This window comes from Platichthys flesus, chromosome 1, assembly GCF_949316205.1.
Source record: "Platichthys flesus chromosome 1, fPlaFle2.1, whole genome shotgun sequence".
Lineage (NCBI taxonomy): Eukaryota > Metazoa > Chordata > Actinopteri > Pleuronectiformes > Pleuronectidae > Platichthys > Platichthys flesus.
This window is the reverse complement of record NC_084945.1, coordinates 1,062,078-1,125,592: the sequence shown is the minus strand read 5'-3', so window position 1 is coordinate 1,125,592 and position 63,515 is coordinate 1,062,078. Positions and strand designations below refer to the sequence as shown.

Here is a 63,515-nt window from a genome sequence, read left to right as displayed (position 1 = left end):
AGTCATAGAGGTGAGGATTTGTGTTTGTGACGTCAGAACTCAGCTGTGACTTTGTCTCACCACTTAAAGTCTGAAGTGATCGACTTTGATCTCAAACTCTATTTTCCTGTTTCTCACAGATTATTTACAAAATCAAGCTGCAGACGAGTGACGTCAGTTTGTCTCCGTCTGAGATCTGTGACAGGATCTTTGATCTGGTCGACCAGAACCATGACGGTGAGTGTGATGATCAGAAGAAAGAGTTTGACCTCGGGATCTTTCTTCCTTTCATCTCATGTGACGTCCTCGGTGTTTCTGCCCCACAGGTCAGATCACGCTGTCGGAGTTCATGGAGGGAGCTCAGAAAGACGAGTGGGTCATGAACTTGCTGAAGCTGGATGTCAACGCCACCGGCTGGGTCATCCAGAACCGTGAGAGAGTCCCGTGACCCTGAGGCGTGGTGGGCTCACCGCCCACGTGTTCCTGGTTTGAGCCCGACTCTGAGGCTTTGTGGTCAGACCGCAGGGTTGAAATGACAGTTTGCTGTGAGCTTCCTGTGACTCTGAGCTGGAGGGCAGTGCAGCTGCAGATCTGTCGGGATTCAAACGTTTGGTGCGAAGGTTCGAGGTCGTGGCTGCACACCTGGAGTGTCTGCACAGAGGAAACGTCTCCACTGAGAAACAATACTCAGAGAGTTTCACAAACACACATCTTATATATTGTTGGAGGAGGCTCAGTGAGAAGCTCCAGCTGAACCAGGGAGAGGGGATTGGAACATCTGAGACTAGTTGGACCATCAACTCTCCCTGGATTCAAAAGGCAGAGAACATGGAGAGGAACTCGCTGGAACATCAGGAGGAGATCAAACCGCTGCAGAAGGATCAGACTCTCCAGCTGGAGGAGAAGCAGCAGAGATGGAGGAACTGAAACAGCAGCGGGTGGAGAAACAGAGGGAAGAACAGAGCATCACCGTCTGAAAACTGCCGTCCAGCTTTCAGCTCAGTCTGTCCTTCATGACTTTCCATGTGTCTCTGTGTCCATGTCTCTCCTCTGGCAGCTGCTGCCTTTAGAATCCAGGGAGACTTGATTGTCCACCTAGTGTCAGATGTTCCAATCCCCTCCCCCTGGTTCAGCTGGAGCTTCTCACTGAGCCTCCTCCACATATGTGATATACTTATACACACAGTATTCATTAATATTGCATCTTTTTACTTTTAGAAATTAGATGAAACCAAAGTAGAACTGTAAACAAAGTAATGACCCTAACATCCATCAAATCCGTTTTTATATTTACATCACTGATGACGTTGAGTTCTAAAGACGATTTAAACAAAGGAATGTTTTCTACTCGTAGTATAACTATGAAAATGTACAAATATAGAATCATGTTGTGCTTCTGTTAGATTTTACTCAGTCATGGGGGTTTAAATTACAACTGCTTCATGACTGAAGAGGAATTCATTCATATTTTGGCCTCAGGTTGTGAGGGGGCGGTGCTAACCACTGCACCACCGTGCCACAGACACACTTCTATATGTAAATTTCTTTGCACTTGTTATGATATTGGATAATATTTAAGTCCATGTGAGAAGTTGCATTAAAATCTACCCGACCACACTCTGCTGTTTGTGAGACGTCAGGAACGAGTCACCTTGATTTGATCTTTATGATCGAACGTGTTTCATCCCTTGTTGTTTTATTCACTGTGTAAAATCTTCACATTAAAAGTGCAGCCGTCAAATAATTGTGGTGGAATATTTAACTGAAGTACAAGTACCTGAGTACTTGTACTTAATGATGATGGTCTGAACTCTGTCACATTCTACAAACATTTGACTCATTGTTAACACAACAATTACACTTTAGCATCGAGGCTGTGAAACCAGGCTAAACTGATGGAATGAGCTCATTGGAAAGTTTCACTGAATTTGACTGACTGTTGTTTATAATGAAGAACATTTAAAATCTGTATTTATTCTGTTATTGTGTGTATTTTCTGATTAAACTGATTTTTGTATAAACTTCATGTTGTGTCGTCTTTTCTTCTGCTGCCGTCAGCTCCAGTGTCTTCTTTGATTTTGCCACTAGGAGGCGGCTGAGTCAGAAATAGTCACATTCTGCAATGAGCCTCAGAAATAATCTTCATAATATTTATATGAAGTGAGTGATTTGCTCAGGAAACATTGTTCACACATGATGATCCCAAACAGAGCTGGTGGAGCGAGATGAGGTTGATTTAAAAAACTCTGAAGTTCAGTTCTTATGAATCCATTTTCCAGTTTATGTTGATTTGAGAGAAAACACTTTTTTACCATCTTCAGAGATTGTCTCCAGATGATTAACTTCGGGAACTGAGAGGTCAAAGGTCAAGATAATATGGTTCCAAACACATGGACATTTCTGCAGACGACAGAGAGACGGCTGAAGACGCAGGTTTGGAAACGAGCTGCGAGGCTCTGGGACGTCTCGTCTGAGGACGTCCAGCAGTCCTCATCTCTCAGTGAAGAGAGGTATTGTGTGATATGATAAAGATATAAGTGTATTTATAAGTACTTATTTTGACTCAAGAAGAGAAGTTGAGGTGTTACTTTTACTTGAGTACTTTTTAGTCCTATGTCTAAGTGCTTCCTCGACCACTGTGAAGTGAAGCTTTAACAAACAACAAGATCTCCCGCTGATTTATATGAACTAATAATTTGTCTTCATGTGGAACCAAACACGTCATAATGGTGACATGTCCTTATCAGTGTCTAAGCCCCCTCCAGCAGGTGAGTCCTGGTGAAGCGAGCTCACACCAGACCTCGGGGGATCAGCTCTTTTTCCTGACCACGCTCAGACTGGATCTTGACGTCATCCTGGTTTTAATCTGGCTGAGAGCTCTGGTGGCCGTTTCTCTGGATTGAGGCAATCCACTCGTCTCTGCTGCCAAAGCCCACGGATCTGTTGCTTTCCTGTTAATTCACTGGAGCTCAGTGCTCAGTGAATCCTTCTTGTTCCTTTAGAGCGACACAGAGTTGCTTGGTCAGGTTTTCACAGAATACAAATATCAGAGTGAAAAGGTGGATTTGACTGGATGGATTTATAGAAGATCATTTGAAAGTCAATTGGCTTTGTGAACAGGTTGCCTGGAAATAGCCGCCGCAGGGTCTTGTGTGGCTGGACGGCTGAAGACACTCCACGGCTTCAGCAACGGAATGCTGGCGCTTCTTTTTATTTAAGACAACATGGGCCAAGTACAGGTGGTCAGTGAAAAGGAGGTGACTCTGCAAAACATTCAGGAACTCTACCGCAAGTTTGCCAGCGAGTGTCCGAGTGGAAACCTGCACCTGCACGAGTTCAAGAAGATCTTTGGCAGCAGCACCCCCTGCACAGAAGAGGAGTCAGCGTACATGGAAAACGTGTTTCGATCCTTCGACACAAATAAGGTGAGGAGACAGGGACCAGGGATGAGGAAGTGAAGAGATAGACAGACAGAAAACTAACTTTAGTTAAGCCTGTGTAAAACAGTTGAATGTGTCCTGTCAGTATTCGTCTGATTATTATCTCTCTGGTGTGTCTGACCTCTGGTTTCCCCTCAGGACGGTAAACTGGACTTCATGGAGTTCGTGGCCGCCGTGCATCTGGTGTTTCGTGGAAAACTCGAGGACAAACTGAGATGGTCTTTCAAAGTTTATGACACAAATGGAAATGGCTGCCTGGACCGACAGGAAGTACGACACATCCTCAAAGTAAGAGCACGCTTCCTTTACATTCACATCAGCAGCCATCTTTTACTGGACCATCACAGATAGAAGAATAAGAGGTGGTTTAAGTTCATGTTTGTGTTTCTGTTGCACTTTAGTGTTATAAAAATAAGAACGTGTGCGTCGATAGCGAATCAGAACCAGTCTGCGTCGTTTCCAGGTTGTGAGTTGAGTGAACGTCAAGTCAAAAGGAATTTGTTTCTGTGTTTCCAGTTTCAATCCAATAAGATAAAACCAACTTTAGTGCACAAAGACGTCAACATGAGACACTTAAAGCTTGATTCTTCTGTGCAGATCATCAACAAGATAAAGAGACACAACGAGCCGGAGGTCACTGAGAACATCGACGACATCTGCAACAGAATATTCGACCTGGTGGACAAGAACAATGACAGTGAGTCACAAGTTCAACACAAACACAAGTCGGCTCAATTCACAGTGAAAAGCAGGAGATGAGTGAGAACAGTCGGATTCTGAGCTGGATCTGTTTCCACTTTATAAACATTATACTTCGTGTTTCTTTCTGTCCAGGTCAGATTTCTCTGGATGAATTCATAGAGGGAGCTGAAAAGGACCCGTGGGTGATGGAGCAGCTCAAACTGGACATCGCGCCCTGTGATTGGTTCATTGAGCAGCAGAGCAAACCCTAAGGACAAGGACACAAAGGGGTCGGGTTCATGGGGGCTTTGCCCTGGTCCGCCACCCCTTCAGACACGCCCCTGTTGGCCTTCAGTGACGAGCTCTCGCCTTGTTTCCACACAGAAATGTTCTTTCCACTTTTGTGCATCATGAGCGACCACTCGAGGAAACAATCATCTTGTTATGTTCGATCTGAGGGAGCGAGAGGTTCAGAGACTCAGGAGAACCTCCTCCAGCGCTGGACTGTGTGAATCTTTCTTATTTGTATTTATCCTTTAAGATTAGCAGCAGAACCTTCCATCAAATCAGGTTTCAACCTGGTTTGAAACCTGGTTTCACCTCTTCTGGGAGAGAAGCCATGTTGGCTCTGCACCAAGTGACAGGACACAGCTTCGTCTCATGACTCAAGACATCCTGTTGCTTCAGGGTGTTGTGTCTGTTCTTCTAGGACCTTGTGTTTCTCTAAAGTTCATTGTGCTAATTTGTCCCTGTGAGCTGAGTAGATTTTTTTAATTGACCATGAGGTCACACACAGAAAAACAAACTGTAATTCAGATCAGTTCTGCACATGGGAGCTTTCACCATTTGGATTTAGGTTGACTTACCGGTCTTAGCCTTTAAGGCTCCTTACTGAGCACTATGACAAAGTGGTGACAGCTACAGGAGACAATCACACAGACACTCACACCATTGACTTTCTGTGAGGACTCACATTAAAGCAACATTTTCCCTCCTTGACTTCTATTTGTTTCTCTGAGATGTAAAAAAAAACATCAACTTTTTTTTTATAGGACGAGTTGATTGTATGTTTTACAAATATGAAATGTAAAAAGTCTGAATGTTTGCTGCTCACTTTTTCTCCTGCACCTCCCTCAGGAGAGAGACGACTCACATCATCCTGACGAACTCTTCTGCTCCTTCTCAAACTTTGATTTACACTTGAATCTGATCACTGAGGCAAAGTTCACATATTTTATCAGCTCAAGTAAAAGCTTAACTCATTATTTCTGACAGAGTTAAGTGGAGTGAGACAGAAAAAGAAGCATTTTCAAGCCCTGAAAAGACAAGACGCAGAAGAGATCCCATTTTGAACGTTCTTCTGGAAGGTTGTGGTTGTCGGGGGGGCGGGGGCATAAAGCCAAATTATATCATGTCCTTAGGCAAAGAGCCTTAAAGGCTAAGATTAGTAAGACCCAGTAAATCCATACACAAGGTCCCACAGGGTCTCCACCAGGGAACAGTGCATGTGCATGTGACGCACAGGGCCTAAGTCAGTGTCAACAACACCTTCTCTTTATTCTGATGTATTTATCTTTCAAATTAAAACACATGACACTAAAATAATTAAAGATTTACTTTTCCCTGCTGCTTCAATAAACAGATACCACCATCGCCTCAAAAAGAGAAAATCTGCAGCTTGTAAACAAACACACAACCGGGTGTGGGTCACAGGACGGCTGTGGGTTGTATTAATAAGAACAATGTAAAAACACGTCTCTCTAAATAAATATGTTTTGTCAAATTATGCAATTTTATTTCTGTGCAAATGTGGGGCAATGTGTTTATGCGTTTGTGTTTGTGTGTGCGTGACATACATTGAATATCAAGGATATTTCACACACAGATTTAAGTGTATCTGGAGAATTGTCTCCTGTTCTAGCAGATTCTTCATTCACACATTCTTCTTAACAAATCGTCAGATTCATTTTTAATATTTTAATAAACTAGTTTTTTGAATAACCACTGACAGGACAGGGGCCCTTCAAGAGCCAATCAGATTTGAGCTGCAGCCGTTCTTCTTCATGTCCTCTGAAGGCTGTTAGAAGTAGACCGGAAGTGACCCGCAGGTGTTTATCTTGATGTTTGTTTCCTCTTTGAAACGAGTTTCTCATCTTCAGTAGAAACACGTGGTGAATAGAAACATAACTTCACGTTGACGCACCTCTAACGGCTCTTTTCATATTCACGAACTTTTTACGCGCTGTTTTAAACTGCGTCTTCACACGATGATCGTGTGAAGACGCAGCTCGTCGTGCTGCGGAACGTGACAGTTGTGCGCATGCGCAGTGCCCCGCCGCTGCTGTGTTGATAACTCGTCTGTGCTGTTCTTTCGTCGCTAACCGGAGTAAAATGTGATTCCACGCGGGTCAGTGGACGAGCCACGTGTCGGCGGGATTCTTCCTGGAGCTGAGAATCCGGTAAATGTTTGAACCCGACACTTCCGCGGCAGAGAGTCGCTCGACTGAGCTGTCACGAAGCGGCAGCTCGGGGCTAGCTGCGTTAGCATGTAGCCCCACAGCTGTCGAGATCGAGCTAGCTAGCTGGATTAACGTCAACTGCGGTTTGTTTAAGTCACCGGGCTGAGTGTGGACGTGCCTCCGGGTCCCGACACCTGCTGCCCGGGCAGGTGCGAGGCCTCTGCGGCGTCAGCTAGCATAGCAGCCGGAGTCGTAAGCTATCACAAGGTAGCTAATGTTCAGTCATGGGCTCGAGTGAGTTGGATTAACTCCGGAGGTTTGTTTTCATTCAGAGGTTGTTTCGTGGAAACGCTTCTGTCCACAGTGAAACGAGCGTTTAGAAGCAGCTGCTGGTCTGAGACTGCAGTGTTAGCATCTGTCCGCTGCCTCCTCGGGTTCTTCTGGATAAACAGTTCAGAGATCCCGAGGGAGCTGTCGTCATCCAGGAGAAACCGAAGCAGGACAAACTCCGGAGCAGAAGATCAACCGGAGGTCCAGATGAGTGAGGAGCGAGTCACTGCAGGGAGCTGGAGAACCACTGACAGAACCACCGTGGTTCTATCAGGTTCTATCAGGGTGTTGTCAGACAGCCACAGAGCCTCCGGATAATCTCCTGATTGTCCGGAGCTTCTGTATGTGAGAGGCTCCAGACTCTAACCGGAGTTTGTCCTGCCACCCCCTCTATGAACTCTGAATAAACTCCAAATGAGCCTGTGAGAGAATCCAGTGCGAGAATGTGGAGATTTACCACAAATGTTTTGTTTGTTGTGTATCTTTCAGACACACACACATTGCTCAGCTGGAGTACGACTCCACCTTTCTGTTTCCACTCTGAGAAGATGACCTGAAAGCCTGTGTGGTGCTGGTAGAACGAGGCTGGACGGATCAACCTGGGTTCATGACCCTGATATGATTCAGTTCCTCCATCGTCTCAGATGAATGAGTTCATGACTTGCTTCTCTTTTCTTAGAAAGTCCGTCCTGATCGTGGAGCTGCCTGCTCGTCAGCACAAATATATCTTTTAATTTAGTGTTTGTGTAAATAAGCTCATGGAGATGGATGATTCCAGGTTTGTCCGTGGCTTTCAGGACACTGGTGTCCACTGTGGAGTCGTGTGGGACAGGACCAGTTTGACCTGATTTTCCAGCTGCGTCAGGTGTCGTGTTCTGCAGGGTGACTGGTTCTGTCACTGCTCATTGTGTCTCAGCAGGCCTCAGGTCGGGGCCTAGTCTTGTGTCCTGGCTGCTCCCAGCACCAGGAGCCACACCCAGCAGGCGGGTGTCCTACAGGGTTGTGTGTCTCCTGTAAAGTCAACACTGGTTCATGATTAGCTTGGACGCTCAAAGTCACCTGACTGACTTGGCCTGCTGAGCAAGTCGCTGACCTGAACGCCTGCATTCCTCAGACTGTGATCTGCTCGGGTGTTCGTTAATATTTCAGTGGAGGAACGCAGTGCAGCCGCGGCCTGCAGCAACTGACATGTCAAGCATCAGCCCCGGGCACAGACACGTGGAACAGGCTCCGTCCTGCTCTGTGGAGGCTCAGCCACAGACATGTTTATGTTTATGTTTCCTGATCTTTTACTGAATAAACCACGAGAAAATCTGTTTCTTTATTTCTATTATTTTCTTTTTATATTTATCTATAATGAAGTTTATGGTTAAATTGTAAAATATCAAGCCTCCAACACTTCATAAGGATTTGATAAAGAAATCATTGCCAATTTTCCAAAAACCATAATTATCGTCCGGTATTAACAGTATTAGCATCAGCCTGAGAAACCAGTATTAGTTTGGCTCAGACTGACACACACCAACAGTAAGGTGACACTTCTGGATTGTTATTAAATGATTTACTGTGTGTGTGTTTGTGTCACTCTCTTAGGTCTCAACTGAAACCATGCTGAAGTGGTTTTCTGCTGAAGAGGGAGAACCTGGGTCTGGAGTACGTTCACACACGTTTGTCTTTCATCGATTAAACAGTGAAGAGATCTGTGCCACTGTTGTCTACTGTTATCTGACAAACTGATACAACTTGTCATTAGTGTGTCTGTAACGTATCATAAATCTATAAGGACTGTTTCCACACTTTGTCCATCACGACGTTTACAATTCAAGATCCATTATTAAATTTGTGCATCCAGGTGAATTCTGCTGCTGCGGTGTAGCAGTTTGATTTATTTAAAAGAAACCCAGTGACACTGTGTCTCATGTCCTGATGAACTGGAATCAGTTGGACAGCTGATCTCAGGACTCTGACTCAGACAGAGCTCACACTTCCTGGGGGGGGGGAGAAGCACTGCTCCAGCTGAAACCCTGTTGACGCCACAGCAGACGTCACTCATAGGTGGACAGTGGTCCTAGTTCATATATATAACTGATATGATCTGTCAAATTTGACACTGTGCTTTTTATTTGTATTGGTACAACTTTTGTTGGCTTTACGGCACGCATTGTGCGACCAAGGAAATGTGCTAACCGATTGCATGTGTTGTTTATCATTTCACAAGACGCCACTGATCCAATCAAATCTGAGAATTCCGATGAGTTAAGTCAAGGTTTTATTTATAAAGCAGACTTCATACCCAAAGGAATATTCATGGTGCTCAACAGCAACATTTAAAACACCACAGAAACACAATTATAAGAAATCAATTGAAAACCAGAAAGTTTAAAGTTGTAAAACTTTTTCATTCTGTCCAACATACACTGTGACTGTGACGCTGTCAGTGAAGACAGTGTTTCACTTTCTACATCATTGCAATCAGATACCTGTATGCCTGTTCCAGCACCAGCTGGGTTCCTGTGATTCTGTCTCAGCTTCCTAAATGAAAGATTTGTTTTGGTCACCATCTCGTCCTCGTCCTCAGGGCCCGGGTTCTCCCCTCAGAGCTGCTGGCGCTGGAGAGCTTGCTGTGGAGGAGGCTGCAGAGCGGCTGACCCAGACGGAGCTGCTCGTCACTCAGCTGAAGGAGATGATCCGAGAAAAGGATGCAACGCTACGCACCAAAGACGAGCAGCTGAAGGTGAGCACAGTGAATAGGAAGGCTAATTTATCAGAGGGAATTCAACTGTGTCCTTTTTGAGAAGTTGACATGTTCGTTAGGCCCAGATCTCTGATTACTTGTGTCAGATAGGGACCATCTGTGATCTGTATATATAATAAATCAGCATTTACATTAATTCAGTAAATCCTTATGGCTTGAGCAATATTAATAATGATGGGATGTGAGGTAGCACCGGAAACTAAAGGAGACACACACAGCTCACACAAACTGTTTTACACCGAAACTAGCAGGTAACAGTTTTTTAAAGTGCTTACGAGGAGATTTGAACTGGTTATGAAACAGCCTTATGGTGATATTGCTGCCTCTTGATGACCTACAGCAGCAAATGAGACGCGTCTATTTACGAGCTATGAGATCAGAATGAGAGTCACGATGCATCACCTCTTCACTATGTGTCCTGCATCCAGCCGTGTGTAGTGGTGTGGTTTGAAGCATTTGTCGCATTGTGGGTGAAAGTAAAAACAATCATTAATGAACCACCTGTTCTCTGGGACTCAGGTGGAGAAGGAGGCTTGTGATGCCAAACTGTCGAAGCTGCGTCTCCAGAACAAGGCCAAGGTGACGTCCCTCACGACACAGCTGGAGGAGCTGAGGAGGCAACAGGGAGGTCAGGTCACGCCAACACACGGCAAGAAGGTACAGTTACTCTAAATGGATGATTAGATGGATGTGAGATGGATTGATAGATCTGAGGGAAATGGGAGGTTTATTAACCACGTGGATCCCTGCAGTGAAATCACAAATGATCTGAAACTCATCACAAGGGCTGTTTTCAGACCTGCACTGAAATCTGGAGCTTTTCCTTCCAAGAAATGTGTGTAACATGTCAGAGTGAGTCCCTGTGAGGAACCAGCAGGACAATGTGTGGAAGCTTCTCAGAGAGCGAGTGGACGTGTTGATGAGGTTTCTAACACGTGACGTGAAACTGGAAGAACACAAACATCTCAGGATGAGGAAGAGGAGCCGGACACATAGAAGATGAAGACGTCAACTTGGAAACACGAGGAGATTCCAGATCTTCTGGTGATGAGGGCCGACGCCGGTGTGGATGAGCTGTAAACAACAACACTGATCTTTCCACAGCAGAGTTTATACGTCATGTCCCGCCTCCTGCTGCTCTACAGGCTCCACCCCTGCTGCTCTACAGGCTCCGCCCCTCGCCTGGATCTTCACATTCCTGGACATTTTCTGGTGTTCATGTCTGAAAACAGCTTATGTCTCTAATTTTTCCCAATTCCATTTTAGACTTGAGATTGAAATGAAATCTACAATGTAAAGTTAATGGTCGATCTCATGGCTCTTTTATCAACAAACTATCGGGAGAGACAGAACAACTTGAGTCCGTGTGGTCGTCTGGGAGATGTAGTCCAACGCCTGTCATGTGATGTTTGTGTTCAGGGATCATCAGAAGCAGGAGAGCAAGCCAGTCGGGGCAAGATTGTCTTACTCAAGAAGAAAGTGGAGGAACTTGAACAGCAACTTGCACAAAGAAACAATGAACTTGAAAACAAGGTAATGCTTATTCAAGCTGGATTCCTCCTCCTGTTTCTTAAAAGCATTCAGATTTTGAATTCTGATGTTTCTTCATTCTGTTTAAACCAAAATCTTGAATTTCCTCCAGCGGAAGGAGGTGGAGTCCCAGCGGCAGCGAGGCGAGGAAATGGACACGATGCTGACGGAGAAGGAGCGGAAGCTGGTGGAGAAGGAGGCCTACATCGTGCACCTGCAAACAGCACTGGCAGGAGATCAGCCCGTCACACCTCCACCACAACAGGTCACGTACATAAAGAACCTGCTGGGGACATCATCTCACAACTGATTCATGCTTCATCCACACTAATGCGTCTTAGTTTTAAATAGTGAACTTTACAAAACTTATAAGAAAAATCTCCACCTACTGGAAACCAGATGAATGAAAAAACTTTGATGCTTTTTAACAATAAAACTTGTAAATGGTAATGTAGCTGAAGGAATAACAGTAGAAGCTACATTACAGGTTTTCAGCTGTTTAAATTCGTATATATTTATATTTTGATATTCTCTCTGAGTCAAATGCATGTGTTGATGCTCAGCTTTGCCTCCTGTAGGTGGTGGAGGACAGTGGAGCAATGCAGGAGCTCCAGCTGCTGGTGCAGGGTCTGACCAGGAAGGTGGGAGAATCAGAGGAGCGCTACAGCCTCCTGCAGGAGCAGTCAGAGAGCCTGAAGGAGCTGCTGGTCACAGAGAAGGAGCAGTACGCTCAGAAGGAGAACATGTACAAACAGAATGTAGGTTTTTAAATCCTTCAGGTGATTTCTGATTCCAGGACCAAACACTCACAGATGCTTTGATTGTTTCCTGTATCTGTTTAACATCGATGCATCTGGTCCTTGATGATGGTTTTTAGATCCAGACATTCAAAGACATCCTCATTCAGAAAGACAACCAGCTGGTGGAGATCAACCAGATGCACGAACAGGAGCTCTTCAAGCTCGCAGCCAAGTCTGATGCCAGCGCCGACCTGGAGCAGGTAGTGACATCACTCACTTCTAAACCAATCAGGGAGGAACCTGGTTATTTATACATGCTTCTGTTTTCCTCTTTCTGTTGAGAGGAGATTTAAGAGCTGCTCAAAGCCATCAAGCTACTGCCATCACCTGCCTCTGGCTGTTTTCACACATGAACTCTGGAAAATGTCCTAAAAACTGGTTCCATATATTTAATTTTTGTCTCCTCAGCTTCTGAAGGCCCTCAAACAGAAGCTTCATGAGAAGGAGGAGGTGCTGCTGGGTAAAACACAGGTCATTGATGTTCTCCAGGGAGAAGTGGATGGAAGAGACCAACAGATAAAGGTCAGGAAATTAGTTCATTAATCATGTTATTGCCTTTCTAGATTTAAAGTGAAATGGAATGGCACTTTCATAACCCCATTGTTTTTATTATGTTCTCCACTGTTCTTCATCATCTTCTCTTGTCCCTGTAGGAGCTGACTGAAAAGCTCCGCCGGCTCCAGGTTGAACGAGAGAGCTTGGCCTCCAAGATGGAGGCTGAGAAGCACGTGATGCGAGCACAGCTTCGCGACCTGATGGAGAAACAGCAGGCAGAGGTGCAGCGACTGACCGAGCAGCACCGCTCACTGGTGGACCAGGCCCAGCAGGACTTCATGGAGCAGCTGGAGGAGCTGAGGAGAACCTCTGTGTCAGCGCCACCTGCCAGCCAGGAGGCCTCGGGGTCGGGAAGCATGACGGCTGATTCAGCCTCCATCCAAAGAATAGCTGAGCTAGAAGGTGATTACATCATCCTTTCTTATGATAAATCTCAGATTTAGTAAACACAATTATAGAAAGATGAGACCTCAACAAAATCAGTGAGATCTCTACACCAATTTAAATGCATTTCTTTATTTTTGCAGCACAAGCAAAGCAGAAGACGGATGAAGCCAGCAGATCAGACGCCAAGTTCCTGAAGATGAAAGCTTGGTCGAAGTCTCGGATCAGACAGTTGGAGGAGGAGCTGAAGAAAAGCCAAGTAAAATTAACTACTTTTTGTTTTCTTCAAGAGAACCCTGGATGTTTTTCCTCATTTAAATCAACCTGCTGTCAGATGTAATGAAAAGTTGTTTTTTTAAAAGATCAAAAAGAAAATGAAGACAAATCTCAAACTGGACTTGGTTCCCTAGTAACATTCTAAACAATATCAAAAAGCAGGAAGACGTCTTCTCAGTAAAAAAATACCTATTTAAAAGACGGTTGCTCTGTGCTCTTCAGGCTGGAGGTGCCCCCCCGGATCTGACGGCCCTGCGGAGTCACGTTACGGCTCTGGAGGAGGAGAGGGAGGAAAGCCTCTGGAAGGTGGAGCAGTACGAGGAGCTCAAGACAAAGAATGGTAACCAAACCAACCCGGAGAGGATGGTTCCCTGGAACTCGTGGTTAAATCTATGAGAAGATCTCTGAGTCCACTTACCTCCACTGATTGGCCTCTTATCACCTTGTAGCGTATTGAGATCACGTGCATAAACCATGTAGACACATTAAACACAGGCTAAATATCCATTCTCATGTAGTTGAGAGGTAGAAACTAAAAGATAAGAACGATAAAGTTTATTTGTTTGACCTTTGAGCAGCTCTAGATTGACAGTTGATCCAGATAAGCTGGAAATTAAAATGTTTCAGTTTGTTTTTGGTTTGTTTAAAAGCAGCCTGGGTAAATAATTTCATATTTGATCTGTTTCGATCTTAAGAAAGTGAAATCACATCCGCTCCAAACACTAATGGTTCTTTCTTGGACGATGCCACCTCCGTCCTTTAGTTTTTGTGTAATCCTCCTGACAGACGATAAACAGCAATGACAACCTAACGTCCTTAACAAGGTGATAACGTTACTGGTCCCTTCGATGTGATGAGGAACTTGTCTGATGTTTTCTGTTAGAAATGCTGGAGGCCAAGCTGGTGGTGTACGAGGAGCAGCAGAGGAGTCTACAGGCCGACCTGGAGCAGTTCACTAAGAGGGCCACCTCTCAGGTCAGGGGTCCAGGATGTTCATCTTTTAAATCTGCTGCCCTCGGTGGCGCTGCCTCCTCACGACCTGTTTCCTCTCTGCTCACAGGCCAGTGAGTCAGGAAGTGCTGATGACTCTCAGAGTCAGGTCTTGGAATGGCAGGAGATGGTCACGGAGGCGGTCAGTGCCAGGGACCGGGCCAAGGAGGAGAAGGTGGCCATGGCTCTCCGCATCAGCCACATGGAGGAGGAGAGAGAGGGTAAGAGCTTCTGTTAGAGCAGTGAGTTTGAATCCCAGAGTCACAACATGACATCACATTTCATTTAGCTGACGCTTTGATCCAAAGCCACTTACAAGCAACATGGTTGAGGAGAAAATATTTATGTAGCTTATTCAAAATAAAATTCAATATATCAGTGTGGGAATATAAACCAGCGCTGAGATCTGCTCTAGATCGTTGTTACTGAGCGTCAGTGAGAGTCACAGTCTGTGCACGTGAGTTAGAGCTTCACCGTGTGCAGCAGCTGGATTATACTGGTGGGTCGTGACTCCAGAATGAGAAGCTCTGTGCACCTGAAGTTCTGTTGACAGGACGATCGTATCTCAGACACTTTCTTCAGTGAGCTCCATTAAAGCCTGGTTCAGACGCTCAGGAGACAAAACCAGTTTCACTTTGTTTTCTGTCTCGACTCCACCTCCACCATCAAGCTCTGATTCGTCTGTGTTGACCACTTGTCTGACTGAACATCATTTTCTTTTTCTTTGTTTGGTAACGGGGAGCGTTCGGTTTGACCCTGTGCTGCCTCCCATCTCCTGGACCCCCCCCACCCCACCCCCCTCCCACTCCAGCCCCTGCTCCAGGGATGGGAGCAGCCACTCAGAACAGTTTCCCATCAGTTTTGTGCATGCAGGCTCCTCCTCCACACCTCCAGTGCAGCTCCTGCTCACTGCACTCTCTGCAGTTCGCCTTCACACTTGGACCGAGGCTGAACTGCAGGCAGTGCAGTGGCAGCCTGCACTTTAGACTCCGCCCATTTCCTTCTTCCTTTCTCCTGTCTTCTTCCTCTTTTCCATTCCTTCATCCCTTTGTTCTTCTGTCCTACTTTGTTTCCTTTGATTTATGGGGTTGTCACACTAAAATGATAATAATAATAATAATAATCATAATAATGGTAATAACCTGGTATCAAATCAAACATGGTGTTTTTTCTTCTGTGAAGGAAACTAAACTTGCACTAACTCTGGGAAGAGGATGAGTGAGTGTCTCTGCCTCATCACATGCTGCAGACACACAACAGTCATGTAGAATCTGTGTGTGTTTGTAGCTTCACTTTGCAGAAGGTGGATAAAAACCATCTCATGTTTTCAAATGTTCTCACTGCTCCTGTTTCCTCACAGACCGAGTTTAACCATTTCTAAACTGATTCATTCTGTGTCGAGTTCTGTGTGTCATCCAGTGGAACCTGCACTTTCTTTCTAGTTCCATGTAAAGTCATTTAAATGATTTATTTATCAATAAAGTAACATATTGACCTCCTGTTTTTAGGGCTTTTGGAGCTGTTGGTGAAGTTTGTTGTAAATCCACCGCTTTACTCAGTGAATTACACTTCTGGGTTATGACCGTAGGAGGTGCAGTTTTTCCATTAAAGGTCCTTTAACACACACAGACACACACTCAGACACACAGGGGTGGGAGTGCAGGGACATTTCCCCTCCAGTGAGCGGCTCGCGGCTGGTCTTGTACCATCCTTTGCACCCACGTTAAATTCACCCTGGTTGTCGGAGAACATACAAGTTGTCTTGAAACCAGAGAAGCTCACGTGTCTGTCGGAAACTTTTATAAAGTTTTGTTTGATTAAGTACGTTCAGTTCATTATAGTGCTGCTTCGCTCAAATTTAACATTTATTTCAGGCTCAGGATCATCAATGAAAGATGTAATGTTTGGGATATTTAATGATGTCGTATTGATCGTAATCGATTATCATTCATTATTAAATAAGTGTGAACGTGTTTGTGGAGCTGGTGAATCAGCAACAAGTTGTCGACACACAAGTTTCACAGCTCGACTGAAAAACCCTCAGAGATGTTAACACTCTGACTTTAACATGAAGTGAGACCGAGTTAGTGACTCATTCAGTCATCACTCCTTATGCTGTGAGTGTTACTGTTGTTGCTGGATTTAAGATCATAAGAGTTTATCGGTCTGTTGTGGTGCTTTGATCTTTTTGAATGATGATGTCATACATAGTACCAATCAGCTTCTAAGTTTGAGTTTATTATTTCCTACGAACAGAATCTAAAACCAGAGAGTTCAGCTTCAGTACCTGCTTTGCTTCTGCTTTGCTTCTGCTTTGCTTCTGCTTCTCCATCAACTGGAACCAACAACTCTTTGTTCATGTCTGTTGTGTTATTTATAACCAAACCACAACCTTAAACATGATTAATTAATAACCCCCTCCTGCTTTAAAGTTGACTAATATCACTTTATAAACTAATTCAACTAATGATTAACTGGTTTGGTTTTATTAATAATACTTGTGTCTCTCCTGCTCTCACCTCCTCCTGATCTACTCCCTGCTGCTGTGGTCAGTGGAGGTGAAACATCCAGGGTGAGGCCGACCGGCTCTGTTCTGCATCAGACTCACTTTATTCAACCTGTTTTCAGACATGAACTATATGTTAGAACACAAATGAGTCAGTTGCTCCCGACATTTTCTGGAACTTCCTCTGCCGCCTGCTAGTAAAATATCTGGAAAATGTCAGAGTGGACGTGTTGATGAGTTTTCTAACACGTGACCAACATGAAACTGTCAGAACACAAATACCTCAGGATGAAGAAGAGGAGAAGGAGAAACACTAGCTGCAGACAATCAGGTCTTCAGTCCATGTCTGAAAACAGAAACGATTAGTGTAGATAATCTGATGCATTATTTCAGAATCCTTGCTGAATAGAGCCGGTCTGAGCTGAACCCTGAACCCACACTGACCACAGCTTCACCCACTCACTGTTTCTCTTCCTCGCCCACCTCTCGCTCTGAGCTGCCTCCCTCTCCCTCCACCCACACACCTGAACCCGCCTGTCACAAAACGGATGGGAACATGTTTTGTTCGGTCTGATCTTCTTGCCGTTGCCCTGCTTGCATCCTGTTCGGCTGAATGAAAATCCAAATAGTATAAAAGCATGATCCCCCTCAGATGTGCACCCCTCTGGTGTCACTCTAAATAGCTGTCTGGTCTCCCTGTTGAATCCTCAGAGAGGAAACGTTGGCTTTCAGTGTGACTCAGACAAACGGGTCCTCTCCTCCCCCCCACAGCCTCTTCTCCTGCTCCTCTCCCACATGTTTGAATGCTGTTTTGTTGCTGTGCAAACTCGGTGCATGGCTCTGACCAGAATGTTGCTTTGCAAGTGTTGCTCAGGAGCTTCATGCAAAAACAAGAGTGAACACAAACCTGGAGTTTGAGTAACTGCCTCTTCCTCCATCCTTGATTCTCTGTTCCTGTCTGGATGTAACAGTTTTCTCTTTCACTGAGTTTATTTGTGGTGTTGAAAGTGCCTCATCTCCCTCCTCATGGAAACCATCAAACACCATCTGTGCCATCACACTTCTTCTCCACTGTCTCTGTCAGCTCGTCCTCTCATTATGTCTTTCACTCTGCCGTCACGCTGTCCGGTTCCTTTTATACCCTCCTCCCATCCATAAACACATCCTCAAGCAAACCCCCCCCCCTTTCCCTGTGGCACAAAACTGATTGAGGATGACTGGTTCTTTCCTGGCTGCTCCGATCCAGCACTGGCCTCACGGCAGCAGGAGTTGGAGGAGGAGCTGGCTCAATCCCGGGGGCTCGGCCAACACCGGGCCAAGAAGCTAACGGCCCCGGCCCAGCGGAGCCTGCAGGTACGAGCACACGCTGACACACAAAAAAACTTTTATTTATGTGTTTAATGAAGTAATCACGTGATTTAACTAATTTATACAAACTTCATTTTGGTTTTCCTTTTAAACAGAGGACAATCAATTAATTAGGAAAGATCTCACAAATGGGCCCAGACAGTGGGACAGAGACGTACTTTGTCTTTCTAAGAGTCTAACAATCTGATGTGTGTGCATGAAGCATAGAGCTGCAGTGGTTAGCTTAGCTTAGCGTCACATAAAGACAGGAAGCTGGACAAAGAACCTCTGATCTGTTTCAATCTGCACAAACCTGTTGCTGCTCTGGTTGAGATAAGCTTGTCGCCCCCTGCAGGAGGACTTTGAGTTTGACGGACAGGTCCAGTTCCAGGACCCTCGCGGCGCCTCGGAGAGCACCGCCCCGATGGAGGGGGAGAACATGGGAGGTTGGTGGCCCGAGTACAGTTCCCCCGATACAGGTGTGAGATCCGCTAGACAGTTTACGCCGGCATGCACACAGTCATCTGCACATTACTTTGGGAAACTTAAGTTGCCTACGGGTTGTTTATTTTGTTTTTACCATAAAACTCCAGACTGGTTTTACTGCGTGTTGGATCGTGGCTGTTTGTTTGGTGTTTGGTTCAGTTTGACTTCTCTTCCACGTGTTTGGGTCAAACTCTAACAAGCTCATCCTCAGTTCATTAAAACTAACTCTGGGTTCATTTATTGAGTCAATTCATTCGCTGGTCTCCATTGTGGTCTGTTGACAGTATTTTCTTTTGACACGTGCATGCTGGTTGAGCTGGCTAGTGTTTGTCTGGATGACCTCACTGAGTGTGTGAGTGTATAAGTGTAGGTGACAGGAGGCTCCTCATCTGTGGTAAGTTGGTTTCCATTGTTTGCATGTTCTGCTCATTTCAAGTTTTTCTCATCCTGTTTCTGGTCTTTTTAAGTTGCTTCTTATCCCAAAGCCAAAAATTACATCATCAAATATCCAAGAAACAAAATGACTAAAAGAAAATTCACACAAAATGAAAATAGTTTTGTTCCAGATGGAAATCTGAATGATGTAAGTTTTGGTTGTTTGGAGCAACACCTTGTTTCAGTAAATGAATCTTCACTTTCTCATAAGCTGTTTTCAGACCTGCTCTGTAGTCTGACATGTTCCTCACATGTTCTGGAGGGTCTCTCTGTGAGAACTAATGTTAGAGTCAGTGTCTCTGGACATGTTCTGGACCTTCTCCTGCAGCCTCCTGGTAACATGTGTGTAACATGTCAGAGTGAGTCCATGTGAGGAACCAGCAGGACAATGTGTGGAAGCTTCTCAGAGAGCGAGTGGACGTGTTGATGAGGTTTCTAACACGTGACGTGAAACCTGAAGAACACAAACATCTCAGGATGAAGAAGAGGAGCCGGACACGTAGAAGATGAAGACGTCCACTTGGAAACACGAGGAGATTCCAGAGCTTCTGGTGCCTCCTGCTGCTCTACAGGCTCCGCCCCCGCTGCTCCACAGGCTCCGCCCCTCGCCTGGATGTTACCACATGTTCCATGTTCCCAGAGTCGGACTGACAACCTGCTGCTGCTTCACAGGACTCACATTTACCCCCAATTTTCAGAAAAATGTCATGAGTCCATGTCTGAAAACAGCTTATAGACTTGTTTCTGTTTCCTGTAATTCTTCAACTGTCTGTAATATAATTCCCCCTCCGCCCGGTGATGTCACCAGCACCTGTTCTAACCTGCTCTCTGTCCTGATGACTCCAGATGGTTTACGGTCTGTGGTGGAGGAGCTGGAGCTGGAGAGGAACCAGCTGCAGGAGCAGATCCTGAGTCTGGAGGAGCGCTGTCAGGATCTGGAGGATCGACAGCAGCTGCAGTCGCGCATGGAGGCGTTTCAGGTAACCCCCCCCCCCCCCCCGGGAGCTCATCCAACCACACGCCTTCTCCTTATCCACTGTTGGTCGAGAAGATGTTGAGTCAATGCCGAGTGAATTGCATGTTTCCCCTGAGGACTGGGACTTTGTAACAAACCCTTCTAACACAGGTGACGTTTGATGTAGATGAAGATGAGCAGCCATGTTGGGTCCCTCAGGTGTGTTGGGTCTTGTGTGCGCTAGAGAGCTTCTCTGGCGGTGGCGGCTAACGTGTGGTGTGCTTGTTTAACCTCGGACACTTTGGTGGAATCACGTTTTAACGAGTGCAGCGATGTGTCACAGACTCACTTGGTGTCGTGAACCTCACAGACGGTGGATATCAGTGTTTGTTACCATGTGAAGATAAAACCAACTGACCGGTGATACAGAAGTCCACTGACGCTCGTCTCCAGGGCGTCTGCTGTCGTCCTCGTCTGTGTGCAGTGACCGTCTCTTCATCCAGTTCTGTATGAGCTTCATCTTTGCATATTGATGCTTGTTGTTGTGGCTTCACAGAACGAGTCCGAGAAACTTCAGAGTCAACTCGCCAGCGTCCGAAGTCAACAGAGCCGAGACGCAGAGAAACACCAGCTGCTGGTCGCCAGTCTCACCGAGCAGCTCAAAGGGTAAAACACCTGCTCTCTGCAAACACCTGCATCTGATGACATGGAAAGACAGCAGCACAAATCTCACTAATAAACTCTAATTGTCTTTCTTATAATATATGTTAATAGTTCAGTTGGTTATGGTTTCTGGTTTCAAGAAAGTGTCCACCAGGGGGCATCTCTGTAAAAACGTTTGCTCAGCTTGTTTCTCTGATAACTTCAGATCTCAACGTTCATCTGCTTCGTTAAAAACCACCAAGATCTAAACAGTCTATCGTAGAAACGTGACTTAGAAGTGGATGAAGTCACTTTCTGACAGACAGACACTGATGCGACGTGTGAACTGTTTGTATATTTTTCAGACTGAGCAACACACAGGAGTGTCTGGAGAGTTCTCTGATCGAGAAGGAAAACACTTTGGCTAAAACGTCTGAGAAACTCGAGCTGATCGGCAGCCTCAGAGAATCTCTGAGCGAGAAAGAGCTTCAGTTCAAAGACGTGTCTGAACGGCTCCTCCAGACCGAGCACACTGTGAGTTGTCCTGCGTTGTGAAGGATTCTTCTCTGTTTGTTGTGCGTTTGTAGTTGATGACTTTTCCTTTTCCTCCTTTCAGCTCGACAACATCTCCACGAAATGCAGCAGCTCGGAGAAACACTGTTCGGAGTTAAAGACCGAAGTTTGTGACCTCACGCAGAAGTTTACTGTTCTGAAGGAGAAGGTGTGATTTCTCAAACATCAATATTTATCATTTCTGTTTCACTTGAATCCATTAAGACCCGAAGCTCCGAACGGAAACCACCTGTGAAACCGGAGGGTTTTCTGAAGAGCTGACAGAACTGCTGTTTACCAAACAATTGATTTCCAAATTAAAAAAACATTTCATGGCTTAAAAAAGTAGTTTTTCATGTAAAAATTGCCTAAAAGCACATTAACACTCTAAATAATATATACTCGCTGAGACTCCTCCCCCTTCTTCTTCCTTCTCAAACATGTCTCTTACTGAGTCTTGGTCAGCAGGTCAGTAGGAATTAATTATTCATCGTCATCGGTTTCATTTATGATTTTTTTGCTGAAAATGAAACAAACTAAATTTCCCATAATGCATTTCCCTCGAGTATTTGCGTACTTCACGATGTTTTTCATCAGTCACAGTTTTCATCTAAAGGACGGAGCACACAGACGTGGCTTCAGGTCTTAATGGGTTCAGTCATTTTTTCCTTCATGTCGTTTTTACCTTTATCAGATAAATCAACACTTTCATAATGAAAAGGAGATGTGGAGAAATGTTCTATGGGTGTGAAGTTTATTGTTCTTTTTTATCTTCTCTTTTTCAGACACAAAAGCAGGAAGATACCATAGAAGCTTTACAGACGGAGCTGGATCAGACCAACGAGGAGCTGGACAAACTGAACTCCGCCCACCTGGAGGAACGAGCCCAGCTCATTCACGATCTTCAGACCTGTGAGCGGGAAATTGACAGTCTCAGAGAAGTCGTGGCAGAAAAGGACAAAGAGATATCAAGCCTCTCTGCCAACATGGTGGAGTACACGGAGCAGATCACGGTTCTGAAGCAGGAGATCAAACTCAAAGAAGAGAACCTGGTTCTGGTAGAAGCGGCGCTGAGGCGAGCGGAGCAGCAGGCCATGATCATCAGAGACTCGCAGGATTCAGACCAGCAGTCTCTGAACAGCAGGATCACAGAGGCGCTGGAGAAACTCAAGGACACGGAGACCGAATTAGTCAAAGCCAAAGAGGAGAGAGATTCCAAAGAGGCGGAGGTGGAACAACTGTTAAAGCAGCTTGAAGACGACAAGAAAACTATTCAGGAGCTTCGAGTGGAGATTCAGAAACAGACTGTGAGCCATCGTCATCATCTCTCTGAATGTGAGACACACATCTCCTCGCTGAAGGAGCAGCTGAGGTCGTCCACAGAGAAGCTGCAGGAGTCAGAGGGACTCGTTTCACAGCTCCAGGACAAAAACATCAACAATGAGGAGTTACAGCAGCAGCTTCATGACAAGGAAGAGACGTATGAAAAAGAGCTGAAGTCCTTCAAGGAAGAACACAACAAGCTCCTGGCACAGGTGGAAAAATACAAGAATGAACTCCAGACATTGTCCAAACAGCTGGAGGAGCAGATGCAGAGCGAAGCACAGATCAGAGAAGAGATGAGAGAGAAAGTGGAAACGATAGAAACATTGGAAAAGCAGCTGAAGACAACCGGTAAACAAACTTCAGAGAAACAGAAGTTGAGCAATGAGCTAAAAAACAAAAATGAAAACATCTCCAAACTCAAGAACCTGTTGAAAAGCACGAAGGTGGAGAAGCAGCAGCTGACTGAGGAGCTGGAGCTTCAGAGGCGAAGCGTCAAAGAGCTCAATGATACGCTGACCACAGCAATGGAACTCAACAGCGGCCTGGAGAATCAAGTCCGTTGCCTCGCACATGAAAAATACACACTTGAAGAGGAAGTGAGCGAAAGTGTGGAAAACATTTCACACGTCACAGCTGAAAATGAATCTTTACAAGCTCAAATATCCGAGCTGGAGACACAGTGTTCACAGATTGACAGAGTTGTTGATGGGCTACAAAGAGATAAAGAGGAACTGACTCTTCAAGTTAACGAGTTAAACGGAGTCCTTGAGCAAAGCACAAACTCAAACTCAGAGATGCTGCTGGAGAAAACAAACAAATGTAGTCTCCTCAGCCAGCAGCTCAGGGAGCGGGAGGAGAAAGTGACCGAGCTGCAGGAGCATGTGCAAACCTTGAGTTCTGAGGTCGAGCAGCTCCGGTGTGACGTGGCAGAGAAGGAGAAGACCTCTGCTGAGCTTCACGCACAGTTAAAGGCCGAACAAGACCAGCGATCACAAACTGAGGAGACTCTGGGTCAGCTGCGAGGACGGGAGAGCAGCCTGAGGTCTGAGTTAACGGAGAAGGAAGCTCTGTTGAAAGAGAAGCAGGACGAGTGTCGAGGTCTTCAGGATGAAATCACAGCTCAGAAGAACATGGTGTCCGAGCTGCAGGAGGAGCACTCACAGCTCCGACTGCAAGTTCAGACCAGAGATGAAATGTTGGACAATACGACACAACAATGTCAGAATCACAAAGACAAACTGAACGCAATGAACGAGACTGTCAAGTCTCAGAGTGATCAGATCCGTGTCATGGAAGAGAATGCCAGGAAGCTCCAGAATGAGGCCGAGGGGAAGCAGACCGAGCTGACTCGCTTAGAGGAGCTCATCCAGGCTCTCACAGAGGACAACCACCAACTGGGAGCTGCTGCTGAGTCCAGAGAGAAGGAGCTTGCTCTTCAAACATCTGATCTTGACTCGCAGCTTCAAACGACCCTGGAACATAACTCCAGTCTGAGCATGAAGATCAGCAAACTAACAGAAGATAATCAGAGACTACAGGACCAGTTGGATCAGAACAGCAGATCCGTGTCTGAGCTGACAACCGAGATGAGTTCACTTAGAGAAAAAAATGCTGGGCTTGAACTCCACATCTCAGACAACGAGAAGAGAGTCAGCAGCTTGTTGACGGAGAAGAAGGAGCTGAGCGCTGCTGTGGATGAATTAAAGAATATCCTCAAGGAGAGTGAGCTCTCCAGTTCAGCAGGTTTGCTTGAGAAAACAAGTGAATGTGCTAATCTGTCAAAAACCCTGAGAGAGCGAGAAGAACAACTTCAAAGTTTACAGGAGGAAGTTGACAGCTTAACAATGCAAGAGAGTCAACTCAATAAGTCTTTGAGTGAGAAAGAACAGACGTTATCAGAACAGAGGGTTCAGTCGGAGGCTCATCAGGATCAACTGCTGCAGCTTCACGACACCGTGTCTGCCCTTCAGGAACAAGCGTCTGTCCTGAAGTCCGGGTTGATGGAGAAAGACGCATCGATTCAGCAGAAAGTGGAGGAATGTAGCGTTTATCAGAAGGAAGTCGTGCTACAGAAAGATCTTGTATCACAGCTGCAGGCTGAGGTCGAATCCACTAAACGGACGATAGAGCAAAAAGAACAGACGTTAAGCAAAGTGTCGAAGGAGTTTCAGAACCACAAAGATGAGCTGAACAAGAGGAACGAGTCAGTGATGTCCCTCAGCTCTCAGCTCGGGGCCATGAATGAGAACACTGCAGAGATGGAAGCTGAACTCAACAACCTGAAGGCGGCGGTGCAGAAACTCCAAACAGAAAACGGTCAGCTGACACAAGAGGCCGGCCAGAGCAGAGCACAGATCATCGATTTTAAAGACAGCTTCCAGGCTCTGAATGAGCAGAACACAAGATTAAAATCTGAACTTCTGAACACGGTCACAGTTCTGTCCAAAGCACAGGAAGAGGTCGCAAATCTCAAAAAATCTGTCAGTGGTATGGAGAACGAACTCAAGACGGCGCTCTCCGAGCAGGAGACGCTTCATTTGAGCGTGAAGGGAAAAGACGACCGGCTGAAACAAGAGGAGAGTCTGATCCAGCAGCTCAACGCTAGAATCGCTGAGCAGGAGCAGCGGCTGAAGCAAACCACAGAAGACAATGTGAGTTTATGTGCAAAAGTGTCCGAGCTGGAAGATTCTGCCAGGAAGCTCAGAGGTCACGTGGACAGCCTCACTGCAGAGACGTCCATCCTGAAGAACACGCTGGAGAAGAAGGAACAGTCAAGCCTTGAATATCAGAGTCATTCTTCAGCCGCTGTCGGAAATCTTAACTCAAATCTACAAGCCCGAGAGGCAGAAGCTGAGAGGTTGAAGGAACAGACCTCACACCTGGAAGAATCCGTCTCAAAGCTCAGCAGCACCCTCCAAGCACAGCTGGCTGAATCTGAAAACCTGAAGAAGGCCCTGGTGGAAAGAGAAGCCGCTCTTTTGAACCAATCAAAGTGTCTTCAGGAGGTCCAGAGACAAGCAGACGAGTCGTTGCTCTTTAAAACACAGTTCATGGAAAGCACTGAGCTGGTGTCGCAGCTACAGAGTCAGATTCAGCTCCTGTCCACAGAGTATGAAAACCTCCGAACGCCTGCAGAGGAAACGCAACGTGCCTTCAAAAACCTACAAGAGAAATATGCAGCCAACTTGGAGGAACTGCAGGACGTGAGACAGCAACTGTCCCGTCGAGCTGATGAGGTGTCCAGCCTTCAGAAGTTACTGGATGATTCCAATAACAGACATCAGGCAGCGATGATCACCATCGAAACACTGAGACACGAGTTTTCAGATATCCAACACAAACTCAAGAAAACCAAAGACCTGAACTCAAGTCTCTCAAAGGAAAAGGAAGAAGCCTTCTCTTCTCACCAAGCAAGTGTGTCTCAGCTGACTGTGGAAATAGAAAGGCTCAAATCCCAACACCTCCAGGTCGCTGCTCAAATGAATGCACTGACAGAAAACCTGGAGCAGAGGGAACTGGCTCTGCATGCGATCAACAGCCAGTACACAGCTCAGGCTAAACATGCTTCTCAGCTGGTTTCAGAAATACAAAAACTAGAGGAGCAGAATAAGAGGCTGAGCGAGGAGATGAGTTTGTCGACGGCAGAGCGTCAGAAGCATCTTGACACCGTCTGTAATGAGAGTTCACGTTTGCAGGAGGAAGTTAGGAAGCTCCTCGCGGTGAAGGAAGAGCTGGAAACCAGTCACCATCAGATCCGGACATCGCACGAGGAGCTGCAGCTTCAGATGCAGCAGCAGGCCAGCAGCATGAAGGAGAACATGGAGCAAATGGTGTCGGAGAGGGAGATCCTTCAAGCCAAGGTTAGTGCCAAAGACGAAGAACTTTCTCAGTTGACAGAAAACATTCAAAAGATAGAGCAAATTCTGCAGGATTCAGAGAAAGAGTGGCTGTTAGTTCTGGATAAAGAAAAGCAGGATAGGAATCGACTTGCAGAACAATTGAACAGTGTTGAAAATGAAAAGAAATCTAAAGATGTTAAAGTGAACGCGTTGAAACAAGACTTGGACAGTTTGCAGGAGAAGCTAGCGGAGGCTTCCTCTGCAGTTAGACAAGGGTCAGATCAACTGAGCGCCAAAGAGTCCGAGGCCTCAGCCTCCAGGATTCAACTGGAGAAGGTGTTAGCATCTTTTCAGGAGAAGGATAGAGAGAACCATGATTTGCAGCAGAATCTAAATACTGTGGAACGTGAGTTGGAAAAACTTCTCCAAAGAAAATTACGCTCTGACAAAGATTCAACCTCCTCTGAGGAATCAGCTGCTCTGAATGAAAAACAAGGCTCTTTACAGGACATGATAAAACAGTTAGAGGACAGACATCAGTCCGAGGTAGAGGCTCTCAGAAGTGAGTTGGATAAAACGTTTGATGAAGGAGGGAGGAGTGAGGAGGAGAAGAGTCAACAAGTTGCTCTTCTACGAGACGAGGTCGAACGTTTACAGACGCAGCTCAGCGCCGAGTCAGAGAACCTGAGAGAAGCTGCTGTCAAACTCTCGTCTTTACACAGTGAGGTACAAGCTAAAGATGAGCAGATTAACAGTCTGGGCTTTCAGATAAATCAGCAGAAGGAATTACTCGCTGGACTAAGTCAGCAGATGAGAGATAAAGATGCATCCGTCGCCCAAGTCATGGAATCTGCCTCCAACGAAAGAGTGAAACTGTGTGAGGAGAAAACCTCCCTAATGGCACAAGTGGAAAACATGCAGCGAGCACACGACACCTCCACGAGAAGGTGTGAAGAGTTAGAAGTTCATCTTCAGCAGTTAGAAGATACGATCTCTCGCTCTCAATGTGAAATCACCTCCACGAATTCAGAGAAGCTCGATCTGCTTCGAGAAAACGACGATCTGAAAGGGGAACTCGCCAAGTTGTCTAAAGAAAGAGACGGCGTGAAGAAGAAGCTTCAAGCTGCTCTCGTCGTGAGAAAGGATCTGATGAGAAAACTTCAGGAGTATGAAAAGCAGAAAGAAGAGAGTGGGAACTCTGAGAAACAGGAGGTTTCGCTTTTACAGGATAAACTTCAGGAAACAACACATCAAGCTCAGGCAACAGCCAAAATGTATCAGGAACAAGTTTCTCTTCTTGAACACACAATTCTACAGAGAGAGGGAGAGACTGAAGAACACAAAACACAGAGCGAAAGACTTCTCCAACAGTTAGAGTCAGAAAAACTAACTCTGCAGAGCACGCTGAATCAGAAAGAAATGTGTTTGTTAGAAAAGCTGCAAACACTCAGTGACCAAACCTCCGTCATCGAGCAGCTGCAGTCCAACGCTGCAGAGACTGAAAGAGCTTCTGAGAGAGACAGAAACGTTCTGATCCAGAAAGTAGAGCAGCTTCAGGAGGAAATCAGGACATGTAAGAATGAGTTAAAGGAGAAATCATCCTCAGCTGCTGCGGAGTTAGAAAATGAGCTCACACAGGTGAAGTCCGAAAAGGCCGTTCTACAGAAGAAGGCCCAGGCTGCTCTGCTCGCACGCAAAGAGACGCTGAAGAAAGCTCAAGAGAATGAAAAGAAATTAACTCAAGAACTGTCTGAGCTGAAAGACGACTACATGGCTCTGCTGGAGCAGCGCTGTCAGCAGACCAACGAGCTGAACGCCATCCAGCTCAACTTTGACGAGAAGGTCAGGGAGCTGGAGAACCTCCATAGAACCGCTTTGTCATATCAGGATGAACTGGGCACTTTGAGGCAGCTGGTCGAGGAGCGGGACCAAACTCTTCAAGATCTGAAGATGTCTCTGGCTGAGAAAGAGAGCCAGTGTCATTCTCTGTCACTCGTTCAGTCAGAGCTGGAAACCGTTAAATCCCAAGCTGAGAAGATGTGTCTGGAGATGGCAACTAAAGAGGATGTTCTCGTAGTCATGGAACAAAGAACCGAAGCTTTGAAGTCACAACTTCATCTCGCCAAGATCGACTTGGAGAGAGTACAAGAAGAAGTACGAGAGAAAACGGAAGAAATTGAGGAATATAAGCAAACAATCAGGGTCGTTGAGGAAGTGGCCCAACAGGAGAAGCAGGTGAACATCTCTCACCAACACATGAGCGCAAATGAAGAGAAGTTTAAAATCCTAGAGGAAGAGAAGGAGGCTGCTTTAGAGCAGATGAAAATGGAACTTGAGACAGCTCTTGCTTTAGTTTCACAGAAATCCCTGGAAGTGTTAACCATCCAAAAGACACTAACTGAAACTCAGCAGCAGCTCATTGAGGACAAACTTGTTTTGACTGAGGAGCTTGAAGAAGCACATCTGCATTGTACCGAGACAAACAGGGTTCTGGATTTGCTCAAGCAAGAAAAAGAAAATTCTTTTCAATCGGTCCGTGATCTCAGAGGTGAAGTGACGGCGCTCACCGAGCAGCTGAAGGAGACGGAGACGCTGAACGAGCAGCTCCAGCAAGAGACGTCTGAGAACTTTGAAGTGAGACTGAAGGAGAGAGACGAAGCTTTATTGGTTTCTCAGGCTCGAGTAGCAGAGAAGGACGAGCTTATTGCTGCACTTGAACAGCAGCTACAGCAGCGATTAAACATGCACGAAACCGCCATTGAAAGAATGAGAGTCGAGGCTGATGAGCTTCAGAAATCACAAGAAGACGACAACAAAGCAAACAGCAAAATCACTCTCCTAACCAGGAAGCTACAAGCTGCTTTACTTTCCAGAAAAGAACTCTTGAAGGAAACTGCAACACTCAAGGAAGAAGCAGAAAAGCTTTCAGCCAGACACGAAGCCAAATCAGATGAATGTTTTGTCCTGGAATCATCGGTTGTCAAGTTGAAACAACAGAATACAGATCTGGAAACCTCGGTGTCGGCCCTGAACAAGGAGAAAGACGAGCTCTACTCCAGAATCGATAGAATCCTTGATGATAACCGCAGTCTGTCAGCGGCTTGTGACAGCTTGAAACTCACCATAGAAAACATCACTCAGCAGAAACAAGCCTTCTCCTGTCAGCTGGAATCTCTGAAGGACTCTCAAACTGACGAGTTGTCCAAGTGGAAGTCCAGGCACGCTGAGCTGAAGCAGGAGTACGAATCTCTTTTGGAGGCTTATGAAAATGTTAGCAGTGAAATGGACAAAATGAGACAGCTTTTGGAAGGCGCCAAACGAGACAGACATGAAGCCGTCCGCAAAGCACACAGCCAGCAGACGGAGACGGAGACCATGCAGAAGCAAGCCCGAGACATGGAGGAGGAAAATGAACGAATTAAAGAGAGGATGAGAAAATCTTCCAAAGAGAAACTGCAGAGGATTAAAGACCTGGAGGAAGAGAATCAGAAAATCAAACTAGAGTTGACCGAGCACGAAGGAAAGCAGGAGACATTGATGTGTGAGCTGACTGATAGAAATACCGAGCTGCAGACTGAGATGCGTCGACTTGAAGAGACTTCAGAGGATCTCAGAGAGAAACTTACACAGATACAGGCTGAGAAAAGCCAACTGGAGGAGAAGCTGGAAGAGGGGAGCAGCTCCTTGGAAAGTAGGCACACAGAATCAAACACGTACACAAACAACATGCAGCTGAAACTTGATGAAGCACTCGGACTGAATAATTCTCTGACTGCTCAGATCGAGGCTCAGAAAACAGAGCTCGGCGCTCAGTTGGAAATCAACAACTTTTTACAGAAGGAGAAGAAAAGTCTGTCTGAAAGAATTGAGGAGGTACAGAACGATCACGAGCTGCAGCTGGGACAGAAGGACGACGTCATCAAAGAGCTGAAGGACGATATCTACCGTCACAGCCAAGAGACGATAAGTCTGAACGAGAAGGTGAGAATCCTGGAGGACGACAAGTCTCTGCTGCAGGAGGAGCTGGAAAATGTTCAAGAGCTTTCAGACAAAGTGAAAAATGAAAATGAGTATTTGGAGACTGTGATCCTCAAGAACTCTGAAAGGATTGACGAGCAGACAGAGAACATCAGCGCTTTGCAAACCCAGAACACACAGCTGGCGTCTCAGCTGGTGGCCATTAAGGAGAGGAGCGATCAGGTTCGACAAGAGAAAGAAGAGGAGCAACTCAAGTTGGTCCGAGGGTTTGAGGAGAAACTCAAGACGGAGCAGAGAGGCAACCAGGGCTCCAAGAACGTGAGGAACGAACTACGAGAGCTGCTCAAAGAAAAGCACCAGGAGATAAATCAACTGCAGCAAAACTGTATCCGATACCAGGAACTGATTTTAGATTTGGAGAGCTCTTTGAAGAGCTCGCAGTCGGCCTGTGACCTCCTGGAGAAAGAAGTGAAGAAAGGCTCAGAGAAAGTATCGGCTCTGGAGGAGAGAAGTAAAGAAGTCGAAGCTGCGCTGATAACAAACAGAAATCTCCTCCTGGAGGCAGCAGAGAAGATTCAGAGTGTCCAGTCTGAGAAAGAACAGCTGCTTCTGGAAATGTCCCAGCAAAGTAAAAAGTCTGAAGAGAAAATAAATTTGCCTCAAGTTATGGACGAGAGGCAAATCAACGCGTATATGCAGAATCAGTTTGTGTTGCAGCAACAGATCGATGAACTCAAAGAGTTGAAAGAGGAAGAAAGTGTCAAAGTGAATGAACTGAGACAACATGTGGACGCTCAGAACCTCCAGATGAACACTCTGAAGAGAGCGGCCGAGACGAACGAAGCCAAACTCTCAGCTTTATCTTCCACTGCTCAAGGGGCGTATGCGACCAAGCGCTGGAGCGATCTGTTCCAGAAGACTCTGAACGAGAAGGACAACCAGCTGCTGGAACAGGGCTTTGTGATCAAACGCTTCCTGGAAGATATGAGAGTGAAAGACAAAGAGGTGAATGAGCTACGAGTTACCAAGTCCAGACTGGAGAGGACGCTGAACGAGTACTCGGTCGCTGCTGCTGCACAACAGAGGCAGCTGTTTGTAATGAGCGCCAGCAACGCTGAGCTGAGCGAGTCCGCGGAGCTCATGACTGTGCAGCTGAAGGAACTCAGCGCTCAAGTGGAAAGAACAGAACGCGATAAAAACGGACTGAACCGGCAGCTCGTGGACAAAGAGGACCTGATTTCCAGAGTGCAGCTCAATCTCCAGCAGGTGGAGAAGTTAAACACTGAGATGGACGCTCAGCTGCTCCTCCTACAAACTCAAAATGACCAACTTCGTGCTAACTTTGAGAAACAGGAGGGAATCTCTCTGCAGCTGAAAACGCTGCTTCAGGGCAAAGATGCAGAGATCTCGTCTCTGTTGTCCTCTCGCGACGGACAGATGTCAGGGTATCTGGAGCAGCTCCAGGCTAACTACCGCTCGCAGGTCGCAGTTTACGAGGACAGGTTAACGTCTTCTCGCTACCAAAGGGAAAAGGCTGATAAAGGGTTAAGAGGACTTGAAACTAAAGTCAAAAGTCTGCAGATTAAAGCTAACAAGTCTGTCCAGGAAAAGGAGCAGATGGCAGCAAAGATGGAATCATTCAAGAACTCGATGGTGTCTTTACAAAGCGAGCGGGAGCGACTCATGTCAGAATACAGAATCCTGGAGGCTAAGAGTGAGTTGGGGTTGAAGGGCAAAGACGGCTCTGCTGACGGGGAAGGTGGTGCAGCCAGAGGCCTCAAACATGAAATCAGGAAGTTGCTGCATCAGATGGATGATCTGAACTCTGAGAATGCGATGCTCAGGGCTCAGCTGGTCCGGTACAGGGAGGATTTGAATCAAGTGTTGTCTCTGAAGGACAACCAGTTGAAGGTGCTGCTGAAGAAGCAGCAGGAAGTGATTAAAAACCTGGAGAACCAGAAGGCTGCAGCGGACAAGCAGCACAGAAAGTCTCAGTTGGATCTGCAGAAGGAGGAAGAGGTGAGCGATTCGATGAAAGAGGAGATTTCTAAACTTACAGCTCAAGTTTCAAGACTGGAGATGGAAATATCCACTCAGAAAATGGACAGAGCAACGACAGATGTGGGCAAAGTGATTTCTGATTTGCAGGAGGCTGTGGCAGCCAAAGCGTCCGAGTGTAACGACCTCCAGCAAAAACTCTTCTCTCAGAAAACCTTAAATGATGACCTCAATGCAAATATGCAGCTGGTCGAAAATGAGACGGACAAGAAACTGGCTGAAGCTGAAGATAAATACAACTCCGAGCTGGACACCTTCGAGCGGGAGGTGGAGCTGATGAGGAACGAGCACAAGACCGCTGAGCAGCGGGTGGCAGAACTCGCCAGAGACCTTCTCCAAGTGGAGCAGCAGTTATCAGAGGCCAAAACTCAAAGTAAAGATCTGACGGCTCAGAACGAGTCTCTGTGCAAAGCCATGGCTGCTCTGCAGAACGACCGAGATCAGCTCATCGAAGACTTCAAGGTCCTGAGGAACCGATATGACGAAGAGCTCCGAGAGACTCAGGCAGCGCTGACCAAGATGGAGCGCAGCCTGCAGGACGCCACCTCGGACCTGGCCATGTTTGCCAAAGAGCGGGACATCCTCGTTCATAAAGTCAACGCTCTGGACAGCAAAGACACCGACGCAGAGCTGAGCAAGCTGCTGGACGAGCTGACGAAGGCCCTGTCGGAGAAGGAGAGAGAGCTGAAGCAGGTCTCCATGGAAAACAACAGCTACAGCAGGCAGCTGTCGGCCTTCTCCAGGTCAATGGCCAGCCTCCAGAACGACCGCGACCGGTTGATGGACGAGTTGGCCGGGACCAGACGAGTGGTTGAGTCCCGAAAGGGTTCGATTCCAGAGACAACCTCCTCCACAGCGAGTGTGGAGAAGTCTGAAGGAGGTGGCGTCAGTTTCCTCCAGAGTGAGAGAGACGGCCGGGTGAGTCACGTCCTCGGCTGTGGTGTGTGTTTGGCTGTTTGCACTTTTCTGTCTCTGCTGTGGTTTCATCTGAACGTGAAGCATGAAGAGTCAGATTTTTTTGTTTCTCCATACCATCGCTTTGACCTGCATGGTATTTTTCTGTTGGGACGCACATGTTCTGGAGTCTGTGAAACTCTGTGTTTAATTGAACTGTTTCAGATGTTTAAACTTTCTGACTTCAGTTTCTCTCATCGTTTGTTTTTCCAGGAGACGAACGAGCTTCAACAAACTCACCGGACGACACAGGAAGGAGTCAGCAGCTCTCAGGAGGAAGCAGCCAATCTGAGGTAGAGTAGATAAATGTAACTTTTATTCTTCATATTCAAATTGTGGTTATGGTCGATTGTGTAGGATTCAAGGCAGGTTGTCGGAAGGACTGGAATATAATTCATAAGTACGCTTTAATGATACTAGCCCCTTGGGACTGTGCAGCAAAGTTTGAGGTATTAGGCTGTATTTTTAATACTATGATGATGGAACAGCAATGATTGTACAGAAAAATGTTATTCAATTTCAATCAAAAGCTGAATCAATCTACATACAAGAGACTGGAAAATGTGTTAACTAAAGGCCTAATGTCACTAACTTGCCTCATACCTTAATTTTATATCTACTGTAAATGCTATATTGAAATTAGCAATCTCCACTTAATTTAGCATCTGTATGATAGCCAAAAACACAAATAATATTTTGTTTCTATAATTGGAAATTAATTTAGGCAGTAAGGGGTTAAAAAACATTTCTATGGTGCAGTGATCTTTGTTTTTCAGCTCTTAATCTTAATAACCTGACTTTTGTCACGTCACTAAATATAGCAGACCACGAGTTTAGATGATTAAAGAAGAGCCCATACGGTCGGGCCACGTCTGATGTGTGAATCTACAGAAAAAAGAAAATGTGTCACATGCTCAAGCAGCAAGTTACAGTTTCCATTTTTAGCCAGACTGCCGTGAAGACATGACTCAGAGCAAACTGCTGCTCAGTGACACGTGTGTTTATTTCTGTTTATGACACTAATGGAGTTGTGTTGTGTACAATAGGACTGAGCGACAGAGGAAGGACTCACCTCCAGTCAAAGTGAGTACACACCAACAATCTGATTTAGACTTGAGCAGAACTGTTCACATACTTGCTATGCATGTTACTGGAGTGCTCCACTAGGGGGCGCACCTCAGAAATGCAAAGGAAGTTATTGATGTCATTAACCCAGATGTTGACGCTCTGCAGCAGGAAGCGGTTGCTCTGTCCGGTCGCAGTGTGACGGAGGAGGCGGTGAGTCGGTTGGAGGCCGAGAGGCTTCAGCTCCACAGCAGCCTGCAGCGCTGCGTGTACGAGATCCAGCAGCGAGACCAGTACGTCCAGCAGCGAGACCAGTACGTCCAGCAGCTCAGCACCAAGGTACGAGACCCCCGAGCTGCACACGAGCCAGTACAACCACACACAAGTAGAAAAGATAAAGTAAATTCTAAAAGACAAAGACGTGAACTCAGGTGTGAAAACCCTAAATGCCCCCCCCCCCCCCCCCCCCCCAGCTGCAGCAGGCCGTCGAGGAGAAAGGTGCAGTCGCAGCTCAGCTGATGTCCATGTCTCAAACGCTGAGGGACACACAGAACCGTTGCCACTGGCTGGAAGGACAAGGACAAGCTCAGGTGGACGATCCGACACGTGTTCATCTCTTACACGTGTTTCTTTACATCTACCTTGTTCTTAGATTTTCCTATTTGATCTGATTTGTTATTGTAATTCCACCTGAACCTCAACATGGACTCTGATACGTGGAAAGTATATTTAAAAAATATTCTTTCAGGAAAAGGTTGCCACTGTACATTCCTGTAATGTTGTGTCCTTGCCACCAGGGGTCAGTGTATGCTGAGGTTGCACCAGGAGCTCCACAGGAGAGAAGTAACGAATCCACGTTTCTTGAACCTGAAGAAGCCCGAGAGAGGTGAGGAGATCAACGTTAACGTGTTGTTGATGTGTTGTTAACATGTTGATAACGTGTGTGTGTGTGTGTGTGTGTGTGTGTGTGTGTGTGTGTGTGTGTGTGTGTGTGTGTGTGTGTGTGTGTGTGTGTGTGTGTGTGTGTGTGTGTGTGTGTGTGTGTGTGTGTGTGTGTGTGTGTGTGTGTGTGTGTGTGTGTGTGTGTGTGTGTGTGTGTGTGTGTGTGTGTGTTCAGGCTGCTCGAGCTGGAGCAGATTCTGGTAGATGAAAGAAGCCGGAGAGAAACAGCTGAGGAGTCTCTGCGTCTCGCCTACGACCGAGCAAAGAGGTGAGACTCGGGCTTGTGGTGCAGACAACACACAACACGCACGCTTCACGTTGTGCGAGTTTGGTTGCAAAATAATTTGTGTCACTTGAAAGTTTACTTTCTCTGGAGAGCGCGAGCCACTCGTTCCCTCCTTCAGACTCGTGTCCCTGAGACTCGTCTGGCTCCACACGTTTGTCGAGCTGTAGAATGACACATTGTGTTTGTGTTGCAGTTTGAACAAAGGAGACATTGTGTTTGTGTTGCAGTTTGGACACTCAGAGAGATTTCAGTATCGAGATGGAGACGGAGGACGAGTGGGAGGCGCTGAGTCTCGACCCCACCCAGCCTCTGATCACCCGACAGGTGAGTTCTGTTCCGTTGTTCACGTTCCTCAGGTGGAGGCCGGGGACTCCTCTGTTTCTCTGACTGTGTGGTGTCTGCCCCCTGCAGGTGAAAGGCGGCGTGGCGGCGTGTCGACGATGGCTCAGAGGGCGGAGCCTCTACTTCTCCAAGCTGCTGACGAGCCGCGCCCGCTCTCGACACCTCTTCCTCTTCTACCTGCTCACGATACACGTGCTGGTCCTCATGTGCCTCACTGGAGCCCTCTAGTGACGCGATGCTGGAACCAGTTTAAAGCTGAAGTCTGTATTTAGTTGGTTCACGTTCAGGAGCGTTACTTTGACGTTTATCTTCAGTTCTTACTTTTCACTGATTACTGTAGTTGTTTTTTTATTGAAGGCTGGAAACGTGAGTTATTGATGAGAATCAACAAAGTGTCAGAACTGGTTTGATTTGTTTAGATTCATTTAAAATGATTTTCTAGATATTTTCTATTGGGAACTGAAGCCTTAAGACACCACACGCCTCTTCTTTCTTCATCATGGCATTCTTCTTCTTCTTCTCCTTCACCATCCTCTCCTCCTCCTTCTCTATCACCTTCTCCTTCTCCTTCTCCATCCTCGTCTCCTCCTACTCCATCACCTCCTTCTTCTTCTTCATCTCCTTCTCCATCCACGTCTCCTCCTACTCCATCACCTTCTTCTCCTTCTCCATTCCCTCCTCTCTCTTCTCTTCCTTCTTCTCCTCCTCCTACGCCATCCCCTCGTTCTTTCTTCTAACACACAGGTGGATTCCCTCATTATTAATCTTCTTGTTGTTATTGTTTTGTGGCCTGTTTCCAGAGATCTATCTTCTGTGGATGATCAGAAGATAGCTGAGCTTGAGGGCGATGATGTAACTTTATGAGAAGACGAAGCTGTAAAAACTTCCTGTTCAAACACGATGTCTTGAAATCCGTTTCCTGTCCAGCTCCATGTTCTTGACCTGAGGACGAACATCACATCCTGCTTCTCAGACGCGATGCTGAGTTTAAACTATGCACTGAAAACACTCATGTAATTATCTCATACCAGCTCAGCAGCGCCCCCCCTCTGTCACCCTGATACCTTTAAACTGTTGTGTGTGTTTGTGTGCCTGGGTGTGTGTCCTCACACTTGTTAAAGTTATTGAGCGACAGATAAAATATCAAATCCTCCTCCAGTGTCACATTATGCTGATGAAAGTTCACTGTAAAAAACTCGACATGAGGTTTGTATTTAATTGATCCCTGTATTTATGTGGATGCTGTACAGTCCCTGTATCTATGTACAGTCTATAAATGCATTTCTATCCATGATGTATATTTGTTATTGAGCGTTTTGAGCTAACGAGCCAGAAAAAGATGAAAAAGAATGTCTGTTGTTTTAAAGACGAGTGAAACAGGATGAGACGTGTGACAGGTTTCTCTCTGGCTGGTTAATTGAGGAGTTGATTGGTTGATGGTTTGCGTCACTCAGTTATGATCTGTACATAAAGACGATTGATGGACGATACATGAACTGAATCTCTTTATGAAAAAGGTACACTACTGAAAAAGGCTTATTTTCTCTTGCCTGTATTTTTCGGAGCGTCTGATGACATGAGGCTTCTCTCGGTGCAATACTGTGTCTCACTCCACCATCGCAAAGAACTTTAATAAAGCTTGTTCCACTTTTCCCCAGTTTGTCCACATGATGTGTTTTACTGCAGAGACCAACCACACGGTGGCGCTGCAGCTTATTCCACCTTCACATTTTGGATTTCAAATGTTCTATATAAAGATGGATGGCGTGGCCCAATCCCATTAATAATACCTAGTAAAAGTATTTTTCATTTAAATGCTTTTTTTAAATCAATGTTATATTTTTTACAATTTCAAATTAATCTGGTCTTTTGTCCAGAAGCAGTTGAACTGTGTTAAGAAGCAGATCATTGTCCAAACTAATAACTGGAAAGAAAGATGGACGACACATCTCCACCTCCTCCACTGTGGAGAAATGAAGCCACACTATCTTGGATCTGAGCGCTGCCCCCTGGTGGTGATGGTGTGGTTTGGAGTCAGCGTCCCGATGATTCTTCTGCTCAACCAGTCGTGAATCTTTGTTGTTTTTTAAAGTGAGGTCCCATTGGCTAACATGGAGTAGACCTAAACTACAGGGGGTTACCAGGGGGCGATGTTCTCCCGCTTTATTTAGTCTGTATATAACAGATAAAACAGATAAAATGTGAGTTCAAAACTATAATAAAATATATAATTAGTTTCATATTTTGGCAGAAAACTAAAATAACTGGAGCCAGAATTTGCGAACATGAAGAAAGACAAATTAAAAGCAGTTATGAAAAGTTTTTTTTTATATTTTATTTAAATTGGTGTTGAAGTTCCTGCGTGTTGGCTGTAATGTGCACGTGAAGCCACTAGATGACAACGTTTTCTCATTTAATACAGGATTCACAAGTAGATGAAAATCCAACACGTTTCTCTCGGGGAGGATAATTTTGATCGAGCAGCAAGGTTGATTTGTGTCGTTCATTGTTTTTTCCTTTTCTAATTTCAGCTACAGCTGATTTCCTGCCAGTTTCCCACCTCATGAATATTAATGAGGACATCCCCTCTTCTTCTTCTCCCCTTCTCTTTCACTCATCTCCTCTCTTGTTCAGTTAAAGAAAACACAACAATCTGCAACCAGTGGAAAATAAAACAATCCCATCGTGAACCAATGAAAATATCAGATAAATATTCAAATAATTGAAAATGGAAATAAGGACAGAGGAGTTTTTGAGATCTGTTGCCTGATGGGATCTTGGTGAACTCCTTGGACAGTGGGCAGGGAACCAGTGGAATAAACTGGTCCTGATCTTATCGAGCTCAGATGAGTCCTTTAGATGTCAGGTTTGATATTACAATAGTACGATATTAGCATATTCAGTCAGAGCCCAGTCACGAAATGAAAGATAAAAGAACCTGTTACCTTGAATGAAACCAATGCAGGTGATTTAAACAGCTTAAATATATTTAATGTGAAACACAATTCATTAAAAAATAAATCACTATTGATCAGATGATCACTTTTTGGCCTCACACCTGGTTACTTCCACCTTTTGTTTTGTTGTATTATTGAGATCATAGGTTTATGATTACCAGTGATAGTAACGCTGGTTTTGTCACAGATCAAAGGCCTTTGATCTGAGGGAAATTCCTTTAAGTCAACTAATACATAATAGCATTTATTTCTCAGAAAGGCTTTGATGCCATTAAAGGTGAAACAAGGACTTGAACTTATTCCACCACAGTTTATAACCAGAGTTCCACTCACTGAGATAAACTACACAGTGACATGATCCCGGACAAACTGGAGCGACACTCTTAAGCAGCATGTTTCTGGCCCCCCCGTCACAGCGGGGGTCCCAGCAGGTCGTCCAGAAGGTCGTGTTCGAGGTGGTCCTACCTGAGCTGCAGAACATAGAGCAGTCTGACGAGGAAGAGATGGACACATCTGAGCAGGACGATTATGACGAGGAAGAGATGGACTACCTCAAGCAGGGCCAATCAGAGCTGAGCATGTCCCAACTGGACGTATGTGAAATGGACACGTCCTAACTACAACTACACAACATGTTAATTTGTCTGGAAGGCTGAACTTCAGAACATCAGGCAGAAAGTAGGAACAGCACCTCTGTGATCGAGAGCAGCCACATTCACACAGGGCCTGACTCTACCCAGAGACCACAGAGTTGTTCAGCTCCACAGTTTCACTTCTTTCCATCATGAGGTCAGAGGTGTTGTCAGAGTTGTGAAGATTGCTGGAGGGTTCTTACTTTCACCCACAGACACACATTTTAGAATATAGGAGAAGAACATGAGTTTCCCTTGAGCGTTTGAAGCTCTGATCAAAGGTCTTGCTTCTGCCTCCATTGCACCTGTTGTTACTTTCATTTGCACCAAAGCAGTGATTGTATAAAGAACAACAACGTTCAAGTGAGCAGAACTACAATAAAACTAGAGTAAAACATATAAACTTGATTTTATCCTCTTGAATGATTCAGATATGATCAAAGGAAGAAGTAGAGAGAGAGAGAGAGAGAGAGCTGCTCTCATCACCACCATCTCTCAATGCATGCTGGTACATTTTGCCCGGGTAGTGACGAGTGGTAATAATAATAATTAAGTATTTTTTAAGACATATAACATTCGGACAGAGAAAAGAAAACTTTGGACACATCAAGACTGAAAACGATGATTTTCACATTTCCAGGTCTGAACTTTACACTTACTCCTGATGTGTTATGTAAATATACATGTATATGTGTGTGTGTTTATACATATATATATGCACATATATAGGCTGAGCCAGCACTGCTCCATGTCACCATGTGCACCATGTCACCAAGGAACTGATTGCATGGTGAGTCCTGCAGGGGGCGGTAACATCTTACTAGTGATCATTTGAAGATTGGAACTAACTCGGTCCCTCAAAGTCCCTGGAACGCTCCTCGTCAACCTGGTTCTGATCTGCTGGAGGAAACCGCTCGACTGGATTCTAATAAAAGAAGAAACCGTCTGCACCTTCAGCTCTCTCTCTCTCTCTCTCTCTCTCCCTCTCTCCCTCTCTCTCCCTCCCTCCCTCCCTTGCTTTGGCTTCCTTTGTCTCTCGACCGGTCCTCCAGTTGTCGGTGACCCAGTTGCCTCCATCACCAGAGGAGGAGAACTGGAGGAGTGGGAGAAAAAGAGCGGGAGGAGGTGGAGGTGAGAACATGTGGGAGACGGCTATGATTAATGTTGTTTCAGAATGGGGGGAGTGAGGGAGGGATGGAGGCAGCTGTGATGTGGAGAGAAGTGGGCTTCAGTAGAGGAGCATTCCACAAACAACCATCTCCTTCTGTGTGTGTGGTCGGGGGCCTGTCGGCAGAACCACTGTGACGTGTTTGAATCCGTCTGTGGACGTGAAGACGATTAAACAACATGAAGAAGGTTCGATTCCCTGAAGGAAACGAGCAGCAGATGGGGGGTGGTTGTCTCTCCGGGGACTCTGGACTCGTTTCAGATAAATCAGCAGAGATCGGATCATTAACCGTCCCACACTGATCCTCCTGATCCCACTCGATCCATGGCCGACGGTTCGATCCCGCCTCTGTTAAATCTCCTCAAAGCCTCCGACCCACGGATTCATCCGGAGGTTTGAGATCTTCTGCTTCCTTTCTCTTGGTTTGCATGAAGCACTTCTTCTAACCTCGTTATCTTCTACAGGTGGATTCCTCCTGTAAATACACAAATCATTAGTAATGAAATAAAAAGATGATGACGTTATATTACATATTAGTAATATGTAATATAACGTCATCATCTTTTTATGACATTATATTACTTCATTGGCTCTGACACAATCCTTCTCCACTCATTTCTTTCCCTAAATGCTCCGCAAATTAAAACCTGTTGGAGCCAATCAAAGCAATCAGCCACATATCAAACTCTCATAGGACGAATGATCGAGAGCTTTGAGTCTGAAGAAGAAGAAGAAGAAGAAGAAGAAGAAGAAGAAGAAGAAGAGAGCTGGCTGTTACATCAGAAGAAACTGGATTTGATGATGAGACGTTGATAAGTTACAGATAATTGATTTATTACATCACAATGAAAGGAGGCGTTAAACATGTCACAGTGATGATGATGATGATGATGATGATGATGATGATGATGATGATGATGATGATGATGATGATGATGATGTCATGACCACCTATGGCTCCAGGTGTTTGTGTTTTCACTTCATCACTTTTCTCTTTTCAGCCCCATGAATTTTTCTATGTGTCCTATATAATGTCCCACTTTAGAATGAGGTCCTGTGTGTGTGTGTGTGTGTGTGTGTGTGTGTGTGTGTGTGTGTGTGTCCGTCGCTGCGTTCACCAACACGTCGTCCTCCGGGGAGTGAGGTCACATCCCATCATGCACCTGGTCATGTGAGCAGCCCCATGTTCCTGTGTTGATGACCTGACACGTTACCAATGATCCCCCCCCCCCCCCCCCACCCACATGGTTCATTAGTTGCCATAGCAACAAGGTCGTCCCTGGCAGCCGGCTGGAGACCCTCGTCTCCCGGAGACGTCCACACTCTGAAGTGTCCACAGGAGACGTCCACAGGAGACGTCCACAGGAGACGTCCACAGGAGACGTCCACAGCACAGTGTCCAGAGCAGATATTTATACCCTGAGCAGAAGCTGCTGCAGCAGAGAGAAGCAGGTTCTAGGAAGAAGCCGGATGAGAAGCAGCAGCAGCTCGGTTTTAAGATCTGTCTCTGAAGTGAAGAAGAATCTGCTTCATCAACGTTTCTGCTGCTGAGACTGAAACACGAGGACGTTTGAGTTCATCAGGACTTCAATCAAATAATATTTAATATGTATAAAACAAACCTCTCTGCTCAATGTCCTCGGTCTCAGGTATCGCTAGTAAACAGGCCGGGTCCATGTTGACGACTGAGAGACCAGTTAGTTAGTCAGTCAGTTAGTTAGTCAGTTAGTTAGTTAGTTAGTTAGACTAAATTAATTTCCTCTTTTGTGTATGTGAAGCACTTTGTAATCCTGATTTATTGAAAGTGATAATTTGAAGAGATTTCAAATCACAGTCACAAAGGGCTCCTTGTCAGGTGTGTAGCTCCGCCTCCTGCCCAAAGTCAGCTGTGATTGGCTCCGGCCACTCAAGGACATGTCTCCAGGATCTGTCCTCTGCTTCAGTCCAGGTGTTTTCAGGATCTTCTCACTTCTACTCCCCCCTCCTTGATACCATGGCTCCACCTGACTCCAGATGATGTCATCACCACAAGATGGCAGCCTTAGTATCTGAGGAATTTTCCATTTTCAACACTAAAATCATATATTATTGCTACTTTTAAACTTTTGTTACTTTTTGCCACTTTAATTTAATATTTATTTCTTATATGAACTTAATCTATTTACATGTCTAGTTGTTCTCTCTTTGAGGCATTTTCTGCATTTACTCCAGATACACTTTGTAAGTTTTATCTTTACATCTATATTCTTAGACTGATACACTTTTGTTTTATTCTGCTGTGCTTTGTTATATTGTCCCATCATTATCATATTACTATTATTATTACTATCACACCTTTAAATATTTACTGCACATTATCTCCCTGAACTGAAACATCATGTAAATCTGTTAAATTATTCTTGGCATCTCAAACAGCCCAGAGGAGCAGAGTGGAGCGATAAGAGGAAGAGGAGGAAGAGGAGGAAGAGGAGGAAGAGGAGGAAGAGAGAAGAACAAGCTACTTTCCATAATCTTGAATTCCACATCTTAATTGTTTATTTACAGTAGGAAGGAGCGGACGCAGAGCCTCGCTGGGTGGAGCACCTCCTGCTGGGTGGAGCACCTCCTGCTAATTGCTCTACTTCTCCCTCAGATTACGTCCCATCGCTCCTTCTCTCGCCCTGCAGGAATTCCTCCAGAATAAAAGGACGATGTTTCATCATAACAACAATAACAACAATCTTTCATATCCTCTCCTGCCTCTGAAAATAATGAGCAGTGAATACGTTAAGGAGCAGCTGATCTCTCTTCAGAAGGAGGTGCTGCAGGAGCCACTGTTTCATTTCCCTCCTGCATGAAACTGGTCATGTGTTTGTTGTTTATGTTTATTTCTGTGTTTGTTGTTTATGTTTGTTCCTGTGTTTGTTGTTCTGCTCCCCTCCTCCTGTTCTGTCCTGTTGGTGAAGAACTCGTCTGGTTTGAAAGGTTATTACTGTAGAAATAAATCTTCACTTAACGGAACAGATTCAGTTTGTGTTGTTTCCTTCTTCTTCAAAGGTCGTGACCTTTGTTGTGTTGATCTGGAACGAGTCTCCTGCAGATGATCCTGGAGTCCGTTCAGAGGCTGAAGCTCCAGAAGCTGAATGTTCTGAATGATTCACGATGAGACAGAGACTCACTTTCTATCTGTGGTGATTCTATCTGAGCTCAACGAGGCCGGAGGTCTGTGGACACCTGAACGTCTGGATGCTCCGTCACCTGATGGTTCATCTGTCCTCATGACATCATGACATCATGACATCATGACATCATGACATCATGACATCATGACATCATGACATCATGACATCATGACATCATTAGGACTTCTTATTGATGATAAACTCCCGTCCCAGCCGGCAGGGAATGATTTCAGTTCCTTAGCCAAAGGACACTTTATATAATATATATATATAACTAAGTGGAAGAGGAGGAAGAGGAGGTTGTGAGGTTGTAAAATAAAACTACAGGATGCTAACTCATGATAAATATTTTTAGTTAATCTATCGTCCATCTTTATTCTTAAAGTATTTAACAGTGACATCAAGAGCTCCAACCCAACGTGAACCGGTTTGAATGAAAATAACCTGAACAGGCTCGGAGTGTGTGTGTTTGTGCGTGTGTGTTTGTGTAGTGATATCCTCCTGTAAATGATTTATATACGCGTGTGTCCACATCTGTGTTTGTCCACGTGTATTTGTGTGTTGACGTGTTTGTATTCATTTGTGTATACATGTGTGTCAACGTGTGTGTGTCCATGTGTGTGTCTACATGTGTGTGTGTCCATGTGTGTGTGTCTACATGTGTGTGTGTCCATGTGTGTGTGTCCATGTGTGTGTGTCTACATGTGTGTGTGTCTACCTGTGTGTGTCTACACATGTGTAGATTCTTTGTTCTCCTTCTGACTCCACCCCCTCACCCTCTCACCCTCTCACTTCCTGCTTTATTATTCCAGCAGATGAACACATTGAGGTCAACACTCTTGTGCTCTTTCAGAGTGAGAGCGGGTCTCGTATGATGATGCTCTCACTCTGAACTCTGCGCTCACACTCAAGTTGGGAAAGGTGAAACAGTGGGGGGGAGGGGGGGTAATTGCTCTGGTATCCCCACATGACGGACGTCCTCATACCTCTCAGGTTGAGGTCGGTCACGCAGCTGGAGGACGAGCGGCGGACTGAACCCGGCGGTCTGAACCCTGTGAAGTGCCCCCCCGCTCACACTCGACTCTGTGTTTTGTGGACGAGACGTCTTTTTGTCTTCAGATGCTGACAGCGGATTTTAATGAGAAATAAAACTCACTGTGCACAAAGCAAAGCCCTGGCTGCCCCCCCCCCGCCTGCCGCTGTCGCCATGATCCACATCCCATCCCAGCTTGTGGTGTGGTTGTCATGGTAATGGACGGGTGTTTGCAGGGGGCACGGTTGTCTCCGTGAGCGAGAGAAAGTGAAGGTGAGAGAGAGGACGTCACCCCCCCCCCCCATACACACACATCGTAAACACACACAAGCTACGATGTGAGGCTGCAACTCCAGTGGCAGAACCGACACTGAGACAGTAGGTGGCGCTAAACTGAGGACTGAATGTTTCTAAAATAAACAGTCTTATAATTGAATTTAAAGTTCATTGAAGTTCACAGTAACTTTGATAGAGATCTTCTCTCTACCCCCCAACCCCCCCTCTCTCTCTCTCTCTCTCTCTGTGTCACTCTCTCTCTCACTCCCCCCTCTCTCTCTGTATCCTCTGTCTCTGTCTCTCTCTCTCTCACTCTCTCTCTCTCTCCCTCCACCTCCCTCTCTCTCTCTCTCTCTCCTCCACCTTTCAGAAGGAGGAGGTGAACATGTTTTATTAAATTACAGGAGGCTTCACTCTATTATTTTCTATTTATAACCTGATAATGAAAAGTCTGTTTCAGACTCTATCTGTTAAATCTGCTGAGAAAACCCCCTCCATCCAACATCCAACATCCAACATCCAACATCCAACATCCATCATCCTCCATCCATCATCCTCCATCCATCATCCTCCATCCATCATCCTCCATCCAATATCCATCATCCAACATCCAGCATCCAACATCCTCCATCCAACATCCTCCATCCAACATCCATCGTCCTCCATCCAACATCCAACACCCACCATCCAACATCCATCATCCATCATCCATCATCAATCATCCAACGTCCATCATCCAACACCCTCCATTCAGCATCCTCCATCCAACACCCACCGCCCAACATCCATCATCCAACATCCAATACCCTCTATCCAACATTCTCCATCCAACATCCTCCATCCACCACCCACCACCCACCACCAATCATCCAACATCCAACATCCAACATCCATCATCCAACATCCAACATCCAACATCCATCATCCATCATCCTCCATCTAACACCCACCACCAATTATCTAACATCCAACATCCTTTTCTAAGGGGAGGTTCTCTCTTGGTGTCCCTAATACCTCTCCCTCCCCTCCCCTCGCCCCCCTCTCTCCTCCCCTCGGCTCCCTCCCCTCTCCTCCCCTCCCCTCGCCCCCCCCCCCATCCTCGGTGCTCCTCGGTGTCTTCCTCCGCCTCGTATTGAGTTTCCGCGGTAGCAGTCGGGTTTCCCTGCGGGAGGATCAGGTTCAGAAGGCGCCTCCTCTCTCCGTCCTCACCCTCTCTGTGTACCCGCCCCTCGCCGCTCTCCTGCGGCCCGTCACCTCCCTCCTCTTCCTCCTGTTCCTCCGTCCGCAGAGCCGCACTTCAGGGTGGAAGTTTCCCGGAGCTGGTGCGCGCTGCGCGGTGCGCACGGAGGGTCGGAGGCATGAAGCGACTTTAGGAGAAAAGAGGAGATAAAGAGGAGACAAGGAGAGGAAGAGGAGAGGAAGAGGAAGAGGAGATAAAGAGGAAGAGGAGATAAAGAGGAGACAAGGAGAGGAAGCGGAGAGGAAGCGGAGAGGAAGAGGAGAAGGTATAACAGACTTTACCGGATCCAGGGAAGACCACCAAGGTGAGTCCGGAGCTCCAGTTACTTTTTAAACCACCAGTTCACATTCAATTAGCGAGATGAACAGGTTTATAAGATTCTAACTGGGATAATTAACTGATTCTTCTTCACGTGTTGGATCGATGTGCAGCCATTCGAACCCTCTTCATCACGTATGGTTTAGTTCAGATCAAATGTCGGAACCACTTTTCTAATGAGGCATCTTTTCATAAACTGAGATGACAGGTAAAAGATATAAAGCTTTTTATAGGCGCTGAAAACGGAGTCATTAATATTCAGGTGATTAATACAGTCAGTACTAAAGATTGATGAGGCTCTATTGTAAAGTATTGATTTGTGTGTGTGTGTGTGTGTGTGTGTGTGTGCAGTAAAGCTGACTGGACAGCTTCTCACATGTTATAATGATGTTAAAGCTCTGCAGTGTTTGGTTCAGATCTCGTGTTAATGATCAGTTGTTTGGCTCCAGCCTCAGTTTGGTCACAAATGACAGTGAAGTGTAGAAATGTCATGACTCTGAATCGTTGGGAAAGAAACGAGAGTTTGAAAAGTTCCTGCAGATCAGAGCTTTTCCTTTTTCCGGCTCTTATCATCAGCTCTTCCAGAACTGTTGATTGATAATTAAATTAATTGATTAATTGATGTGTGGATGTGAATGACTTTCTCCTGCCGACAGAGAAACTTGAGTCTCTGCTGTAATCAACCATCACTTCTGTGGTTAAACATGTGAATGAAGTCCTGACAGGTTTCTCTCTTTGAGCTGCAGCCGGTGTTTGAATCTCTGAACACAAATAATCAAACCATTGGTCCAGAGCTGTTTGTCCAGAGGCTGCTGCTGTGGAGCTGAAGTCGGTTCATTGATTAGTTTGTGGATGAAAACCAAACGACTTGTGTTTTTAAAGATTTGTCCCAGAATATGAAGGTTCTGCTGGTTTGGATCGGGTGTTGTTCAGCTCACATGACCGGTCAATCGATCCACGATTGGCTGATCAACCGATACTGAAGTCAGTTTTGCAGACTTCATGTTCTCAGTCGTGATTCTCTGGATAAACCAAACAGCTGGAGGAGGATCAACACCAGCTGGGGGGGGGTTCTCACAACCTGGCAGCCCAGACGTTTCCTGATCACTGACTTATAACAAGTTAAATTATATATTTTTCAAATGTGCGTTTCAAACCGTCGCTGCTTAGTTTCCGTTCCCAAACAAAACTGAAACATGCACAAGGAGGATATGGCGCCACCAACAGGCGACCAAATGAAATCTAAAGTACAGATTTCTGCAGGTTTGAAAATATAATGTAATTATATAATGCAAAGTTTGTAGCGTCTCTTCAAATCTAAATTAGTTTCAGAGCCTTCAGAGCTCAGCACCTGCTTCATCACAGGTCTCCTCTTGTTGAGTCTGTTGCTGCCGACCTGTTGTTACTGGGAGATGTGGAGATGTGGATTAGTTGGTCCAGTGGAGACACTGGTTTTCTGGTGCAGGTGAACCAACAGAGATTTGTTGTATCCTAGAGGAAATGAGATTCTTCTTCGGTGGCTTCAGTCTTCAGTGTTTTCTTCCTCTTGTCCTCACGTCTGTTTGTTGGTTTATTCGTCAATAAGTTTATTTAAAAAACGTTATTCACCAGCCGACACCGGCTTCTGCTCCAGAGTCTCACATCAGATCTTAATGTAAACCTGGATCCGTCCCTCTTCTGGATTTAGTCTGATTCCAGTTGCTCGGTTCACTGAGGTGGAAACTTGGTGCAGAGTGAGGTCAGAGGTCAGAGGTCAGAGCAGTGACTCCTCAGCTGTGTTGATCTTCCAGTGGATTGCTCTTCGGGGGGGGGGGGGGGGGACAGTGACCTGGACATTGATTCTGTCACATCGCACATGTTGAAGCAGCAAATACTGTTTAATTTCTCCACCAGGTATTTCACTTCAACACTGTTCTGATGTTGTTCCCTCCTCTCCGCATCTGAAACTAGTTTGTTGGTTTGTGCCGGTGTAAACATTTTCAAACTGGTTTAATAAAACGACATCATCGGGGGACCAGAGTAAGACCTGAGGGGTAAGAACTCCAGTCCACTAGATGGCAGTAAGGCTCCTCTAAGCTGGTTGGTCAGCTGCCTATGAATAAATGATAAGAGGAGGCAGGTGACATCTTTTATTTCTCCCTCTGTCTTCTTTCCCTCCGTCCAGATGTTGACCTCCGCTCATCAGACACTACAGGCTCGATTGTTTGGTTATTAATTACAGTTAAGATAATATTCTATTTACTCAATCTGCAGACTGTTCATATTTCTTTCATTTAGTTGTTGTGGCTGTTGTGATTTCAGATTCATGCACAAATGACACAAATGAGCTGCTTGTCATATTTTAAATTAATCTTCAACCTAGAAGATTGTGATAAATAGAAAAAGGGATTCAACCTTTTTGAGTGTTGACTTCACTTAGTGAGAAATCACAAAACACAGCTAATAGACTTATAGACTAATACACTACGATCAAAAAAAATATTTAGACTCTCAGTTACTTTCACCATATATTTACTATAGACTTGTTTATCCTTCATTAAATATAAAGCAAATGAGGCCGTGTTCCTTCTCTGGTGTGTGTGTGTGGGGGGGGGGGGGGCTCCTCAGATAAATCCACCTGCTTCATGAAGATGAAAGTTTGAGGTAAAAGGAAACTTGAGCTCTGCCGTCACCTCAACCCGCTGCAGGTTCCCCCTCAAACCCTGAGGAGCTCCGCCCTCTTCCTGCTCGCCCTTTCTCTCCGCCCTGATGCAGGACCCGAGGGGGGGGGGGGGGGGTCAGGAAGTGTGTGTGTGTGAGATGGAAATGGAGGCAGCTTTTGTCATCAGTGATGATCAAAGTGAATTTCGAGGACATGAGAGAGAGAGAGAGAAAGAGAGAGACCCAACTCTCTGTCCTCCTCTCTCTCTCTTTATTGACCTCTTCTCTCTTCACCCACTCCACTCGTCTGTTTTCTTCTCCACCTGTGACTTAGAGAAATTCCCAGCATGCCTCAGTCTGGTCAGAATGGGATCTGTGGTGGTACCAGTATTAATCTCCTTGTTGTTGTGTATAAACCTGTTAACAAACTTCTTTCTACAAGTTGTGTATTTGGACTCTTAGTATTTGAGAACGAACCTGATGCTGTTGTTTTGAATAGAAGCGCTGTGTAAACGTGTGTGTGTTTATGTGTGTGTTAATGTGTGTGTTTATGTGTTATGTTTTACATTTCTTCACGTGAACCATTAATATTAATCAACCTTTATTTATCTTTGAGTGTTAAGCTTTTCTTTCTGATGCAAATGTGAGCGATGTGAAGCAGCTGCATTAAATCTGCTTTGTTTCACCGAGGGCTTTACTGTGTGTGTGTGTGTGTGTGTGTTTTTGTGTGTTTGTGTGTTTGTGTGTTTGTGTGTTTGTGTGTTTGTGTGTGTGTGGACTTACTGGAAAGGTCCAGCCTCCTCTTATGGTTTTTCTCCTCCAGTCTCGAAGCTTCAGGCTGTCCCGCAGGACGCGAGGTCACAAAACCATGAAATCCCAGTTTGATTATAAATACGTCTCCACACTAAACTGGTGTAGTGAGGTGGGTTTGCAGTCGCCATGGATACCCAGTATATGAGGAGCTCCATCCCTGGGCAGCCGATCGGAGCTCCTGAGGAGCCGGGGGTTCAGTGGTAGACCGGGTGTTTCACGTGGACTCTGCCTCCAGCGATTCGATGAGAACTTGCTCCAGTGAGTTAAATTGTTGGATCGTGACACAAGGAACAGAATCTGGTTGTTCAGAGGCTGTGGCCGGGGGGGAAGGTCCTGGATCTCCACCGGGGAACCTGGAGTTTGAAAGTTGTTTTATCCAAAGTGAGATCGAGGACATTTTCTGATCTGAGACTCTGAAGCTTCATGTGTTTGTTCCATAGTTTCCTTTGATCTGTTCTGGTTTCACATTGCAATTTAGGAACTTAAGAGTTTTGTCTGACATACGTGGGCGGAGTCTACCTGTACTTGACTCTGATTGGTTCGTCGGTCGTCACATGGTTGGGTAGTTATCTTGTATTATATGTCTTACTTCTTCCTCAGAACAAATTGTGATTCTGTTTTTCATCTCCTATTCCCACGATGTGGTAACAAGGAAAACGTTTGCTTCTCCTCCTCTTCCACTTCTTCTCCTTCTTCTATTGTAACATGTTGTCTTAACTTTAACATCAGGATGGTGTCACTAGCAGAGTCAGCCCCATCTATCAAACAGAGTCTGCGTTTCACCACCACTGGAACCAGCAGTTTGTCTTTGAGCCTGTTGCTTTATTCACAGATTCAGAATCTGAAAACTATTAATCATCCTTGTTTTTTATATCAACACAACCTGATAATGAGCCGTTACACTCAGTTTTATAACAAAGACGTTTCCCAGTTTCAAAATGAGCTTCTCAGCGTTTGACCTTTAACTAATCTTAAATATCTGCTCTGACATTTCATGTTATCAGCTGAGATGCAGATTCTGTTTATCTGTGTGTGATATTAACGTCAGGCGGTTTTATCAGTGGAGCTCTAATCTGGTTTCTGTTTTCTGATTCGACCTTTTCATTTCTCTCTGACCCTGAGAATGTGAGTCTGAAAAGATATGAATGTTAATGTGTTATAATAATGTCATGACGCTTTATCAACACAGCTGAAGGTCCTAAATGTTCACTTTAATCGTGTGTGTGTGTGAGTTTGTGTGAGTTGGTGTGTGTGTGTGTGTGTTTGTGTGTGTGTGTGTGTGTATGTCCCACTGTATTCTACTTTATACTACTGCATCCTGTTTCCTCCTTCATCCTGTTTCCTCCTTCACTGTTTCCTCCTTCATCCTGTTTCCTCCTTCATCCTGTTTCCTCCTTCATCCTGTTTCCTCCTTCACTGTTTCTCCTTCACTGTTTCCTCCTGCATCCTGTTTCCTCCTTCATCCTGTTTCCTCCTGCATCCTGTTTCCTCCTGCATCCTGTTTCCTCCTGCCTACTGTTTCCTCCTTCATCCTGTTTCCTACTGCATCCTGTTTTCTCATGCATCCTGTATCCTCCTTCATCCTGTTTCCTCCTTCATCCTGTTTCCTCCTTCACTGTTTCTCCTTCACTGTTTCCTCCTGCAACCTGTTTCCTCCTTCATCCTGTTTCCTCCTTCATCCTGTTTCCTCCTTCATCCTGTTTCCTCCTGCATCCTGTTTCCTCCTGCATCCTGTTTCCTCCTTCATCCTGTTTCCTCCTTCACTGTTTCCTCCTTCATCCTGTTTCCTCCTGCATCCTGTTTCCTCCTGCATCCTGTTTCCTCCTGCATCCTGTTTCCTCCTGCATCCTGTTTCCTCCTTCACTGTTTCTCCTTCACTGTTTCCTCCTGCATCCTGTTTCTCCTTCACTGTTTCCTCCTGCATCCTGTTTCCTCCTTCACTGTTTCCTCCTGCATCCTGTTTCCTCCTGCATCCTGTTTCCTCCTTCACTGTTTCCTCCTGCCTCCTGTTTCCTCCTGCATCCTGTATCCTCCTTCATCCTGTTTCCTCCTTCACTGTTTCTCCTTCACTGTTTCCTCCTGCATCCTGTTTCCTCCTTCACTGTTTCCTCCTTCACTGTTTCCTTCTTCATCCTGTTTCCTCCTGAATCCTGTTTCCTCCTTCACTGTTTCCTCCTGCCTCCTGTTTACTCCTGAATCCTGTTTCCTCCTGCATCCTGTTTCCTACTGCACCCTGTTTCCTCCTTCATCCTGATTCCTATGCATCCTGTTTTCTCATGCATCCTGTATCCTCTTTCATCCTGTTTCCTCCTTCATCCTGTTTCCTCCTTCATCCTGTTTCCTCCTTCACTGTTTCCTCCTTCATCCTGTTTCCTCCTGCATCCTGTTTCCTCCTGCATCCTGTTTCCTCCTTCACTGTTTCTCCTTCACTGTTTCCTCCTGCATCCTGTTTCTCCTTCACTGTTTCCTCCTGCATCCTGTTTCCTCCTTCACTGTTTCCTCCTTCATCCTGTTTCCTCCTGCATCCTGTTTCCTCCTTCACTGTTTCTCCTTCACTGTTTCCTCCTGCATCCTGTTTCCTCCTTCACTGTTTCCTCCTTCACTGTTTCCTCCTTCATCCTGTTTCCTCCTGTTTCCTCCTTCTCTGTTTCCTCCTGCATCCTGTTTCCTCCTGCATCCTGTTTCCTCCTGCATCCTGTTTCCTCCTGCATCCTGTTTCCTCCTTCATCCTGATTCCTACTGCATCCTGTTTTCTCATGCATCCTGTATCCTCTTTCATCCTGTTTCCTCCTGCATCCTGTTTCCTCCTGCATCCTGTTTTCTCCTTCACTGTTTCTCCTTCACTGTTTCCTCCTTCATCCTGTTTCCTCCTGCATCCTGTTTCCTCCTGCATCCTGTTTCCTACTGCATCCTGTTTCCTCCTTCATCCTGTTTCCTCCTTCATCCTGTTTCCTCCGTCCTCCTGTTTCCTCCTTCACTGTTTCTCCTTCACTGTTTCCTCCTTCACTGTTTCTCCTTCACTGTTTCCTCCTTCACTGTTTCTCCTTCACTGTTTCCTCCTTCATCCTGTTTCCTCCTTCATCCTGATTCCTACTGCATCCTGTTTTCTCATGCATCCTGTTTCCTCCTTCATCCTGTTTCCTCCTTCATCCTGTTTCCTCCTTCACTGTTTCTCCTTCACTGTTTCCTCCTTCATCCTGTTTCCTCCTGCATCCTGTTTCCTACTGCATCCTGTTTTCTCATGCATCCTGTTTCCTACTGCATCCTGTTTCCTCCTTCATCCTGATTCCTACTGCATCCTGTTTTCTCATGCATCCTGTTTCCTCCTTCATCCTGTTTCCTCCTTCATCCTGTTTCCTCCTTCACTGTTTCTCCTTCACTGTTTCCTCCTTCATCCTGTTTCCTCCTGCATCCTGTTTCCTCCTGCATCCTGTTTCCTCCTTCATCCTGTTTCCTCCTGCATCCTGTTTCCTCCTGCATCCTGTTTCCTACTGCATCCTGTTTCCTCCTTCATCCTGTTTCCTCCTTCATCCTGTTTCCTCCGTCCTCCTGTTTCCTCCTTCACTGTTTCTCCTTCACTGTTTCCTCCTTCACTGTTTCTCCTTCACTGTTTCCTCCTTCACTGTTTCTCCTTCACTGTTTCCTCCTTCATCCTGTTTCCTCCTTCATCCTGATTCCTACTGCATCCTGTTTTCTCATGCATCCTGTTTCCTCCTTCATCCTGTTTCCTCCTTCATCCTGTTTCCTCCTTCACTGTTTCTCCTTCACTGTTTCCTCCTTCATCCTGTTTCCTCCTGCATCCTGTTTCCTCCTTCATCCTGTTTCCTACTGCATCCTGTTTTTCTCATGCATCCTGTTTCCTCCTTCATCCTGTTTCCTCCTTCATCCTGTTTCCTCCTTCATCCTGTTTCCTCCTTCACTGTTTCTCCTTCACTGTTTCCTCCTGCATCCTGTTTTTTCATGCATCCTGTTTCCTCCTTCACTGTTTCCTCCTTCACTGTTTCTCCTTCACTGTTTCTCCTTCACTGTTTCTCCTTCACTGTTTCCTCCTGCATCCTGTTTCCTCCTGCATCCTGTTTCCTCCTGCATCCTGTTTTTTCATGCATCCTGTTTCCTCCTTCGCTGTTTCCTCCTTCACTGTTTCCTACAGCACTCTATAGTCATGTAGATATATAAATATAAATGTGTTCATACAGTTGCTGTGATGTAGAACTTCATCACGTACATGATGGTCGACTGTAGAAAAAAGCAGAACCAGAGATTTTGTATTCCCTCTTTGATTTTTGTGTGTTTGTGTGTTTGTTTGTTTTACTCGTCCCTGCCGCCCTGCACACACACACACACACACACACACACACACACACAAACACACACACACACTCACACACAAACACACACACACACACACACTCGTCCTCAGAGATTTGAATGTGTGCGCAGGCGGTTGAAACAACAGCAGGATTACTGTGTAATCAGGTTCTATCAAACATAAATATTGAATGTGGATATTACACAGGAAGCTCATATATTATGTATAAGCTCTAATTCTAGGTCAGAGCCTCAGTGTTACTGGAAGTTATTGTGCTGCAGGTTATCATGGCATTTATTTTGAAAGGTCTCATTTTTCGACAGCAGTGAAACAAACAGAATCATAAACTCTGAGTCAATAAAACTGTATATTTGTAATTTTGAGCGATTACAAGTGGTTAAAGTGGAATTAGTATAATTTTATGATATTTGAGAATTTCCTCACACAGCAGGAGATGAACTTATAACCAGTGGAAAATGAAACTCCCCTCCGTCTCGTTCCTGTGGGAGAGGAGGAGAAGTGTTGATGTGATTAATTCTGATTGTCTTTGTTTAACACGTCGTATGATCATAAATGTGATTTCCATGTAGGAAACACTTCCTGTCACTCAGGTCCCATGAGACGAGTCATATTCATATCAACAGATGGCGGCTGTGGTTTCACATATAAACGTTTTCCTGAAGCCAGTGTCAGATGTTTCTGTGATGAATGGGAAATCAACCAGGGCCTCGTGATTATACATTATCATATGTTATCATAAATAAATGGTGTATAAAGGTGAGAGAGACTACAGTGTAATCTTATGGGGAAACTACGACAGGCCATGGAATGTCCTTTGCCTTGTGAACGTGTGATTATAAGAGGGACTCCAGACAATCCATTCAAATTTGGCTCATGTTCATTTAGACTTGCTGAGGTCACAGGTCAAGGTCACAGGTCAAGGTCACGGTTGCCTCACACCTCTAGTCTATCTTTTGGGGAATTTCTTCACTTTTTGACTCAAAGATGAATTGAGTAAATTTCACTTGTCAAAGGTCAAAGGTCATATTAACTTCATACTATCGTGAATGCAGTGCACTCGTTGCTGTAGGCATCCAATCACAGGCAGTAATTCTAGTTTCATACAAAATGTGTTTGCTGTTGCATTTTTTTTTCTTTTTTAGCATAGTCACCTACATGTCACTTTTATTTTGACATGTTACAAGTTGGAGAACACGTGTCGACTGCGGCACACACACACACACACACACAAAGACACACACATTATTGTAGCAGCTGCGGTGTCTCATGGTGATAAACGTCTCTTCTCACTGTAGACATTAAGATTAAAGCTGATATTTTAAGGCTCCAATGATTTAATTTACGGTAGACATCTCTGTTTCCTTCCTTCCTTCCTTCCCTCTCTCCCTCTCTTCCTTCTCTTCTCTCCTCCCCCCTCAGGGAGCCTGGGTGAAAGTGTGGATCCTCGTCCTGGAGCTTTTCTCCTCTGGACGTTATGGCTGAAATGGTACGTAGGCCCAGTGAGACGCTGACATGTAGTCGAGGTGAACGAGTAGCATCACGTGGATCACGAGTCACCTCTGGGTGATTTGGGACGAGAAGGATCAGAGACAGAAAACAAACGTCTCACCTGTGATGGACTCTGATAATGTGGATAAAATGCAAAGCAGACTTTTCCCTCCATGTTTTAACCTGTCGTCCACAAACAAACAGTTTCATATCAGCAAGCATCAACGCAGATACTTGAATGTATCTCATATCCACTGATTTATCAGATAATCAGTCAGGATCATGTGAACATCGTGTTTTCCACCTCGTAGCATCAACTCAAACACCTTATAAAATATTAGTTATTATATCATAGTGTGAGTCAAATCGTGATAATAATCCAGTTTTATTGTGCAGAATGTTTTTTCTCCACTACTGCAGATTGTGTTATCTCTATTATCTGTGAATGTGTGTATCTGAGTGGTTTGTGCCGGCGCCGTGAGGAAGGGGCTTCTGGCTCTGAGGAGGGAGTTGGCAGGCGGCTGGGACTCCATGAGTAAACATTGGATTTGAACCTGTGTAGATCTGAGGCAGCATCTTTTTAAAACCACCCTCGAAAGAAACCTGAGGCTTTGTTCAACCACTTGACTCACAACATTTATTTCTACGACTCTGAAGCAGAATCATGTCAGAGATTAAACCTTTTGACTTTTATTGTAAATCGTCTCCTCGCTCTGGAAAGTGGACGTGAAGTCGTTAACTGTTGATGAACCTCCGGGCGGCAGCAGCAATTTGCAGTAAAAACTCGTAAACGTTTTTTATTTCATGTTTTTTCTTGTGAGGCTGATGAATAAAGGTTTCAGGGACTCGACTGTAGAGAAGTTGAATCCTCAGTGTTTGGTTTGCGTCCCGTCAGGTTGGACCAAGACTTTAGAAATAGGTATGTTTCCCATCCTGAAATATGCATTGTATTGGTCGCGTGTGCTAAAAAGATGCGGACGTGAAAACCAAAAGTGAAGCCAAATCATCCTGATCACCCCCTGGTGGCTGGCTGCAGTATTCCTTCTAGACTCCTCCATGTTAGCTTAGGTCATTTAAGATGGTTCTTATCATCGATGTTTATTGATCAGTTTGGATTTGATTAGTTATGTGATGATGTGAAACCAGACTGAGACGTCATGATTGACAGCTGGGGCTGACTCCTGATTGGTCGATTGCTTGTATCAGTGGAACCTCGATACCGCGGCTCCACGATCTCTGCTGCACAGACGTCTGTGTTTTCCTGTCTGTGGTAATTCGGCCTCGTTTCTGGACAGTGTGAGGAGGCGGAGACATGTCCTCCATCTTTAGTTTCAGTATTTGGTCCGATACGCTTTTGTTTGGACTCGAGTATCTTGGAACCTGTAAGCAGTTGGATTGGAGCCGCCTCACGAGGTCACATGGGGACACTGTCTGAGACCTTTAGTCGCAGAGCTTGAACGGGCCGGGCAGGAATCGGAGAAGTTTGTAAACGTGAAGTGTCGGAGGCTGTGAAGCTCCTGGAGGACGCCCGGGAGGAACCAGGGAGCTGAACGTCTCTGAGCCGAAGCTGTGGACTCGTCCACTCTGGAAACACTGAGAGAATAATGAGTAATCTGGAATCCTCATCTGCTTCTCTCTGCAATTAAGCAGCAGAGCCGGCAGGTACTCAGGGAGTTTGTGGAGTGGTGGAGATAATACACCACCATCAAATACCCCACCTCATGCACATGGAGGGAATCTACTGAGGCTTTTGGTTGCAGCAGAACCAAATCCTCCAACCTCGTGTTTGTGTGTCTGCAGGTTTGTGTGTCTGCAGGTTTGTGTGTCTGCAGTTTTGTGTCTCTGCAGGTTTGTGCGACTGCAGGTTTGTGTCTCTGCAGGTTTGTGTCTCTGCAGGTTTGTGTGTCTGCAGGTTTGTGTGTCTGCAGGTTTGTGTGTCTCCACGTTTGTGTGCCTGCAGGTTTGTGTGTCTGTGCAGCTCTCTCCGTTCCTCTCGCAGCCTTTTAATTCTCTGCCATTTATCCCATGCAGCTTCATTGATTGTCTCCCCCTCGCTCGGCCTGCCAGTAATGGGACACTTTTCTCTGCTTGTCTCCAGCAGCAGCAGAAACTCGGCTCTTTAACATATTTGTCTGAGCCGCTGCCAATTTCATCCTTCATTTTCTTCTGCATTTCGTCGTATTGTATGTTTTTTCAACCACTTGCCACGGGATGTGCAGGACGGGAGATTACCTATTGTTGCAGATTCATTGTGAACGTGATGAGTTGTTTTTCTTTTTTAATTGGGCTCATTTAGTGTGGACCCAGATGGCTGCTAATACAGGAGCCGAGTCTGTGAGGAAGATGACAATATGACCGCTTAGAGATAAAAAGTGGGACATGGAAAAATACTAAAGAAATGGTGTGTGCGTGTGTGTGTGTGCGTGTGTGTGTGTGTGTTGGGGAGGATGTTCAAGTTTTTCAGTTTGCAAATAAGTCCTCAGCCAAGTTTGCAAATTGGGTTCGAAGACAAGAGAGATCGAGGACACAAGTTCTGAGACGGAGCAAGAGACTGAATCAAAGTGAGAAACTGAAGGTTCTGGCTCTGCACCCAAAGGAGCGCTTGTTTTAAAACAACAAAACTGAAGCAAAGGAGGAGTTAGGGACAGAAGGAGACAAAGGGGATGAAAAGACAAGATGAGGCCCTCCTCATAGTTTGAGCTTTTGGTGAATTTAATCCATAATAACAAGTTTTGGCCAGGTGGTGAGAAACTGCTCAGATCAGCTGCCGACATGTGAAGCTCATTCTGTGTTCAGGGTCCAAACGTTCAACCTTCACGAGAACTCATCACCTTGAGTCTTAGAATCTGAGATATGGAGTTTTGTGAAATCCCAGTCAAGCCGTTTGTGTATCTGATGTTTGTGTATCTGAAGTGTGTCTGTGCAGCTGCGTTCTTCATTTTGCTCCGAGCACCTTCACCGTGAACCCTGAGAGAAACCAGCGTCACATTTCTAGTGGCTGCTGCCGGACTGAGGTTTTCACACCATGGCTCATCGTGATTCTGTTTCTGTCGTGTGGCTTCTGTTGTCGTTGTGTTGTCACTGTTGTGTTAGTTTGTACTGTTAATGCGATTTTGTGAGACATCTTTAAAAGAGCATCGAGACCAAGCTGAGATATTAAGAGATATTGTCTTTCCCTCTGGATTTAATAATCTGAAAATCCTTCGTCCAGCAACAGGAACCAGTTCCATTTGATTTGAACCACGAGTCTGTGCATGAAGTGATTCATCGCCGGGCTGCGACAGCTCTCAGGTGTCGAGAGGTGGCGGACATCTCCTCACTGGCTGAGTCTGAGCAGCAGGAACTGGTTGAACTGGTCTGTCACCTCCAGAGTAGCATGGACCAGTTCTAATGGACTGAAGCGAAACGCTGTCCTGATTCTAATAAACATCCTGAAACATGAAAAAGGCTTTTTGCTGAAAGCTGGAATAAGATTTTACTGTGAACACATTTCACTCAGGAGTTTGTGAGTTCACCTTCTGTTACTCACCAGTGAAATGATTCTGCATTTTTAAAAGGTTATTAATGAGCAGGAGTCTGAGATCAGAGTTTATCAGAGTTATTATTTGATCTTAACGTGCTGCTCTGGATCCTGTTGGCGGCAGCAGCGTAAAGTACACACCACTGCACGCTGACCCACTTTCACTACATATAGGCCACATTAATAATTCATTTTCTATATGCTCCTGCCCACATGTGTGTGTTAGAATGAGTGATGGTGCTGTGGGTGTAGTTGGCCTTTAGTTTAATCAGGGAGTCGATCGACAGGCAGGAGGTTTCACAGATTCACGGAGTCTGTGATTCTCATCCAGATGTTTCAGTTTCATGTCTTCACCTCTGAGACTCGGATGCTGGGGACATACGGTGTAAAAGGTCAGAGGTCACTGAGGACGACAGTTGTCAAAATGTGCCACAGTGACTCCCCCTTGTGGCTGGCTGCAGTATAGGTCATAAACCCCTCCTCCTCCATGTTAGCACACGGGACATGGACCAAACAGAAACAGAAGGTAGACGGGATCTCGAAGTGTTTCTGGTCAGTTTGGTTTGAATCAGTTATTTGATGATTTAAAAACAGGCTGAGACGTGATGATTGACAGCTGAGACTGACTCCTGATTGGTAGAGCCAGTGTTTCAGCAGGACATGGCCACGCCTCCACATCACGATCACTGCTTCCCCGTCTCAGACGTCAAAGAAGCAGCGTTTGTATCTGAGACGTTTTAGCTTCATTTTCAAACCTCATAAGAGTGAGAGGGGCAAACAGATCGTTTTCGTTTTATTTGGTAAATAAATCATGTTTCATCAGAAAGGAATCCTGTCCCTTGATAATATGTCGGAGGACAGTTTATCTGACACATGGTAATTTGGTCTTTTATTAAATTTCAAACAATCCACTGAGAAAAATCAGAATGTTCTCCACAGTGAGAGAGCGTCCTCACACGGGAAACTCAGGAAAACATGGAATATGAAGAAGTCTTTTCTGAACCGTTCAACACGCAGCTCTACTGCAGAGTGTGAAGGTTCTAGTCCACAGCAGCTGAACATGAACTTTCACTCTTCATCCAGTCGTTAAACCTGAAGGCTCATCGGACTCAGTGAACACAACAATAAAAGATAAACCTGAACTTCCTGCAGCGTGATCACAAACCTCTGTGCAGCCCGCAGGAGATAAACATCCAGTTTAAAGAGTCAGCAGGGAAACATGAAACTCTTTATTGTGAGTTTAAAATCGTGCAGGACTCAGTTGAACCTTTGGATCCATTCATCCACGTCTGACTCATAAAATCAATGTGTCTCTGTTCTGAGACAGGACCTGCAATTAAATTAAAATAAAACGAAATTTACATTTGAGATTGAATTTTTTTCTCAAACGTAGAGAGAGAGAGAGGGAGAATAAAGTGTGTTGTGTAGTAATTGGCATTTAGTGTCTGTGTGGTAGGAATGTGTGAGTTTAACCCTGAGACGTGGGGAGTAGATCTCACAACCTCACGATGGAGAACCAGAGCGGCACGAGCCCAGAGCGCAGAGCGGCCGGATAATGAGCTGAGGTCCTTAAAGAAGCCAATTAGTCCTAATAAGCTACAGCTCCTGGCAAACTGGGGCCGAGGCGGGAGCTTATACTGTACAACACACACACAGACACACACACAGAGACACACACTCCTTATCGTTTTGTACAGTTCAAGCACGCCCTCTGGATTCCTGCCTCTGGGAAGAGCTGGTTTGGTCCCTGGTGTCCGGGGGGACAGTTATCGATCGGGGGAGGGAGGCGTCTCCAGCTGGATCTCTCTGTCACGAGGATTCATTACTCCACCATTCCAATTAATGCAAACTGGGAACGTGTTGAGCGGAGGAGGAGGAGGAGGAGGAGGAGGAGGAGGAGGAGGAGGAGGAGGAGGCATATCATTCCCAACCAGATGCTTCACAATCAGATTCTTTCTTCATGTTTGTAACCTGGACGGAGATTATTACCTCCATTATTACCTTGTTGGTTTGTGTGTTTGAAAGACAACCCCCTGGATTGATCACCATGAGTCTTGGTGGAAAGATGAAGTATGAGTCCGGGAACGACTTCGGCCTTTTCTCCTGATTTGTTTGAACTTTCTGTAAATTCCATGTGAGGGGTGAGGGATGAATTTCCTGTATTTATTGATCCAGATGAAAAAGCTTGACTCTGTATTGTCCTGGTTCTCTTTCTTCCACTGAGTGATGAGCAGCTCAGGGGCTTCCTGGGCTGTGATGCATGTCCACCTGGTCTTTGTGGCACCGGCCTCAGTGGAAGCCTTGACCCAGATGAGCTCTGAATCTCTTGGAGGCTTGAACCTGCTGCAGATTGGAGTGTTGGTGTTCGATGCTGATTGCGTACAGTGTGATGGACGGATTGAAGACGGCACTTCAGGATGAATCACGTCGATGACATCTTTCATCTCAGAGTGGTTCAATCAGAGCAGAGGGAAAGAGGAGTTTGCTGTTTAGCAGTCTCACCGGAGCCGTGATGCTCTGAGGAATCAGGGAACTTGTTCAGTTTGAGTCTGATGCACAATATTCAATCATTTCGTTCAATCGGAGTAATTGACAGATTTGATTTCCCTCCGTGTTGTGAAACAGATAATAAATGTTATCAGTGATCTCTGTGTTCATTGGCAGCACATTCACGTTTGTCTCCTCTCGCCGGTTTCTACCTCCCTACTGGAATCTAATTGGGGTGTCTGGTTATTAGACTTTCAGGCGGCAATTGTGAGTACCAAATTGAGATAAGGCCTGATGATTGCTTTCACTTACGGGGCTGCCACTTAGCTCACAGAATGAGACGTGCCTCCTCTCCCATCGAGATGTGCAGGGGCAGAAGAAGAAGCAATTTCACATGAGCGGCAAAACGTGAATGGAAATGAACAACAGGAGCTGCAGAGTGTAGAAGGTGATGAGCCGCTAACAACACACACAAACAAAGAGGGTTCCACCGGTTTCATCCGGATCTGGCTCTCTAACCCTCACTTCAGACGGATGAGGTTCGTAACGGTGGCGCAGTGTGTTTTGTGGCCGGTGCCATTGTGGAGTGTGATATGAGGCAGATGTGTGATGCCCTCTGTTATCTGCTGGAGACGCCGGCGAGTGGAGCCTCCGGGGAGGTCGCACACAAAGAGAGGCAGGTTTTATTATCAGGCTCTTTTCCATTTGTTTGGCCGCTGCCTCTGACTCGGGAGCTGCCAATAACAACTACTGGTCAAATGTTATGGCTGCTTCACACTGAGAGGCCTCCACATAAAGGTTAGAGAGCAGCTCCATGACTGGAGGCTCGGAGGCTGGAGAACCTCGTTAAGTTTCCTTCTGTCAAACGAAAGAAACGAAACATCCGACTGAGACGTCGGCACCGTGACGGCTGATGTGAGAACTGTTTTCACCTTCAGTCACAATCTGCAGACACCTTCCTCACGTCCAAACAGACACAAATCAAACACACACAGATCTTATAACGTGAACAGAGTGAAGACGAGTCCTGAGCCATCGAGCTGAAACATTCAGAAACTACACGAATCTGTTTATCTTCACTCAGCAGCTCCACAGCACTGGAGGCTCTGGGAGGCTCATTGGCCTGTTTGGTGCAAGTGGATTAAACCCAGACTGAAACTAGAAGACTCGTGAGGAGAGGAGAGAAACAGTCGGTCTGTTGTTGGACAGAACAAACATCAGCTCTCCTTCATGACCTCTTTAGAGAAACACTTCAGCTCCACTGGAGACGCTTCACTTCACCGTGAGTCCAGCTTCTGTTCAGATACACAACCCCAGCTGGCGTCTCCACATCTACACACTGGGGTCAGAAACAACTCAACACACCTCGTGAAACTGTGGCAACAAGCAGCATCTGTTGTGCCCTTGACCCCCCCCCCCCCCCCCCTCACTGGCACACACACACACACTCACACACACTCACTCACTCACACACACACACACTCACACACACGCACAGAGACCGAGCGAGTAACGAGAAGTCATTTAGTTAATGCTTCTGCAGGAAATAAGTGTTGAGTT

General features: G+C 45.7%; 3 protein-coding genes across 3 annotated transcripts in view; all 3 read left to right on the top strand.

Annotated features, from left to right (window-relative positions):
- Positions 1-1,206, top strand: part of LOC133958153 (guanylyl cyclase-activating protein 2-like) — a 2,420-nt gene extending 1,214 nt beyond the window's left edge. The window contains exons 3-4 of the mRNA XM_062393018.1: positions 120-216; positions 306-1,206. Of these exons, the coding sequence (XP_062249002.1) occupies positions 120-216; positions 306-427 (219 nt within the window). The 3' untranslated portion in view covers positions 428-1,206. The remainder of the gene's footprint in view (positions 1-119; positions 217-305) is intronic.
- Positions 1,207-3,166: 1,960 nt separating this feature from the next.
- On the top strand, positions 3,167-5,138 carry LOC133954433 (guanylyl cyclase-activating protein 2-like). Its single transcript, XM_062388898.1, has 4 exons — positions 3,167-3,404; positions 3,558-3,707; positions 4,017-4,116; positions 4,254-5,138. The coding sequence occupies exons 1-4, from the start codon at positions 3,204-3,206 to the stop codon at positions 4,370-4,372; spliced, it is 570 nt and encodes a 189-aa protein (XP_062244882.1). The 5' UTR covers positions 3,167-3,203; the 3' UTR covers positions 4,373-5,138.
- A 968-nt stretch (positions 5,139-6,106) lies between these two features.
- LOC133954517 (golgin subfamily B member 1-like) lies at positions 6,107-37,544 on the top strand. The gene is made up of 31 exons (XM_062388994.1): positions 6,107-6,559; positions 8,483-8,542; positions 9,468-9,623; positions 10,164-10,301; positions 11,064-11,177; positions 11,287-11,439; positions 11,753-11,932; positions 12,052-12,174; positions 12,383-12,496; positions 12,628-12,931; positions 13,057-13,172; positions 13,412-13,529; positions 14,073-14,164; positions 14,250-14,401; positions 17,888-18,038; positions 18,388-18,511; positions 19,800-19,933; positions 20,465-20,574; positions 20,916-21,084; positions 21,167-21,271; positions 21,888-26,069; positions 26,124-26,170; positions 26,276-33,221; positions 33,471-33,550; positions 34,304-34,340; positions 34,491-34,661; positions 34,796-34,912; positions 35,120-35,208; positions 35,440-35,532; positions 35,778-35,874; positions 35,962-37,544. The coding sequence occupies exons 2-31, from the start codon at positions 8,498-8,500 to the stop codon at positions 36,118-36,120; spliced, it is 14,616 nt and encodes a 4,871-aa protein (XP_062244978.1). The 5' UTR covers positions 6,107-6,559; positions 8,483-8,497; the 3' UTR covers positions 36,121-37,544.
- Positions 37,545-63,515: the final 25,971 nt, after the last annotated feature.

What these genes read in the sequence shown, in the direction of transcription:
- LOC133954433 (XM_062388898.1), top strand. Translation starts at nt 3,204, where the DNA reads ATGGGCCAAGTACAGGTGGTCAGTGAAAAGGAGGTGACTCTGCAAAAC. An exon ending in GATCCTTCGACACAAATAAG is followed by an intron (nt 3,405 to 3,557) that starts GTGAGGAGACAG and finishes GTTTCCCCTCAG; the next exon opens with GACGGTAAACTGGACTTCAT. An exon ending in AAGTACGACACATCCTCAAA is followed by an intron (nt 3,708 to 4,016) that starts GTAAGAGCACGC and finishes TCTTCTGTGCAG; the next exon opens with ATCATCAACAAGATAAAGAG.
- LOC133954517 (XM_062388994.1), top strand. Translation starts at nt 8,498, where the DNA reads ATGCTGAAGTGGTTTTCTGCTGAAGAGGGAGAACCTGGGTCTGGA. An exon ending in CGCCAACACACGGCAAGAAG is followed by an intron (nt 10,302 to 11,063) that starts GTACAGTTACTC and finishes GTTTGTGTTCAG; the next exon opens with GGATCATCAGAAGCAGGAGA. An exon ending in CGGCCCAGCGGAGCCTGCAG is followed by an intron (nt 18,039 to 18,387) that starts GTACGAGCACAC and finishes CGCCCCCTGCAG; the next exon opens with GAGGACTTTGAGTTTGACGG.